The sequence below is a fragment of the Dreissena polymorpha genome, chromosome 2 (assembly GCF_020536995.1).
Source record: "Dreissena polymorpha isolate Duluth1 chromosome 2, UMN_Dpol_1.0, whole genome shotgun sequence".
Taxonomy (NCBI): domain Eukaryota; kingdom Metazoa; phylum Mollusca; class Bivalvia; order Myida; family Dreissenidae; genus Dreissena; species Dreissena polymorpha.
The window spans coordinates 94,108,596-94,180,684 of record NC_068356.1 but is presented as its reverse complement, the minus strand read 5'-3'; the positions used below and the strand labels follow the sequence as shown (position 1 = coordinate 94,180,684).

The window sequence follows — 72,089 nt, the reverse complement described above, 5'->3', positions numbered from 1 at the left end:
AATTGCTCGAGAAACAACCATTCATACATTTTACTATAAATAGTAACATACTCATGCAATAGAACAGAAGATAACATAAAGTTCATTTACGACTTAAGCATATACAGCTCATCGTCAACATAACAATAAAGCAATAATAAATACACATGCGTCAAAATAACAACAATTTTGTTTATGCATTTTACTAATATATCGTTTTATTGAGAATGTAATATGTAAGAGAATGGTCTTTTAACTTTTTCTTTTAAATAAAGTTAAGTGGATGTTCAAAATCCGTAATTGATTGAGAAAAATATTATGCAGTAAGATATTATATACAAAATTGCAATTTTGAGGATGGATATTCTCTATATATTTTCAGCTCTTAGTTTAAATGCGTTAATATAGAAATAAGCAAGAAATATCAGTATATATTGTCTGGTCAATAATTGTAAAAATTTAAACATACTTAGTCTTCTGTTAACATCAGGTTTAAGTGTATTTCTAAAATTACCTTTTAAAGGGCATTTAAAAACAAAATGGTATTCATCTTCAGTTTCATAAAGTGTACGAACTTTACAAATTCGTTTATTTCTTGTTATGTTTTGGTGCCTACCAGTTTCTATAAATAGGTCATGAGAAGATAATCTAAATTTTGACATTATGTTCCTAAATTTAGAATTTTATTTTTTATCCAAGTATATGGGTCGTTCAAAAATGGGTTATAAAATAAAGTTATTGTGCTTCTATTATAGCTGCCCAATAGCTGTAAAAAAGAGTATGATGTGAAAAGGAAATAATGTCTGCCATTGCCTTTTTTGCAAATTGATTCACACATTCACATTTACGGATCTATGTGTCAGACGCATTTTAGCGATATAATGAGTGGACCAATCTGTGTTTATAGTGCATGTAAATCGAGTGTCACATATGGCCTACGTGCCCCAGTAGACTTGTTAGACGCCTAATCGCAGATACTGCATGAGCGCTTTTGGTGCCTGATGTGATGCACCTATAAAACCGCATGCATTTCTGTTTTACGTCTAATTCGATGTACGAGTTATTAGTTTAGTTTAAACTGCGGCGATAAGTGTTGAATCCAGACTGAAATTTGTCTAAAATATTCATCGTGAGTGCAAATATCTTTCCAGAACCGACATCCCTTGTGCGAAAGCCGTTTTAGCATAACTGTTTTTCCATGGTATCATCTGAATGACACGTGAACTCGGAAACAAATCGATATATCATGAAAACATACATTTTATCAGATTTACCTTAGCGTAAAATGTTTGAATAATGGCTATTTGAATATTGCTTTCCAAAAGTGAACTAGAGAAATGGATGAGCCATCATTACATAGCTAGAACACATTTTCGGAAGAAGTGTTTACATATGAAAAAAATATTACATTGTCGTAGCCACATATTAAGGTAGATTCGCCAACGCAACCACCACCACCACATCGCCTCCAACATCATCTTGTCCTTATTAATAGCCGCAAAAGTCATTGTGTTATTGTATATTTGATCGCTTGTGATTGGACTTTAAAACAATATAAGATGGCGGATTCAGAAAAATCTCAGACACATTGCAAATTTCGGTCGAATGTGCACGATAAAAAAAGCGATACACATATGTTTTAAGATACATGCATATGATAATGGTTGTATTTAAACATAGTATAAATACATGTAGTCACAGTTCATACAAATTCGTGTTTTATATGATCGGTTTATGTGAAACATAGGCATATCAATGTATCCACAGATGTCACTTGTCAAGTAACTTGTATTTATTAGCGTTGAATATGTCTTAATACACATATAAGACAAATGTTGTTACGTCACACCGATATGTATGGCCGCTATGTATGACCGCCATTTATGACTTGAATGTACGTTTCTCTTGTAGCGGCGCTGTCAGTGGCGGGTAACGGTCTGGTACTCGTGCTTTTATGGCGGTTCCGGTCCTTGCGTAACAAGACGGCCCTTCTAATCGTCAACCTCGCGGTCGCCGACCTTGGGATGAGCGTCGTGGGTTTCCCAATTTCCGTGTCCGCTAACTTCGGGCACAGGTTCAACATGCAACGACGGTGTAGCGTTATATAGAGTACAAATTAAGGGTGAAGCAAAACCGAAACTTAAACAAGAAAGAAAACATTTAATGTTGTTTTAAAGAAAAAATATATCATCTTAAAATGGCTCAAGTTATTGCCGGTACATTTTAAAATGTAAAAGATGTGTCATAAAGTACACGAATACAAGTCTCCTAAACCAAGGTTGTATAGTTTGAAATAAATTTAACCTATTTTTTTCTTCGTTTTGGTAGAAATAATTAACAAATCATTAAAATATAAAATGACTTGTGCAATTATATAGAATCATTGGTAGAAAGTTTACAACGGAGTATATCTATTGGTGTACTCATTACTATGGTACTTTTAACAAAAGATTTAAACAAGATTTGCACTAGATTTTCTACTTATTTTGACATATATAAACACGATATAAACACGATTAAACATTTTTAAAATGTATGTTCACAGTACTGAAGAAGATAGATAAGATATTTTCAGTTATAATAAAACGTACATTAATACAAATTTAACACTTGTCAAACACAATGTCTTTCTGGCGGCAATGCGACAACTACTTCGATAGGACTACGCCATTTAAAACCACAACATGTTATATTCCAGAGAATAAAATTATTTTGATCATTAAAAGACTTCTTAGAATTCATGCAAACATTTTATAATATCCAATCTTTACCTTGAGGAAGTAATGAAGACAGAAAAAATATGCAGAAGAATTTAAAAATGAATAGTATGACCTCAATTAATTCTGTTCTGCAAAATAAATCATTACAAGTATTATTCACTAAATCGTGAAACAGAAAAATCTTTTTTAATTGTCATTTAAATGGATAAACTATTAAAGAGTGATTTCCATACCTGACCGAAAATAATTAATGCGGATGTTTCGAGGTTTTCGTACCAACCATTAATGGATGTAAATATTTGTAATATTAGAACTGGGATACACGTAACGACAGCTTACGCTCTACGATGAAAAACAGCAACACATTTTCACAGCTGACTCTAAATATTCATGATAAGCATGCTAGGGACGACTGAGACAGGAGAGAAATCCCTCACGATTGTTTGCAACAAAATAATGATGATCGATATACGATTTCACTTATGAGTTTTAAAAATTCATGATGATTACCCGCATAAGCATAAATAGCTAATTATATTATATCATTAAATGAACGTGTTCATTACCTGGTTTTGAGCTCACTCGGGAGTCAAGTGTCATGATTAAGATTTGGTTTGTAAATATTCCGATTGCACTAACTTTTAGGTTAATGGATTAAGAGCGCAAATATAGTTCGCATATATTAACCTTGGAATGCCTGATAAATTATTCTTATGGATTAAGAGCGCAACTATAGTTCGCACAAACTAATCTTGCACTGAATTATACGCTTATGGATAAATAGCGCTACTATAGCTCGCCAATATTAACCTTGCATTTACTTGTATGCTTATGGATTTAGAGACAATAGCTCGCCAATATTAACATTGCACGGACTTTAACTCTTATGGACTAAAGGCGCTACTATAGCTCGCCAATATTACAATTGCACGGACTTTAATTCTTATGGATTACAGGCGCTACCATAGCTCGCTAATATTGAACATGCACTGACTGTTATGTTTATGGATTAAGAGCGCTACTATAGCTCGCTCGTATTGAAAATGCACAAACTGTTATATTTATAAATTAAAGGCGCTACCATAGCTCGCCAATATTAAACATGCACAAACTGCTATATTTATGGATTAAAGGCGCTACTATAGCTCGCCAATATTAAACATGCACAAACTGTTATATTTATGGATTAAAGGCGCTACTATAGCTCGCCAATATTAAACATGCACTGGCTTGTATGTTTATGGATTAAGAGCGCTACTATAGCTCGCCAATATTTAACATGCACAAATTGTTATATTTATGGATTAAAGGCGCTACCATAGCTCGCCAATACTAAACATGCACAAACTGTTATATTTATGGATTAAAGGCGCTACTATAGCTCGCCAATATTTAACATGCACTGACTTTTATGTTTATAGATTAAGAGACTATACTTGTTGTTTTAAGCTCACTGGGGTGCGAGGTTTACTGAATCACTTCTACATTTCAGCTGGTTTTTGAGCTCACTGGGGTGCCAAGTGTACGGATTTATTGGAATGATGTTTGGTATCGGAAGTATCGGTCTTCTCACTCTTATAAGCATTGATCGATACCTGTTGACGTGCAAACATTCGATGTGTAAGTATTCTTATAAATCGGATTTTGGTTGCATTTTATTTTAATATAAATACATTATGTGATATGATATAGTACCAGTGAAACAATTGCTAATACATTGTTAGCAGTGGTCAAATGATTTTTGATTTGATTTGTAACTGGAAATCATTCTTTTGCAGACATTAGTTTATGTTAAGTTTAATAATTGCAAATGAAGTTATATAAAGACTCTCGTCATTTTACGTCAATATTTCCATTCATTTTAGTTCTTCGTCTACGAAAACGCCATTACGTATTGTCAGTGACAATTGCGTGGAATATTGCCGCATTCTGGGCATTGGCGCCTCTCGTAGGATGGTGCAGGTAAATATTATGTCAAAAGTATTTTACGGCAATCGTATGAGCACCATCTTCAAGCATAACGCGATCATATAATTGCCGCCTTTGCACACCGCTTGATGATAGTCGATTCCAAGTATTGCGTGTGATCACATGGTACAGATTGGAGGATTATCACTGTGACTTATGCAAATCTATAACAAAACTCTTACCTCAGCAGAGTTTAACGTGACGATTTTCTAGTACAACATGTGAGACTTGTGTGAACTTGTGAGACGCGAAGTCAGTGCTACTTCTTTGTACATGGGGTTCATTTTAAGTGATATTACCGCACTTTAAAAATTTCTCTGAACATTGTTGACAAAAACACGTATTTAATTCATTTAAAACGCATCGAAACATCCACCACTACATCCACCACCATATATTATGTCGTAGTAGCCTTCCTCTGGACATTACAGGCATTATCATCGAGTGACACTCTTTCGATGTTAGTCTCATTGTTCCGGCCATACGCATATACACGTAATCAATTAATAACATTTAGAAAAGGCGAGAACTGCACACATCTTTTTCTCTAAAACTATAGGACTCATTTTTGTGTATATTTTGTATGTGGTGGTCTTTTCGGAAGTGTTTTTGTTGGTATGGCAGGTGATTTCCATGCGTTTTAATATTAACTTATTTAACCTTTCTTCAAAATTAAATAATTTAAACAAGCACAATAATTGGACGAAGTATTAGAGACTTTAATTTATGCCTATTACATAATTTTTTTTAAATGAATTTATATATGTATTTGCATACACATCCAAAAATTGTGATAGTACTGTTTACACCGTGAGTTCTTCTTGATACGCATTACTATGATTTGAAGTTTGTCATTATACACCGTGAGTTCTTCTTGATACGCATTACTATGATTTGAAGTTTGTAATTATACACCGTGAGTTCTTCTTGATACGCATTATTATGATTTGAAGTTTGTCAGTATACATGATGCCTCTTTCTTTAATCTTGGAAACACAAAATATTTCTGTTGATATGTGTGGTTTGCTAGGCGTGACTCATTATTCAACCGTTTCACACTCCCAATGTTTTGGCTTGCCTGTACCAGGCGATGACAACAGATTTAATACCTTTTTACGTTTTATGTTGAATATATTGTCCTTTATTGAATCATTTTTACCTTGTATGTTGAATGTATTGCCATGTATTGTAAAGGCAACTGCTCACTTACATGAAATAAAAGACGAGCGGGTGTTAATTAAAATATCGCATGCTTATGTTTCTGGCGTTTCGTAATTCATACATACTGTATCGTCCTTTTTTGAAAACTGGCAACTTTCCTAGAATTTCATGTTTCAAGCAATGTCCGTGGTGAAACAGGTGAAAACATGCGGTCAAATCTCCAAGTCAACTCGCTTATAACGACATACATAACACAATTACTAAAATAATCTCCCCTATAACAAAATTCTCCTTTGTATGTAATTTATTACGTAATATTGCTTTAGTTATCCAAAGACTAAACCAACAAAATGACACAAACTTCAAGCTGAAATGTTATGCAGACGCTGATGGCGAATAGAAAACAAACAGGCCACACATTAATTACCCTTGCCTTTTTTGGATGAAGGACATTGCAACCACGTTAAGATCTGTCTGAACAGACATTTGTTTAACATGTTTTTTTTCTTCTTTTATGAAAACTGGTAACATACTTCAGTTATCCAGATTGACTGACTAGTAATGCCGTAAGCCTATAATTAACGTCAATAGCATCTTTCTTTTCGGATGTGTTTCATACTTATCATTCCCCAAATGACTGAATATTATATAATATTGTTTCATATTTAATGTACCACGTACATATTATGTAACATTCACTGTGCACCAATTTTGCTCTTGGTATTGCAAGCGTTAGTGAGACTGTAGTTGAAACTACATATAACTTAACTTCATTTATTAAAATTCTTGTTCGCTGATAATGTTTCCGTTAAAATGCATTAGTTTGTGTTTTGTTTATACCGGAATGAAGTCCCTATTATACACAATTTTGCCTTTTCAACTGATAAAAAAAAGCATAACTTCTTAATGACGCCAACAGGTACGCTGTGGACATTCACGGCGTCGCATGCCTTGTTTCCATGGCAGAGAGCAGGGATCACTTCGTCACATACACCATGTTGTTGTTCACCACGGGATTTTTGTTACCATGTATCGTGATCGTGTTCTGCTATTGGAACACATGGAGGTTCCTCTGGTCTGTGGGGGAAGGGGGTCGTCACGAGAACGCCGAGTGGACCCACGAGAAGCAAATTGCAAAGGTATTATAACATTGTAAGGACCACACCCGAACTTGAATGATGACGTCATTTGAATCGATATCTTATGAAACAAAATTAACATGAACAGAAGATACTGTGTAAACATTTGTCAAATGTCGCGGTGTATTTGTATAATACCAAGATATTTCTTTTTCAACTTACTTAAAATTAAAATGATTATTAAAATTTGTTAGACACGTTTGGAACTTTTATTATATGACTGCAACGACAAAAAGTTGATTCTAACACATTTGCAATCATTTTTAGAATAAGAATTTGTTCATTTAAATTTTGTAGTTCATACTGTTTTCGCCATTCGGATTAATTTTGTATTATAATGTATATACCTTCAATATGAATTCACGTATTATGCTAGAATGTACTAGTTTTGTGCACGATTGTCAAATGTCTGCAGTTAATTAACAAAAACAACGTCGCGAGTCATTAATTCAACTTAAATTTTATTGTAATTACATGGTATTGAAACTTAATTGGCTATAGTAAACAAAGCCCTAAAAGAGCAAATGTATATGATACGCGTCACTCAAAGGTTAATGAAAGAAAATAAAACATGACAATCATTGGCTCCACATTCGCAATATTGTTTGTAGAAGACTCAGAGGAAATTTGTTTTATTGTAAATATATTATCTTTTTTGATTGACGACTGCAAAGAGACAATACTACGTCACAAATGGCGCGAATTTATTTCCTTCGCTTTTATCAAATGAAAAAGAGATAATCTAACAACACAGACATTGTTTATAAAATTTATTATTTTTATGGTTTTCAAACATTAGTTTACAATTAAAAAGATACGTCCGTAAGAAAAAATAGCGTCATGACGTCAAAACAAAGCCGTAATTTCACAGAACAGATTATCGATAATATTAACTTTTAAAATTCAATGTTTAATACAATTTATACGACTTTGAAATCACTGAAATATATCGTCATACACCACGTGAAGGAATACCATGAATATTTTTTCCAGATGTGCGGTGTGGCCATCAGCCTTTTCCTCGTTGCCTGGACTCCGTATGCCGCCGTTTGTCTGTGGTCTCTGTTCGGGGACGTTTCCAGCATTCCGTCCCAGATACTCGTTGTGCCTTCGATGTTTGCCAAGTCCTCCGCATGCTACAATCCCGTCGTGTATGCGCTCGTCAACAAGCGTTATAGACTCGCGATGAAGAAACTCGTTGGGCTGAAGAAGTCACGGAGGCCTTCGTTTGTGTTACACCTGTACAACTTTGATCAACACTAGAGACATACCGTCTGGAAATATTGCTTATGCTGTTTGAACAAATAATATAACATAAACCTTAGTGGTTTACATGTGCACATCAACTCAACTATGGAACCATATCTTCTCGAATTAGATATATTTTTACTGTTTGTATAAATAGCCTTAGGTCATAAATTTATGTTTCGCATATACAAATAGGATCATACATGTCCGCCTATCGTCCGGATACGCAATATACTGTATGTATAAATTTAAAACAATCAACATTTATGATTTACATGCAAATATTTGATCATTACTAAACACATAACGTCTGTGTTTAAGAATTTGTCATACATTAAAATTGTAAGTATAAATAACAGTAGGTCAACGTTTTCGGATCATCATGACATCGAACACATACCTTTCTTATTGAATAATATGCAATTCCATAATATGTTATGCACGTAACTATGTAACATCAAAAAGAGATAAACGTTTAAGATTGATCTACAAACATTTTGTTATCACCAACAACAAATCGTCTGTATTAAAGTAAATGTGATATGTGTATATATTAGGATTGAAAGTATATTAAATCATATATATACGATGAATGAATAGAAAAAGAATAACAGTTTAGAAAAGGTATCGTACAATAATTTTAAGACCAGTTTTATTCCATTTCGAATAATTCTCCGTTGAACCGCAGAAATCTTCTTTATGTTTACAATACATAAACTATGTTGGAAAATTCCTTTTAGTAATTGCAGATAAGTTAAAACAGCACGTTTTTGTTCAACAATAAATAGATAAAATGTGTCGTCATTACAAATTTCAATGAAGTAAATAATATTTGATCTATCGTACTAAATATGTATTGTCAATTATTTTGGTCAACGTACTAAATATGTATTGTCAATTAATTTGATCTATCGTACTAAATATGTATTGTCAATTAATTTATTTAACATCTGTCAGTCGTATCATGCCCCCATTCGAAGAAGAGGAGGTATATTATTTCGCTTGATGTCGGTCGGTCGGTTTGCCGGTCGGTACACAAATGTGTTTTCGATCAATAACTCGTCAACGAATTGACCGGTTGGCTTGATACTTCATATGTGCATTGGCTTTACACAGAAGATGACCCCTGTTGAAATTGGGGTCACTAGGTCAAAGGTCAAGTTCACTGTCGCAATAAGTGTGAAAATAGTTTCCGATCAATAACTCGTCAGCGAATTGACCGATTGGCTTGAAACTTCATATGCGCATCGAACTTGGAGAAAAGATGACCCCTATTGGAATTGGGGTCACTATAACAGAGTTCAAGGTCACTGTCACAATAAGTGAGACAATCGTTTCCGATTAATAACTCGTCAACTTACAGACCGATTGGCTTGATACTTTCCATGAACATTGACCTTGGACAGTAGATGACCCGTATTGGGGTCACTAGGTCAAAGTCAAGGTGGCAATAAGTGTGAAATCGTTCCCAATCAATAATTCTTTAGTTGATTTACCGATTGGCTTAATACTTTTTATGTGCATTGGCCTTGGACAGTATATGACCCCTATTGAAATTGGGGTCACTATGTCAAATGTCAATGTCACTGTCACTATAAGTGTGAAATCGTTTCCGGTCAATAATTCGTCAACGAATTTACCAATTAGTTTGCTAACTCTCATGTTAATTGTCATTGGACAGAAGATGATACCCATTAAAATTGGGGTCAAAAGTTCAAATTACTTTTTGGAGGGGGCTTATGTCTCCGTCCGCAGAACTGTTGCTCATATTTTGATTTATGATTTCGATAATAAAATGTTGACATTGAAACAGTATATACTCGTTTTAAGGGTATATCAATTATTTTTATTTGTATCGTATTTGTAAGTTAATAACGAAGATTTAAAAAATGCATAAATAAATTAAAGATTCACATCGTATGTATGCTTTCAATAGAATGTGGACTCTAATCTTTAATATGCACATTTCCTTGAATTAAGTACATCTTTTTGACAACAATGATATATACACATATGATTTTTAAGCAATTTTCTGTTATGCAAATCAATGTACCAAAAGAGTTTCTACAAGGATGCGCTTTATCAGAGAAAAAGAACAGTCAAACGGAAATCGAAGCACTGATGCCGCATATAAATATGCGATTCTTCAATTCGCGACTAGTAACCGAGCGCCTTTCAATATACATGCATATTAATATATAACGGACCGAAATACGTGAAATGTTATTTTCACCCTCAAATACGCAAAAACGTAAGATGAAAACATATTTTGATTGTCTTCGCGTCAGCTTCGAAGTATCGTTTCACAGTCATACACGCTTGCGGTTTCTTTTGCAACAGACGTAGCGGCGTAGAAAAACTTCCTTACTATTCATGGTCGCCGGCATATATTTAAACTTACAAAACGCTTATTTTTCGGTACCTGCAGGAGCGATGTGTGTAAGTGCGCATAGGAACTAATTTTCAAAATAAATCACGCTACTGATCTACTTATTGCACGAAATGTTGGTATATTCTTTCTGATATTTCAGTTATTGAACACAGTTGAACAGCGAAAAAAAAACTCAATGTTTGTGAGTATTGTAAAGTGTATGTTAATATCAATAGCATTTCTATCAATAGAAAAAGTTCTGAAAAATCTTACGCAATTATAAAACACCATTAGGATTTCCTGACGTTTTTGTAAATGATATCGTGTGATTATATTGCTTTTGGAATATATGTATATGGCAGTAAGGATTTTTGATATGCTGATAGTTCGTGAATCCTCTGATGAATGACTAGTTGTCGCTCAGTTCCGTTAAGTATTTCACAATCAAAGTACTGACAGTACTGATGTGACGATGCTTTTGAAAAGTATGGATATATAAAAACATCAATTTAAGTTGATCTACATCATCACAAGTGTATATGTTGGTACGAAAAAAATTATTTTGATACAAAAAATTTGGGAACGAAAAAATTATGCCAAAAAAAATTTAGTTACGAAAAAAAATTAGAGCACGAAACAAAATTGGATACGAAAAAAGATTGGGTACGAAAACAATTTGTGTACGAAAAAACTTTTGGAACGAAAAAAATTGGGTACGAAATATTTTTGGTACGGAACATAATGGGGGTACGGGGACGTAGTACCCCTGGGAACTTGACCCAAAGTCAAGTCACATATTTCAATCTAGGACATGTCAAACTCAAAGTGTCAAAGTCAAATGAAAGATGCGTTCATTAATTATTCTCCCATTGTTTACTTCTGCTGTGAGTTTTTATATGATATAACTTATGACCATCATGTGAGAGAAAATTCACATTATCTTAGTATATCAGGTTTAGCAGCCTTTTAGATAACAAAGTTGGGTAGTTTTAAATGTCGCTTCTGGGGATCAAACCCGCAGCACAACCTCCTTCAATCAAAGACGGCACTCTACCACTAGGCTTTTAGGAAGATTCTGAAATTTTTCGATCCCTCGTCAGAGCAACCAAACCAAACATTAAGTCAAATATTGCCGACTCGGTATTAATGAGTCAGTTCATGAGAAATAATGGAAGATGCAACATCTCTCACGCCCCCTAGCATCGCCTGAAACAGTATTCAATTCTCAACAAGAAAGTGCTGGAGTCATTAATCCCGAGGGACCAGAAAAAAACATTTGATTAATGGTCAAAATAAAATCATTTGATTAATGAAAATACTTTTATTTGAGCCAGGTCACAGGGAAAGGGCAGTCTAATAAGTATCCAATTAAACTATTTGTTTTTGTCAGAAAACCGCTTTTAAGCAAACAGCTTTCAAGCGACTGCAGGCTGAACTGGATCCAAACTGGCCACAATCGCCTTAATGTATCTTTTACTGTGACACAGTTCATTTGACTTAAATGATATTTAATACAGTCGATCGGTGTATAACGGAAAGCTAAGGACTTCGAGTCTCATTTTAACGTAAAGACCATCCATTCAGTAATTTAACCTTTAAACCTCGAAAGACAAATGTCTTTCCTATTGAAAAATGCCAGCGGTTTTAAAATTCCGACAAATATTTTTTTGCTTACAGCGCCAATTTCATGGTAAACTGATTCAGCAATTACCGGATCGCTTAGGTCTTTATCGGATTACATGTGTATCGGGTTATTTCTGGAAATTTTACCCAGCATTTGTATAACATATTGCAAGATGTGTATATTTCCAGAAAAGGAACTTCATTTCTGCGTTTAATAAGACCGAGTTCATGTAAATCGCTGCACAATTAATGAAGTAATGGCTGTTCAAAGCGATGCATATATTCGGGTCGTTTTGAGTTGAATACCTTGAATATTTAGATTTGATAGTGAAAACTATGTTTTCAGAGAAATCGATTTTTCGTTACAATTGTATTATTTTTCATTCAAAATGATGTGTTTACTAATAAATATCATAGCCACGCGCAACCCACATGTGTATTGGACAACTTTAATTGAGTTTTCAGTTAGTTTGAGACAATCCCCACATTCCCGAATATGTGTCGCCACATGTCCTTTATTCACTTAATCACGAGTTGCAGCTCTCATGCTTATTGTATGTGGTACGCATCAATTTGGTTTCTGAGCATTCTTACTTTTAGAAAGGACACATTATACTACAATATAACATCAATGAACATAATGTTTACCAAACAAAATCTGCAAAATGCAGGAAACCAGACGTCTTCACTTTTCCTTTCGTCACAAAAAACGGTGCGTACATAACGTGACCTTGTTTTGCTTTCGAATAAAGAAACAATTGTGAGTAAAACATTGACACAAGTCAACTAAAACATGAATCGACTGAACAATGATAGGCATTTTGTATTCAATTAATAGAACACTATACATCTTTACATAAATAAAAGTATTTTGCAAAAAACTTTTAACCTATCCGTTACTCACTAGAATCCGCTATACACCAATCGACTGTTCTAAAATAGAAAGAAGAAATAATACAAACCCGTAATATGAGTAAAGACTTTGTTATCAATGTTTTAAGCACAGCTTGGTATTCTGCAAATCCCATGTGATATGTTGATATCGGGTATCATAGTCATCCAATAAGTCGCAACATGCTCGAATACAATTTACAAAGCAAACTGTGACTTAAATTGATAACTAAAAATACCAGTTTTGCCGTGTTGAGATCCATAAAGTCCTACATTCACATCGAATGTATCTTTTGAATTCAATCCATCGTTGACATTAGCGGAGATTTAGTTAATAACTAACTCATATATCCTATATGACAGTTTCTAAATAGCCAAACAAGCCGATGTATGCTGTAAGAAAGTTTTGACACGAGTGTGAACATTCATGGGCGCGGCCATTGTTGTATGACCTTGAGCGGTTCGTCTAAAATGCGTATATGACTCATATCCGCGGATATGAACTAAACGTGCGAATATGAACCAATATAGGCAATATTTATGCAGTTTTGTTATGAACAAATCACTGTTGAATTAAAAATTCACAATATGTGATAAATATGTTATGACTGCCTCAAAATAGAGCAATTTAATAAAAGCGGTGGTCTGACTGGTCGTTCATATTCGCGGATATTAATATGGAGTTACTGAAATTAAAATGCCAATGAAAACGCTTTTAAATTCATTCGATCGTAACATGAAACATTAGCGACGTGTATTTTTGTCACAGAACGATTTTCATATAACAAAAATAAACGGAAATACATTTAAAAAGCCATTATCTTTTCATATCCGCACTTTTTAGTCATATCAGCCGATATGAGTTACATACGCATTTTATTCGTACCCTGTGTTGAGGCATGAGCGACAACTCTGCTGGAGAATGTTATCAATGCTAATGAGCGAGATATGCCGATTAGAAAATCGACACTATCTCAATCGGACTGGCTCGGTCTTTTACATAGCTCGCCATTGTGAAGATTTTTTCCATGGTATGATAACTTAGGCGATGCTGACGCAGCATCGTCAATAATCTACTTGACCACACACACGCGAGGAAAACGAAAAGACACGGACGTACCTGTAGTCCGTATGAATACATGAAAACACATCGTTTTAGCGTCATAGCTGACGCAGCTGTAAACTTTCTCACTAATTCAAATTGCTTATGATAATTGCGAGTTTATATCTGACACAAAATGATTCTTGTATACACAATACAATGATACTCATAATTATTTCTTCGTGTTCGGGGTGATTTAATTGTCACAGATTTATTATTTCTATGTAATTTTTATATGTTGTCGTGTTTGTGACCATTTAACGCAACAGCACGCTGACACGAAAATATGGCAACTATACCCGGCAGAAAGACACAAAGGCCGTGTTGTAGTGAAGGCGACTTTCAAAACCGCAACCAAACTCAAAACATACGGCCGTTATCAGCTGACATAGTGATCTTCCTGGATAGAAAATATGTATACAGAGACTGCACTAATTTATTTCAGAACAATGTTTTCAAACAATTGACAATTTGTAATACATTTTTAATTTAAAACAATATTTAAACGCCCAGCATATATAAGCAACATTGTTAAATAAAAGTGTTCTTGCCGATAAATAGGAACATCGTAGCAAAGTGCTTGTTTATGACGTTTAAGTATTTTTAATTAAAAGTCTATATTTTTGTCTGATGGAAATGAACTGAATGTTCAAATTGAAATATTAAATTAAAAAAACCTTGGTACACACATTTTTTCAAACATGATCGATGAAAAGAAAATACACATGGTAAAAAAATATGTTCACTCATAGAAACATACCAAACCATAAATGAATCAGTACAAATATCACATTCGCACATTCATAAAAAAATTATGCAGATTATAGTATAATGCATCACTTTATGACTGTTTTGTTTACTGTATATCTCTAATATGTACAGGCACACTAAGTATGGAAAGCGATGTGATACATTGCACAAAACTATTCTGAATAGTATAAATAACATGTGTAGTTTGTATTTAATTATAAAATATTTGCACATTGCACAAAGCATTGTCCGAGTAATATAAATACATATAAGCAATAAAAAAATAATCAGCAAATAAAACAAACACATACAATACAATGGATACATTCATTGAGAGAGAATCCAATTAGTGATGCTAAACAATGCTAGAATTTATCTGGATGTGAGGCAGAACATTGTTTGGTATGCGACCGCTGCATGGTTAATTAAATCTCTGTGCATTCGAGATCATCATCAAAGGCCGGGTTAATTCGCGTCCTTCCCTGGAACTCATAACCATCCTCCTCCTCCGTCGCCTCGTCTAGGCTTGCATCCAAATTATCAAGACTCTCTCTGGACTTGTGCAGCGCGTGCAGCTGCAGAGTAGCTCCTAGCAGGTCCTCGCTGGACATTGAGGCGTTCCTCCCGTAAGCGCCCGGTGGCATGTCGTCTGTGTACATGTCCATGGTGACCTCTTTTTCCTCAATGGAGTCGTACACGGTGTGCATGTGTTCGGCACGGGCATCGACCGCGTTCTCATCGAGGTTTAGATCATCGTACTTTTGGCTGAAAATGAATACACTCGCATTTGGATGTCCAGAATATGTTTGATAAATTGCAATTAGAAATTTAGTCATTTTATTGAGCGGCTTTAAACATAATGCAAATTGAATTTTGCAAAACTAAAATTCAAGACATGATGATTTTATAGCAGCGCAAATCAAATTTAAAAAAAAAGCAATTATAGTGATTAATACCTCGATTTAGTTAAACGATGTACGAAGTATTAATATACGTATATATCAATCTTTTGAATTATAAGAGTAGCACATAGATATATCTTAAAGTAATAAAGCATTTATTGAAATTCATAACAGTTTGTTATGTTATGGTAGTTGCTGTTATTTGTTCACCGCTTTCCACCCATATGTATGCTTATTTCATTTGCTGACAAAATGTTCCGTTCGTAACAAAACCCTGTGTTATGATTAAAAAACATTAAAGACATATGTTATTGTTGATAACAACTAATTTGTTTTCAAAGCAAATCTAGAATCTATTTGTTTATGAAATTAATGTCAATAAAAGCTTACTAAGAATCGTTGTTGAACGCCATTCCTTTATTTAAATCTTTGACATCTGCGTCAATTAGAGGGTTTTTGCTGAAATAAATAACATATGGATTTTTCGTTTGCAAATCATTCAGGATGTGCTTGGCAACATTGATGTTAACAGAGAATATGTTTAACTAAAATTCCTGTCATCACAAAGACATGATAATATTTTAAGAGTAATATTAGAAAATGTCATATTCATATGAAAAACACGTCATACACGAGATTGTTTAAAAAAATGCTTTCCACCGACATTTACAAAAACACACTTAGGTAAACGAAAACATCGCCTTTTATCTACACTTATGTTCAGTGAAATACGTTGCATAATTACCTTTTCGAGAACATGTTGCTTCCAGGTATAGATGGTACAATTTCATCCATTTCATTCATCTCGAAGTCTAAACAGATTATTTGAAAACAGAAAATTTGACAAGCAAAGTTGTGAATTTCTTGTATTTAAAAACAGGAAGTATTACGGTTCATTTATACATGCTCATCAAAAAAATATATGTGTTAAATGTTCTTTGTGTGGATTAGATGTATAGTTTCACAATTTTTACAGATTTAAAATGTTTATTTGTACCCTAAGACCCTAACACAAGTTTGCTCACAAATATCAGGTTAGATGTAAAATAATAAACATATTACAAACCTTTCACATTAATGTTTGCTGCCTTCAGTTTACGCTTGTACCTAAACATAATCATTTATTATTAATTTTAATATTGTTGTCGCTTGATGGTCATTTAAATTACGTTTAAATATACATACGCTTGTATTTAAAAATCTTTGAAATAATTACAATACAAAATAAAAAGTAAATATAGCTTACTCTGTGGACTGAACACCGGTTGCCTACATGAGTTTTCATGCTACCACTACACAACAGGCTTTTAAATTTAATTGATATTTGAATCACTATGTCCGTTACACACGTATTGTTTGCGAAATTATCGATGACAAGCGTTATACACACTTGACAACTTTTATCATTTCTGTTTGATGATTATCACTAAACTTACACATGTTTTTGACATTTTCTTAAGTCAGGAGTGTTTATTCACTTGCTTGAATATAATCCATACATTCATTTTCGTATTTATCATTTGTAAAATTGTCCTTTTCACAAACTGTTAACAAGTCCCTTTAAAATACAAATTAACATTAAATGGACACACATTTGCTGCGCGTTTCGACAACAAAGCATCTGTTAAGCGACTTCTGTTTTAATATTGGGTCTTAAACAAAATCAAGACTCACCTATTCTTGGTATTCATCCACACGTATATAAACAGGAGGATGACCAACGCCTCACCAGCAGTGACGCCAACCAGAATGTAGAAGGTCCTTTTCGACTCTTCCTCCGTTCCGGTTTTGGAGTTAGATGTTGCCTTAAAACATGACAAAATGTAGGGGTCCCGATGGTGGAGCACATTGGATTATCATCTTAATTGGTACAGCAGAAAACTTAATTGATTAAATGTGAGGTCATCGCATAAAAACGGTCAATACAAAGCATGATGTTTACTGCGTTGAAACATTACTTTTGTATACAAAGTTTACAATTTTATAATATAGTTTTGATGCATGAACATGATTTACCTGAAAGGATGTTCCTATATTGTATTGATTCATTAGACCCACAAGTGTGTCGTCCTCCGACTTCTTTTCCATCAATCTAAAGAACAATTTATGTACTGGAGACTATACAAAAAATCAATACTTAATAATAAAGAGAGGCAACGCCCTATTTATGTAGGCTATAAGAATTTATTTTATATTATAAACTAAAAAGTGTCTATTGTTATACACAATCAAACGCATCAAGAACACCCACTCGTAATACATAATAATCGTATAAGCTGACAGCATCTAAAGTTAAAAAAATGATCGTGTCAAATGCTGAAAGGAATTGGATGTAAACACGTAAAATGCAATATTACTTTTTATGAAAATAAAGCACGTACAACTAGTGTTTAGTCTATTGTTCGTATTACATAGCAAAAACATATACAATGTATGTGTTGTTGTCACTGATTGTATCAAGTAAAATTAAATGTGTAAACACGCATTAATACTTCTTGCGATGCACATATTGAATTAAGCCTGTTGTGCATTGTTTAATCATAACAAAGATTTTGTATGTGTCGCTTGACAAGGTACGGATATTTAACACATGGATGTATTCCGATTTCCCAGCCGTTGAATACTGTGAAATACGGAATTCCTTAACGATCAGATGTATTGTGAATAAACCTTATTATTTAAATAAGAATATTGACAGGTTTAACATGAAAACAAAACAATATTAGAATTAAGCAAACACTGGCGAATACGTGGTAAATCAATAACAAAAATATTTAGGGATATTTACGTGTATACGTCGTTCTTCTGAAGAATCTCTTTAGTATCTCGATTAACAACGTGGAATTCCAAATCAGAACTACAAACCGAAACACATGCACTCACAAAACAACAAGCACCAACAACAAACAGTAAATTCAGTTTTACATTAATAAACAGTGGTTTACTGCTTTTTTGAAATACGATAACTATATCTTAAACTTTCTTTTTTTATGAATAATGATGCTTAATAACTTTCGTATGAAAAACGAGACTGAAAATCTCTAAATTAATTCGATTGCTTTGGTTGTAATATCGCGCATGTAAACTGCAGTTCTTAAAATATTTTAATTGTAAGCACCGAGCAAATTGTGTTATTTTCTCTTGATACATAATACGCTATTTGATATGCCTTTGTTTAATTAAGCATTGACACAAGTAACTGGACTAATCCGAACATTTGGTTCATTAAATGTTATATAATAGAAATCTTTCATTTAAAAAACTTCAAATTAACATAGTATTTATATGTATTCTTACAAAGTTCCTTGAAACACACAATTTTAACCTTAACCGTTACCTTGTTGAGACGGCTTTACCATCTATCAGATGGGCAGAGAGCTTATCAAAGACGAAATCGTAACCGAATAGTTCACTATACTTTCTGTAATAAAATAGGTTTGTCCAATATTTTAGACTACTTTATCAAACAGATTTTTAACACTTAACCGTTTAATAATCATTATATGAAATATACATAAAGAACAGCAAAATATAACAAAAATTGGATCAATACAACTTAAGACACAGCACTTCAGTATAAAAAAAAAAAATTATCACCAGCAAAACAGTGGTATCGGTAACAACCCGAATCTTTATAATGCCGTGGATTTACTCTGGAAAGTCTGTCATGTGTACGTGAAACTTTTATTTATCAAACTTCATGTTAAAAATTCACATATACTTAACACTGAACAGATATTTGACCCGAGGTAAAATAAGTTGAAGATAAGTCCCACAATTCTCAAAGCGTGTACAGCAAGGTAAAAAACAACGAACTATGTACTTTGCAAAATTTAGTGTAACATCACATGATATTGTATAATATTTAAATTCGGTAAGTTCATTTCGTATGATATAATGTTTTGAAGACGGACATACCTTCAGAGATATACAGAACAATGGTTACAAAAGAACATCGGAAATATTTTCACCAAATGCATGCGTATGTAATTTTTCATGATGTTGTATGTGTAATTTTGAGTTATATAAACACTAAACGCTATTCTTTTGTTAAAAACATCAAAAAAACTTAGCTCGTTGGTGATATATAGGAAAGATCGTACATACTCGTACTTTTGTATTTGGTAGTGTACTTAGTTCCGTTCCATTAATTAAACGGTATGTTCTTTACCAGTATATGAATCGCTGCTTTTAGTTTTGGCAGACAGGCAGACGGAGGGACGGAAGGAAAAAACGAAAGTTCCTTGCATGGAAATGTATACTAAACTAAATTTTAGTCCGTTCGATGAAGAACAAACAAAATAAACAGACAATTAAACTGCTAAAACATTATCAAGATAATTTTGTTGTTAACACCCACTTGTTGTTAACCCCCACTAGTCTTTTATTTAAGAACGGTTAAAAATTGCAAATAGTTGTATGAAAATAAACAATAAACTTCCTATATGTATTTGCGACTCTGAACTTTATGAGATTGGCATACCGTTATTGATTCAATATCATAATGATACGTTAGTTAACTGAAACAATCAATATAACCTCAGTATGTCGTCCTTCATTTTATCTGCTTCCACTGTGTTATGCCGAATGTTGAACGTTACAATCTGCGATATGCTGATAAGATATATCTAAGAACAAAACAACATTTGATATAACTGTGTGATTATGTGAGAACATTATTTTAAGCAATTTGGAAAAAAGTTAGGATGGATATATCTAAACATTTTGGGCTGTTCTTTCAGCTTGAAAATATATGTTTTTTCGTTCACTTGCAAACAGTGGCTGAAGAATATAAAAACGTGTACTCAAAAGAACCCTTAACATATTTTTTTTATAAAAAGCGTTTGGATTGAAGTATTGTCCGATAGAATGGTTAGATTATATAATTCCAATCCACAAACAGTTAACAAACAGTTCACGATACAAAAACAGTATGCATGATGCAAAACACATTGAGTCTTCAAACTTACCGTTATGTTTGCCCTATCCTCCCCCGCAGTGTCATTCACCAAGACTGGGACAATGAAGTACCCAGAGAGCGTCTCGTCGATGTTTTTATTAACCTTAATTGTTCCATCGTGCGTCACACAAAACAGATGCTTCACAAATAAAACAAAACATTGAGCCTTTTAGTTAAGCCATTGTACAAACACATTGAACCTATATGAGTAAAACTATAAAGTGCTTGGACTCGAAACGTTAAGGAAATTTCGTTCTGAACATATTAAACTCAATGCGGAATTTAAAACGGAAATAATTACGACGTAGCAACACTTAATTGGTCTCTATAATGGACTACACAACTTATCACGATAAGCACCGATGTATATACATACTTTTCAGAAATAATCACACAAAATGCTCTTTACAAAAACTGAATCATTAATTTACACTAAACATTTATTTTATTTGAAATATGCTGAATAAGTCGTAACCCATATAGCGTTGAACTGCAGCAGTTGTCAAAACAAGTGAATACGGGAGCGTTCACTTACCCACATTTATCGAGATGTAGAAGTTTACCAGTAGATATTTGATAATAGTTAATCAAAGTAAAAGACACACATATTTATTCTCGTGTTATAAAGGCTGTTTATCGCCCGAAAAATACAAACAAGATGACTTTGGTCTTTCGTCTACGTATTTGTTTTAAGGACAATCTGACATTATGAATTAATCTTCGCTGCGTGTTTGTGCATATCGAGCCGCGACAAAATGCTTGTTTGCATCTAGCCATATTGTGAGTTTCAACTTTTTCATCTGACTAGTTGGTTTTGCTTAAACATTTTAAATGAAGGTAAAAAGTGACAATAACTTACAGTCTTATTATCCTCACATGTTTTAGAACCGCTGTCTGGTTTCAAGTCACCTTTAACATTTACTATGACAGGTCCATCGTTGTAGAATTTCCACGAGTCCGAACCATACTTTTTGGAGTCGTTGTCGTGAACGTACGTCCCATTCTGTAAAGATCAACTAGCTATGTATGTCAAACTAGTTTAACTGATTTCAAAAAGTATTGACACGTTATGATATATAATTTTCAAAACATTTCACTAAGTGAGAACGCATACGCATCTAATATTATCAATTTTAATCCGTTGAACATAATAATTATCTCAATTTAAAATGGTCTTATGCTATGCTATAACAAAATGGTACCTTGAGCTTTAAATCAAATTCAGTGTCAATTTTTGTGCCGTACAACATGCCAATTGCCAGTTTGCGTTCGTTAAAAACTGGTGGACTGTCATTTTTGTCTTCAATCATAACGCTTACAGTCAGGTCTAGTTTTCCTTCTGTTAGACTTAGTTTGGTATTGTTTGCACACGAAGCGTTTGTCTGGATGGAGCAGTCATCCACGTGTATTAACAACTTGATGACATGTATCTGTTCGTAGTCCACTGGTTGAATGTTTGTTATATCGCCAGTTGTGTTGTTTAACGCGAAATAATATGTCCAATTTTCTCGCAGTGGTTCTAAAAAAATAGTTTATTAAAACCTAAACTCCATGCTTTATCTTACAATTGTTCTGATAGGGCATTATCTAAACAACCGCTAAATGGCAGTCGGATGATGCAATCAGCACCTAAACTTTTATATAAACTTCTTAAACAAATAGAAAATAATTTGTGTGACTTTATCGTGACATATGCAATACCCGATATAATTTATCAAGCTAAGGAACATATATCCTTTAATACTGATAGAGCAAAACAAACACATATGAAACATAATTAACTGTTGAAACAAAAGCTCGAACCTTAAATATTTATATTATATAAAACAGGGTTCATACTCTATTACTGTTAACATCAAAATCTAGAAATGGATTCGTTTGAAGCCTAGTTTTCGACGCTTGTGTTTGAATTCGTCAATTGAGAACAGTATAGCACAGCACACTGTAGTCTCAGAGCAGCGACATTTATCAGCGGTGATGGTCGATACACAGAGACAGACGAACAACTGATAATTAAGTTGAGAAGATTATCAGGTTATACGTAAAGGGAGAGGAATTTCGCAAATAGGAATACATAATTTACGGGTTTGTGTTGTTATATGATTATGATTGAGTTAAGGACAATTCAATAGCTGCACACGAACCATCTTTGAACGAATAGCAGGGTTTGCCGTCCTTGTCTTCATCCGTTGCGTGTACAGTCCCTACAGTTACATTGGAAGTTGAGTTTTCTAGAAGCGTCATATTACTCTCCGAATAGAGGAACGTGGGCAGGTGGTTGTTGACGTCAATCACATTGACTTTTATGAGTGTTTGGCTTGATAATGGAGTAGGGATGCCCTGGTCTGTGGCACGCAGGTAAAACTTAAATCGTATACGTAATTGTATATAAACAAGATCCTGTTTGATACCTTTTAGTCATGGCAATTAGCAAAGAGAGTAAAGCGCGCCACAAAATCAATGCAACTCACAAGACACACACATACACTTGGTTAAACCGGTCTCTAGGAGTTCCATATCCACACGACCCAGAATTATTCAATAAACAGTTCAGGCTAAATACAGTTTAATTACCACAGTACTACCTAGCTGCTGTATGCAGACAGAGAATAAAAGCCGAAACAATATATTTAATGAAAAGAAACCAAAACGAATATCAACTATAGCTCGTCTTTACCTCACAACTTGAGAGACATACCATCATATAGTTTTTACATTCCGATTATCGTCTTGAAAACCGCAATGGAGCCGCATTAAGGTTGTCTAAGGTCAAGTTACAAAGCATGGTGTGTATGTCTATATTAAGTAACAAAACACGGAAATATACATATTGTTTCAGCTAAATACAATTATTACAGCTACTAAAAAAGAAAAGTTATGTAACAAAAACACAAGATTTGTAATTTATAGGCAATTCAAACTTTAACTAAAAATAGCAGAGCTAGATGAACAACATGCACCAGTAAACACACACATACACACACACACGAGCATGATGATCTCTTACTGCAATGTTAAAACAGTAAATTCTACATGATTATCACGTAATAGAGTCCTTTTCATCACACAACGTTATATTAACGCAAACGCAAGTGATTTACTTGTTCAGTATTTAAATGCCATGCTTGCAATAGTAAAATAAATTCGTTATCAAAAACTTGATGTTTTTTTAAGTCAGCGCATTTAATCATTTAGATAAAAATATTTAATACAATAACATGTATTCGTTTTGTATTCATTCTGTCAAATTTGTACTTGCTGACACGTAAAAGGAAGCTATTGTCAAAATTGCTTGTGGGATAATTTTTATAAATAACCATTTTAAAGACACAATGTATTTGTAAACTAAACTGCCATATTTAGTGTTGAATGTTACAAATTGATGATCATCATGGCAATAGAAGCCTTGCTTTACCAAGTCAATGAAAGATTGCGTTGATGGAAATCCTTTACTCCGGAACAAGCCTTACGTATCGAACTTATTGTGAGAAGGACCCTATTATATTATTACCATCAAGGAATGATAAATTTACAATATGGAAATTAAAACAATTGCCATATAGACATGTTTTTTATCACCGACAATAGTTAGATGTTAAGCTATGATTGCAGCATCGGTAAACGATGAACACGAATAATTCATAGAAAGTCCTTCATGAAAGATATTTAGGAAACCAAAACAGTAAATGCATAACATTTAACTATCAAACCTTATATAAATCAAACGTAGGTTTCCAAAATATATACCATGTAAAGATCCATACAATAAACACGCACGCCTTTCTTCATATACCAACCTTATATTCGGCTTGCTTGTTTACATCTAATGATTTCTTCAGTATGAGTTGTCCATCAGCCCTCATCTCAAATGTGTTGTTATTTAAGGTTGTGGCTTCTTCATACTCACTGATATCGAAAGTTGAATTTGCATTTTGGCCGTAATCCCTGTCTGTGTAGTTGAAAGTCCAGATAAGCTTATCAATAGTCTCACACTGTAATTCAAAACTTATGTATTGAATAAATTAAGATTATATGATGGACATTAAATGAACTGCTAGATGAGACGTACTAGCAAAACAAAACCGAAATGTTTTACTTGAATGTTAATTTTTCAACGCTTGAAGTAATACTCTTGTAATATAACAGATGAATTCATGAGCTGTTATTAGACAATGGACGTATATGTATGGAAGCTAAATCACACACACAATGGTTACATCTGGAGAGCGTATTTATATTAAATAATTATTACAAAATCAACAACGTTAAACACAAACATGTCTGAGTGTTGCCAATAACAAACAGTTAACATATTTACACAAACTTACCTCATAAACTCTTATTAATGAATCCCTTGGTATATGTCCAATAAGTGGAGCATATAGATTGACATCCTCGACGCTAATATGTACGGTTTCGTTTCCCATAAGTTGTGGATTTCCATGGTCTGTACCGATTACAGTTAAATTATACATCCCGACCTTATCTTTCAGATCAGCAGAAACTGAAATATCTCCATCTGTTGAAATGAAAAACATATTTTCATCGTCGACCATTGTGTAAGTTACTCTACTGTTCTCACCGTCGTCAGCATCTTTTGCCATTACTCGTAGAATCAGCGTTCCATTTTTTGCCGTTTCAAGAACACGATCTTTATAGCCACTGGAAAATGTCGGTGGATTGTCATTAATATCCGATATTTTAATAACAATATGTGTAGTGTTCGATTTTTGAAGCGAATGGTCTTCAGGGTTATCTGAAGCCTCTATTGTCAAATCGTAGTTGGCTGTCTTTTCACGATCCAAAAGAGATGCGACTGAAATTTCACCCTTGAAAAGCATACACGGTATTTAGAAAAACGACAAGGAAACATATCGTTGCATAGTATATGTAGGGATGGTAAAACATTCATTCGAATGTAATATATGTTTTGCAGCTTATTTATTAACAGCTAGTGGATTGATATACATATAAAAATAACAAACCGTACGTATCACACACACATTCCACAACATGAAACAATTCTAGTTGTTAAATGTGTAACGTTTTTAATATAAATATACGATAACATTTTTTGCGATACTTACAGTGTCGGGGGTAATATTAAATTTATTTTCTGAATTGCCAGCAATTATTCTGTAAATGACTCTTGCATTTTCACCCGCATCCGCATCCGTTGCATTTGCAACAACAACAAACGTCTCGCTGGAAGCGTTTTCTGGAATTGTTATTTCCCTTTCAAAATTAAGGAAAGTTGGTGTATTGTCATTAAAGTCGATAACATTAATTTTGATTTGTACGATTGAGGAACGCGTTGGTTCACCATTATCAGTGGCCACTGCTGTAAGAGTGATGTTTGCATTGGTCTCTCGATCAAGGTATCCGACTTTTGATAAGATCCCTGAAAATTGTTTACAAATATTTATATAACTTTGTCATAATTATGCATTTTATGTTCAACATCAATAACTTTGTGAGAACTTTTCTTTTTATCCCCAAGGTATCGTTCCCAAGCAGTCGTTATTCAATAACATATGTATACATATGTTTATATTTTAGATAAAACACCTTAGTTGTAAGAAAAACAGCTGTCAAGGACTCACCGGTGACATTATGAATTTGGAAAGCCGCATGCGGTGTTTGAAGGCTGTAAGTGATTGTCCTGTTTTCGTCTTTGTCGGTCGCACTTAGGGTAAGAATATTGGTGTTATTTGGTGCTATTTCAGTAACACTTCCAGTATAAACCTCGGATGTAAACTGTGGGTCGTTGTCATTTGTATCATTCAATGTGATAGATATTTCCGCTGGGAAAATAAATAAATACATCTTTACACACGAAATTCGATTCAATATAAGCAACAACAAAAAACAACAGTACGTATTGTTTTAAACATATTTTAAATATTAAATAAAAGTCATTTAATATTATTATAAGTGTTACTGTAAAAATTAAAAAAAACAGGGTTACATGGAAACAAAATGCAAATACATACTATAAGAACGGGAAACTAAAGAAAACGAATGCACTCATTATAAACTGCATGTAGTATTATATCAGCTTTAATGGTAACTAAATACCTGTGTCATACTGCGGTTTCGGGTGTTCTGCGTAAAGGTCCTCAACTTGTGTTTGTAGTTTAACTGTCTTGGCTATTTCCCGGTCAGCTAATGCAGTTACACTTATGTCTCCATTTGTTAAATTGACTTTGAACCAGTCCTTTATGATATGAAAATATGTATCGCAGAATTCACATGCAAAACATGTTATATAACAGCCAATGATTAAAACAGCAACATTATATACATATGTACACATCTTTTATGTCTAAATGTAGGACATTTAATATGAAAGTGTTAGTTGACATAATGTTTCGCCATTTTTTAAAGACACGACATTCATCTAACAGCGATCAAACTCACAATATTTTTTTAATCCAGCGTCGTCGATCTAAGCATTCACAAACACACATATATATCATAAAACATACATTGTAAGCCTATTATATCGTATGCAAACAACCATAATGCTTTAATAGTGAACTCACCGTGGTCAAATTTACATCAACAAGATGTCCAACCTCGTCAAAGGCACCCAAAACGGAAAGTATTTTGTAATTTAAATACATATGTGTATCGTTATCCGTTGCTTTACACGCCAGATTTAAGGGACCCTGAGTTGTATTCTCAAGGACTGCTATGTTACAGGAATGAGGAGTATATATTGGGGACACATCGTTTACATCCTTTATTTGAATTCTAACAATCGTCGTAGAATTTAAGGGTGGCGAGCCTTGGTCTAGAGCCATGACGGTTAGTGTGTAGTTCTTAACACGTTCGTAGTCCAGCTCAGCATCGACTTGAATGGCCACTTCGCCCGATATTGGGTCAACTCGGAACTTTCCTGCTGATCCTGATACTATGAAGTAGTTGATTCCTTTGTTTCTGTCAGTTCCATCATTATCCGTAGCGTTTACAGTAGCTACCACAAATTCTATAAACACAATACTTAGCTATGAAAAATACTTTATGGAGTATTCGCATTCTTGGTAATAATTATTTAAAACAAGCAGTAAGACGTCAAAATCATATTATAAGCTGTATCATTTAAGTTATATCGTCTTCCTTTTCGTACAACTGGTAAATATTGTTAGGCGCATATACAAACAGTATACACGGAGTGTGATGCTCACTAATGCATGAAAACGGACAGGGCGTATGATTATAAAACATTGAATATGATCATTGTAGTATTTGTTTATCAAAACGCATCACACATACCTGCTCCCAATGTCGATGTTTCATTCTCAAATGTTTCTCCAGAATACCCTGGTTTATTGAACACAGGTGCACAGTCGTTAATGTCCTTTAATGAGCGATAAAGAGAGAAAGGATTTTATTAACTTTATGGAATTTGTATGAGATAATGTCATTTGTGAACGACACATGTTTCATTTTATAACAAGATTATGCATCGTTATGGATGTTTTGAATTGTTATTAAGGCTGAATTATATTATTTAAATTGAATTATTAAAAAAATATTACGAATATCAATTTTACTTATTACTAGTAATTTAGATGCAAACCACGTGCTTATAACATAATTTTTAATCAGGATATTCAAAAGCAAATGCATTTTGCAATACGAATATTTTTTTCAATTTTAATGCCTTTGAATGAATGCAACGATTTGATTTAAACAATTATAGTGGCACAAACCTGTATCGTGAGCCTCACAACTGAAGTGTCGTTACGTTGTGGTTGACCGTTATCAAACGCCATTATGGTGATATTTATTATCCCTTTCAAAGTTTGATTTATAGCCTCATAATCAATCGACTGACGAAGGGAAACCTCTCCCGTGGACTCATTAATGGTAACGTTGTTCATAAAATGTGCATCAGACGTCTGTGTTATATTGTAATAAAGCAAACTATTCTCGGAATCTACCATGTCGGCATCAGTTGCCTGGAATGTTATGGCATTTAGAAAACAACCATGAATACGAGTTGTAAAATAACACATATTGATTAATAATATACATTCACCAATACAATTAATCGAAACATGGTTTATGGTTTCACGATATTAGTCGGTTTACATATATGATATATTATTATTACATGATATATTAAAGCTATAAACACGTACTTTGACAGTGATAATAGGATGTGTATAATTCATGATCTCATCCACTTGAACTTCATATACATTTTGGCGGAACTTCGGATCGTTGTCGTTCTCGTCTGTTAACGTAATATTCAATGACGAAGTATTTCTGTGACCCGCAGCGTCAGTCACCGTTAGCGTCATGAAGAACGTGTCTTGTCGCTCTCTGTCCAGGACATTTGGTGCGCAATAGGTAGATATTTCACCCGTAGCATTGTTGATAGTAAACCTAAACACGCGAACGCTGATTCGTTATTTAGTTTAAACCTATTTATTTTAGCTCTATTGCATCGAAAGCATAAGCTTATATAAACGCTCTCGAGTCCGTTTCCTGGGCTTGGTGTCTTTGGGGGAGATCTAAAGAACGCTCCCACGGTGGGGATCGAACCTGTAACCTCCCGGTCGCTAGGCGGACACCATTTCCATTACACCACGGTGACTTTAATTCGTTATTTAAGATGCTATATTAAAATTATCGGTTTTATATGAGGTTGTTAAAAAAAAAACATTTAATGAAAGCCATCTGTTTTAACACATTCGGTCTTTCTTATGGTCATAATGTATCTAGCATGATCATTATTTGTAAAACGACGTCATATTGATAACAATAATATTTCAGTTAAGAGGGCTTTTTATTTCCATTTTATTTTAACTATGCATACCATTGTCCACCCAGGAGCGAATACGAAAGTATCTCATTACCATACATCTTGTCCTTGTCTGTGGCCTGTTCATTTGTGTTGAATAAAGAATAAACAATAAATTAACATTCAAAACGCAAATATACATGAAATTAACTATATCTTCAAAACATTTCCTTGTATACATGTTAAAATGTTTATTTGCTAAGTAACCAAAGCGTAATTGTTTTCCGATTTCATTGGGATCTTTTGAATTTGGGAACGCTTTCTGTAAAGTTTGATCCATAAAAAGCTCTTTTGGACTGGGGTTTTAAATCAACGTTAAACAGGTTAAAGGCTCTATAAAGGTGAAGATCCGTAATTATTTACCGATTTTTAAATATTATTTTCATATTTTATTTATAAAGGTTATAAAAAAACAATATATATATATATATGCTATTGGACATTACAATAAAATATGACCAATACAACTTGTTTTGAGCTAAAAATAAAGTGTCCTCCAAGTCAATTGTGTTTACAAACAATCCGTTTATTTACATCGCTGTTTACTCGGGAAAGAGAAAGTGAAAGTGACTCAGGTCACCAAAAATATATCGATGATTTTTAACGTTTTCCGGTATTACTCACAAAGTAGGTCTCTTCTTAATGGTTGAACCGTTTGTAGTGAACAAATAAGTTACTTTCTGCTGGTAAAAAGTTGTTTAACATAGAATTAAAATTGAATTTTCTTTCGGCTATTTTAAGAATTTGTCACCGCTCTGAGGCTAAACATCACGTTAGTTGCAAAAATGTAAACATTTCTTCCAATTATGAAACGGGTATATCTTCCATAATTCCTGGCAACGTTGAACCTAAGCTGTGTTATTAGCAGTTTTTATGCAAGAGTAACTGAAATCCGGTATAAATTTGACCAGTTGATATGCATAATAATTGGATTTGTCACCTTTATAGAGCCTTTAAGATAAACGAAAAAGAAGGACGCAATGGGATAGTAAAATATAAATAAATCAATTAGCGGAAGAAGTTTTGAAAATTTATGGTTAAGTATGCCTTCGAAGCCTTTGTTCACATGTTGTATATAAACTTTAGTAAAACAATAAACATAAAATTAATCTAAGTAAAATGTAAGGCCATTGTTCAGAAGAAATTTACATGTGAAACGCATTAACAATTAACAATAGTTTAAAACATTAAACATGAAATAACATCAAAATGTGACATATCTTATGAATACGATGAATATAAGAAACATCATTTTACCTTTTGGTTTGTGGACTACGTCTGAGGACGTTTAGATTTAATTTGTGTTACGATAAAAACCTTTTGAATACTTTCATGTACATACCGTTACTCTCCCAACAGAAGTTCCATTCGCTGGGTTTTCGTGAATGCTCAACTCGTACGATCCATTTAAGAACTGTGGGACGTTATCATTAACGTCTAAAACGGTCACGTTGACGGTAGCCGTGGCACTGTTTTTCGCGTTTAAAGACTCCGATACAGTAACCTGCAAGTTTAAGAGCGTTAATGGGTCGAATCAAGATTTATGAAAATGAATACAAATTAGGAACGGCACAATTATTGTTAAAGAAATTGAGTCGAATCAGAAAATATGTAACAATTCTTATTCCGACTCTAGCTAACATAGTTTCAACAAAAGAGCAGTTGACGTCTCGCAGCGTTATTCTTTCTAGTAGAAGCAATTATCGGCTTTATTTTGTTGCGGAAATCAGATATATAGACGTGCTCGGTGCAGACGAAAATACACCCATTTCGTTGAATTGCAGAATATTTGTTACACTATACATGAAACATAGGAGGTAGAGTTTAATCCAGGACAATTATTTGACGTTTAATAAGATTATTACTTCATTTATGATAATTAAAACATGTTAAATTACTAAATGAATTTTTTCTAAAAATTACGGCTTTACACATTATGGAGAATAAATTACTAACCAAAAGTTGAAAGGATTCAGTTTGCTCATAGTCTAACAGTGCATGGTTGTTATCGTTTATAACTTTGATTTTGATTACACTACGTTGTGTTACAACAGAAGGGTCGGCTGCGAACATTGGGCACGATGCTCTTTTCGCACATGTTACATTGATATTCAACTTTGCATTGTTTCCCTGGAAAAAAAAAATAATGTTAACTGGAATCACTTATGCTTATTTGAAATTAAATACATATGTAATTGCAAGCACCAAAATTCAGTCATCACGTATATACATGTTCACGTAAATACATAGTAAGTGTCAAGCCAACATGATTCCATATTGACTTTTACTTACGCTTTCGAAAATTAAATCGTATCTACATAAATGTACCAAACCGCGGTAGACATTGTGATAGCAAGTCTTCAATGGCTTTATTAATTTAGGCATAATGCATTATGATAATTATTGAGTGTTGAATGTTAATATTCATAACAATCTTGACGGAGGAGTGCAACTTTCCTTGTCAACTTAAACAAATAAATCATAACTCTTAATCAGTCTTTCCAACTAGTTGTTTGTAATGTTGTTTCGATGGAGACTAACCTGATCTGCATCGCTAACGTAGATATCACCAGAAATCTGTATTGCCACATCCACGCCTGAATTTTCCAATATCGTTCCAGTATATATTGACTGGTTAAACTTGGGAGCATTGTCATCGAGGTCATTGATGGTGATTGTAACATTTGTTTCGGCGGTACTGTTACCATACTGGGTAAATTGTGTCTGGTTGACTTCGTTTACCTGGAAATAAGTATTCATTTTCAGACAATATTATTGATAGCACATACGCATTGTTTTATAACATTTCATAGAAAATAACATTTGTAACCAGGTTGAGAAAGGAAAAACGCAGGACGTAAATTCAGGAAGTAGAGAATTCACAACATACTTGAACAGTCAATGTACACTCTCCATTTTTGCTCAGTAAAACGCCTTCGTCTCTGTCGATTGAAGCTATCGTATATATCATACCATTTGTGTAAATATTAAAAAGTTTTGAACAACCATCATCTGAAAACAAAGAAAATCCCAGTAAAACGTTTGAAAAATATCTCTCACATTCTAGCGGTTTTGGTCACTTATTCAAGTTGACTTTTGTTTTTTTCTTTGGATGTACATGTAAATATTTGTGATAAGAATGTGTTATGTCACACCTTATTAAATAACCAATACCAACATTTACAGCAATATGTCAACTTTGTTTAATGGGTTTTAATAGTAACAAACTTTTAAATTGTTCTTATTGCTTTAAAAACTGTTAAACGCCTAGATTTGAAAGATGTCCAAGAACATGACTATAATACATTTAATATTATATTTATAATACATCATTAGAGACTGAAACGTGCCTTGAATAGTCATACACTATTATACCTGGCAGTATTCGATAAGTAACTTCGTTGGGGACACCAAGGTCGCCGTCGCGTGCGTTAACTTGAATAACTGGCGTGCTCTAAAGATGAAATCATGGTGAATTTAGAATATTTAGAATATTTTGCTTTAACCATCTTCAACAAACTAATACATCATACACGTACGTATACATACGTTTAAGAAAAAACATGCATTAAAAATACAGAATATATGGCTAGTCACGACATTGCGAACATGTATTTTGCGAATCTTATAAAAATTAAAAAAGTCCCTGCTTTAGCGAGTATTATTTTATTTTTCCGGACAAACCGGATAATTCTCTCCAAACCGGCCCTTACCATGAAATCGAATTACCCTGTTACTTTACCATTTCGTGATTGAATTTAACAAATTAAACCAAGGTAAACCTAAATATAAGCTACACAATTGTGAGTCATTCATGACTACCTGTCCCGCAGCTTAAATAGTTCAATGTCAACTATTGGTTTTAGTTTTGAACAATATGCAAAACTATTATATAAAAGAACGTTCATTTGATAACATACCTTTTTGTTTATTCAGTTAACCACAAACCGATGCAATTATATATAAAAAAAAACACGTTTAAATAGGGTCAGATTAAGATGGCCGAACGTACTGCAATGCACTCAAAATAAAAACACAAAGTTCAACAAATTTGACAGTTTTTAAATTAACGTCACGAATAGCATTGACTTTCCCCGAAATATTAACAAGAAGACATAACCATTCCAGTTTTAGTTTGGAAACTATGGGCGCTACCACTTAAATTTATTTTAAACCGTGTTAGCCAGAAATAAGATTCTTTGCGAAAGTGTATTTCTTTAAACGATGATTTTAAAAATAACAACATATATCCGATAACGAATATTGCTTTCCTTAACAATTGTTGACACAGCTAGTTACAATGAGCAGGTTCTTATTAACAACCTATACGACCCAACTGTATCTCTCAATAAGAATGCTGTGTTACGATGCACATTAGGGTCGAATATGTTGCCCAAGCGAGCGTTTGTTTTTTCAAAATTTTCTACATTTGGATCTCATTGTTTGTAATAAATTAACAATAATCATTATGCATAAACGCGAAATGTATCGATTGCGTAGTAGATATTTCGACCGAACAGGTCACTGTGTGAAAATGACCCGTCTATATATAGCTCATCACGTCACACCATTCTTGAAAAGTCAAAAACGCTTATTCTGTTAGTTCATAACTTAATTACGAATTTGTTGACATAACCATTTTTAGGTAAACAATACAGTGTAGTATTTGTGGACCAAGGTATTTGCCAGTATTGCTTAATAGGTCACCTCTTAATGTGTTCAACATTCACAATAGCAGAAATCCTTCAGTTACAGATACAGACGACGTAAAACGTACTCGTAAGCATATCAAAACTTTTTGGAATACTTGATATGTCTTTGCTATTGTCGCCGTTCTAACAATATTTTAGCCATACCGTGCAGGTTAGTTATGCCACATACGACTTTCCTAGGCAAGCATAAACAACAGACAGTACTAAAGGCGCATATATATGCAATTTGATGCAACTGTTCTATTTCAGAAAGACATATTGGCGAATCTGCGTAGACAGAATTTAACGCACAAACTCAATACAAGTTATGTGGGTCGGGCTATTAAATGAATTTGGTATATTTTCGATTTCTTTGCTACATTGCCTCGATTACTATATATATTGTGGTAATTAAATACCAATTGTAAAACATTTAATTTCCTATGTAAAATTAACTGATTTAAGCATATGGAAAACAACTACGGTTTAATAAAAAAAAAAATCTAAATTATTTTTCAAACATTATCTTACCGTATTAATATTTTCATCTATAGCGATTCTGTACAGGTTAGCTGTGAAGAATGGCGGAGTATCCTGTGCGTCGTTGACCCTAATTGTCAGATCCGCGGTTGCACTCTTAGGAGGATTGCCGTGATCCTATGGCATATATATAATATGTATTCAAGCATATGTCGTCTTAGAAAATAAGACATTGGTGACGAATAACCATTTTTGTTGTTGTTATGACTAAATGTACACGGCTTAATATAAGTACAAGTATTACAAGTAATATATGCAACAGGAAGAAAACTATCGGGATCTTCGTCTCTTTTAGGAATACATATTATTGTTGCATTCTTTAAAGCAAGATTATACGATTTTTTATATGTGTTAAATTGTAATATATTGATAAAATATGTTACAATCCCACAAAATAGGCAAGAAAAAATATACATTAAATACAAATTGTATTAAATGCAGCAAAGACAAATGAGCGCCCCAAGCCGATTGTGATGAACATATTTGCCTACAATAACCGAAGCATTCGTCTTTTTATTAGGACCATAGTTAGTGTTCGCGTGTCGTATGAATAGATAACGTTGCAGGAATTTAAAATGAACCGTTAAACTTAGTTTAGATTCACATCGTACATCAATATACATGCTGGCGAATTCGACTGTACAGCCGTTTTCGATTTCAGAATTAAATATCTGGCTTATTTCGCATTTTTCGACTCATGTTCTTCTGAACTTTTATTTTATTATATATTGAAATATATATATTATAAGTTTTTTACACATGTTATATAAATTCATTAATATTTGACAAAATCGTATATTTTCGCTTTAAGAGAATAAAACACTATCTTGTTCTGAGAATCATTAAATGGATTTATTACCTGCACCGTGATCGTGAATTGGTAGTAACTGTTTTCCTCGTAGTCAAGTTCTTTCAACAAATGCACCCTACCAGTGTCCGGATCGATGTTGAAATGATTATTATACTCTGCTATTGAGCTGTTTGACTAAACGTAATTAAAGAAGGTGTAAAATTGCATATCAGCGATATAAACCCGTCAATAAAGACGCATATTAAATCAATTCTTATTACGACTTTTCTCGCATGTGTCTGTCTAGATGCAAGCATATTTTGATAAAATAGTATAACATTAAACATATTTTAGTAACCCGAATTTAAAGAAATTCTAAGTCACGCATTCGTTCAGCGCAAATTAGAATGATCATTAAAACCGCTTTTGTTTTAAAATCAGTGCTTAACAAAACGTTTTGTGTATAACATAAACATATTACAATCAAATAACACGATTAGCAAACCAGTATTGCACTAGACTGAAACATGCACATAAACGAATTGCATACATAACACAGCAAATATCTTGAAAAGCTGTACTACTTTGTATTAACCATGTTATTATCATTGTTCAAACCACTGTTTGTTTCGTTAAGAACATGAAACTGTTACTTAAGATGTGTTGAACAAACATACTCTCGAAAATACTAATAAACTTACCTTTGTATTTGGCTTAAAAGGAAAACAAAACACAATATTAACGTGTTTGAATATAAAATAATTACTCAAGTGACATAAATAATGATTTTTGTATGGGAAAAAGTAATATATTAATTAGAAGTTCATGATAGAAACAAATGTCTACATATCAATATGTTCTTGAAACAATGATCGTGCCTCATATCTTAATTATTGAACAAAAACATGTTAACGCCCTGATCAACAGGAATTGTTTTGCAGTGTACAGGATATAGACATAATTAACAAAATAAATTATCAGGGAAAAATCTTGTAACGCATTGCTAGTCTTTTATTTCCGAAAAATGACCAATCGCCAATACATACAGTACAATATTTTTATAAGAACATATTGGGAAAAGCATTTTAAGTATTCACAGTTATACACGTTGATGCAATTATGTTTCGCGCAAAAACGTGCTTCAACGGGAACTTTTGAGTATTAGTTTTTTTCCGGCGTTTTTCTCCACACATTAAAGAAGAAAAGGGCTTCTCAAAAGAAAAATAAATCCTGATGTATACAAGTGTATTATCTGTATAAACAATAATGTGTCGTATAAAAGAAAAGAAACTTGTTTTAAGGGATTTCCGATATTGCATAAATTGTTAATTTCCCTTTACACGAATTCCAGTCAATGCTTTTTCCTTAATAGAGGCATTACGACAGTACCATGTATAGTCATTAGACAGATAGATTCCAAGATGCTTGTGTACGTTTAGAAAAAAAACTATCAACACCCTTTATGGCAACGGATGAATGGAAAGGTTGATTGACCTTGCGAGAAACTGGAATTGATTCTGATTTCAAAGGATCAAACTGGCTGGTCACCCATCTTGAAATTGTATTTAGTTATTATCTGAAAATAAATTCACGTTTCATACAGCGCATATTCTATAAACTGTTTCGTTAATATTGTGGTACCTCAGTAAAAAAAATTACTTAACCGCGTCCCAATGAGAACTACATGTTGATTCCGATTGGATGGGTAATTCGTTACAAATGATATTAACGGTTAAACGGTTAAAAGGTGCGGTTAATAGTCTGCTTCGATAACGTATGCATCTTCAGCCGACTTCGACATTAACCCCCCGATCACTGGGATTTCAGTAGTCCGTTTACACATGGCGCACAAGGCAGCAACGGCACATTGGCTTATTTCCCTCACAGGTACCCATTTATACACCTGGGTGGAGAGGAGCAAGTGTGGGATTAATTTTTTTGCTGAGAAAAATCCATTTCCCTTGGCGGGATTCGAACCAGGGACCTTCCGATCCCTAGACCAGCATCTTACCACTAGACCACTGTCTCCAGGATATAACCCCAACTATTTTCAGACGTTATTAAACACTTAAATTATATCGAAACAAATACAACCCTTATGTCTTAGCCTTGGTCCGAAATTTTTTTAAATGTATTATAAATACGTTTGAAAGAATTTATTAGAACGTAGAAAATAAAACACATCATTGTGCTTTGATCGCTCAAATACTTTCTCAATAGTATCAATTTGCAGTCATATTGGGCGATCATATTTTGCTTAAATTGGATCCCTTTTTTAAATATTGGCCAAACATTTGCAAATTTAAAAATGACGGCATTGTTCAGAAACGTCGACAGAAATTAAACACCTGACAAAGCAGATAGCTTAGTTGGTGCATCGATTACTTTTTCTGTGGCATTACATCTATAAAGTGCTGTTTAAAGAACATAAATGAAAGAAAACACGACATCGAAATATACAAATCAAGTCCTTATTTTACATTGTGTTATAACGTAATATTCTTGAAGAATTGGCTCGAATAAGCTTTCTGTTTCGCTTTGATTGGAATATTTAGCAAACAAAAGACAGCACATGCAATGTGACTATTAAACGTTTACATGTGCATTTGCCCTGACACAATCGAAATACTAGAAGCTTTCAGCTTGCACTTTGCCAGATGGTAGGTTTATAAGTTTATGAACCAGACATAGTAATATGTATGTGTTGAGTCGTTTAACCACTGTGTGTAATAGGCGGGAACATGGTTATCAAGCAAATTATAATTATGACCCCTTGCCACTTTGAATAAGTAATACACTTGAACGTTGTGATCTTACGTTCATCGAAATTATAACTGTTAATTATTGTGGATTATGTTGTAATATCGAGACACTTTGTACTGTACTTGTTAAGTTAAGTTTTTCAAAAGCATAAGATGAATGCGTAGTAAGCGTCATTATTAAAATTCTAAAACAATTATCAACTAAGTGTTGTACACTGAATTTAGACTCACCGTATTTCTGACATAACAAATGTTTAGGGTCAATTATTACAGTTTATAATGTTTAAATCTGGTTTTGCTACATGTAATGTTTTTTTTTTCTTTTAATTTGAAAACAATACAATTTATTACCTTCATGCTATAGCTTAACTTCGAATTATTGCCGCTATCTCTGTCCTCTGCTCCGATGTTCATATAAATCGCTGTTGCATTGAAAGGTTTCTACAAATGTCGTTGATACAAGTATTCGTAAAATAGCGTTATGGTTATGCATGTTCAATGGAACATATAATACAAATATAAAACAGCTTTTTACTAAATGCACATTTCGTCGACAGCTTTACAAAAAATTTCTTCATCTTTTAAAAAGTATAGTTTAGTCTCCCTTTTAGATATTTTCTCCTTTTAGAAAGTAAGATAAGAACAATATAATCACAACACACACTATTTAGAAACATCAACTTAAACAGTACAGTTCATACAACTATGCCATAGAATAAAAGGTACACACAAATTCAAGGAAAATCACAAGCTTTATCATGTAAAAAAATATAAATACACATATGAATACAATTAATACTGCTTTAATTTTGTAGAGCATGCAAGGAATACAGAGAAACCAGTTTATTGTATTTAAAACAGTTTGAAAGTAAACGAATTACGAGGAATATCAGCAAACACTTGTAAATATACATCATGTTTGATAACTTAATTAACTGTTTGACTCTTACTCGTAGTTACACATGTTAGATTGGTGTTGACCGCATTAATGTACATTTACATGATTTCCTTACCTCGTCTATATCCCATCTGTAGGGCAGATTTTTAAATTCCGGCGCGTTGTCATTGACATCATTCACTTGTATATACACATTCGGTGTTGTCACCTAGATAAGGTAATACGATTTTGAAAGCTGGGGAGAAGTCGTGTTGGCATATTCGATAGCCATTACAAAATTGTACTTATAATCAGTTTAACCATAAGTGTTACATACGCGACTTAAATACGTTGATAGTTTCATATCAGAATTATAAATCGATTTTAAAAAGAAATATGGGTATACAGACGTGTTATTTTTATATAAAAGGTTGCACATATACAAATGTAAAACTTATTTTGTTTTGTCAACTCAAGTTAAACAAAGATATCACGAACGGTGTTTTCCTCCGAGTCCCTGATATTAAACCTGAGCTGATACAGAGACTGTCCACCCGTGCCCTGAAAAATATGTGTTTTGCTCTAATTTACACACATCACATACAAAAAATAATAAAAAATAAATAATATACTCATAAATTAACAAATATTTTTTGAACACTTTCATTTATTTTTAACCAGATCGGGTATATAAATATATAACATAAAAACTATAAGTCAAAACTATTCATAAAATAATACTGGAAAGATACTTGTTTTGCCTACCTGATCTCTGTCAAGTGGCTTGATGGTCATCACGGTAACGTTGAATTGACGTTTCTGTCCTGACTGAGGACTAATCTCATTAGGAATAGCTACAGCAATGCTTCTTGTGACTCCGTCATACGGTTCAATGGTCACTGTGTTCTCGTCAGTCACAGTAAAAGTGAACAGCGTGCAATCTAAATCCCGACAAACGTTAAATGAATATTTACTAGAAGTCAACACACATGGGGTATACACAAGATCGATTACTTAATCATAAGACAGAGCGCCGATTACGTTTCTCATAAGCGACATATACATGCACTCAAGTTACGCTAACCATTTATAAAGCACGACTAGTAACATTTCATACGTAATACACGTTTTTGTATCATTAAATATCTGTTATATACAATTAATATTATCCAATAAATAAAAACCAAAATATACAAGAAGATCTTGCACCAAATCAAACGTACACCAAGTACAGGTGTATCGAAAACAACGTGTTAGAATATATATGGAACGCTGTGTTTCGCTCTGATATATTTAATATGTATTACTTATACTCTACATACTAATAGTTGTTTCATCAAACGACAAAACAGTGCTGCTTGATATTCCAGAAATAGAAGGTGGCGATGAGGCTGCTCCTCCTGAAGGTAAATAATGAATACAATTTCAAAGGAGTAATTATTTGTGTTTTCATGGCTTTGACATAACAATTTCATTTTCATTTTCAAATTCTTAGACAGAATTGAATTGATAAGGTGCATGCTTTATATATTAATAATAATAGTAAATGTTCAATAACCATGTATGATAAATTCGTAAAATTATAAATTACATGAATGGATGCCTCAACTAACCAAACAATGTAAAACATTAAACGTGTTTAAAATGTCGACCAAATAAGGATTTTAATTGACGTTTAGCTTAAACATGAACGTGCATTGATTTCTTCCATAACTCATTTATTGTGATTGAATTCTTAAATCAAATTAGATACGATTTGGATTTTCCTTACCAATAAACGCAATGAAACATAATCCATTTAAAAAGCATTTAACACTTAAATATTCCATGATTTGCGTTCAATTTTCTCAACTGTTCAGCTGGTAGTTACATGATGAACTGAAATAATCCAGCAATCGACTGATAAAGAGATGACAGTATTTTACATTTCGCCTCGCCTTGCTCGCAGATAAGAATTATCATTCATTGGGTGTCCTTTTGTGCCAGATAAGCGTGCTTTCGCAGTGGCTATATCAATATGATGGTTGACAATATGTCGATAACAAAATACCATCGCGATAGCTGTGTTGATTCAGTCTTTTTAAATTAAACCGCTTCAAATCTTCCTGGTCCTCTTTAAAACTTGTGTTATTGAGACTGTGTTTGCAATATTGGATTATGTCTTCCACAGCTTTATCGAATACATTTTGTTTTCATTGTTACATTGCCCAGAGTGTAATGTTATTTATGCTCCCGGTAGATGGCATACTGCTGGCGGACTCTCCGTCCGTCAGTCAGTCCGTCCGTACGTTCGTCCGTTTGTCCGTCCGTCCGGCATTCCATATCCGTTGTTATTTTCCGTAAGGCTTCGAGTTATTAATCTGAGTATGTGATTCTACCTCTATTCAACATATTGAAAAGATCGGGTTTCGTCCGGTGGAATTTTCTTTAAAGTAATACTTTTCTTTTTCGGATTTTTTTTTCTGTAACGCTTTGAGATATTTATTTTATTGTTTTACATGAGAGTCTACCTGCATGAGTTACAGATCAAGTTTTATGTCCGTTTCGGTCCGTTTATATTTGGCGAAGTTATGGGATTTTGCCTGAATTATTTTAACTACAATAAAAGTTTACCGAACTTGTTCGTTAAACGCTTGCAGATATTTACCTGATGTTTGGTGTGTGAGTCCATCTACATGACCTAAATATCAAGATTGAGTTTCGCTCTGGTCCAGTGTTTTTTTTTTTTACAAAATAACGGGTTTTGAACTTAAGATTTGTCTGTAAAATAATATTTTTTCCGGATTTTTTCCCGAAACTCTTTGAGATACTGACTTTATTTTTATGTGTGAGTCTACCTTTATGACCTACAGATCAAGTAACTTTTTTTATTTCGATTAACGTAAGATCTCAACGTTCAAGTGTATTACTTATTCACAGTGGAAAGGGGTCAGATTTATTATTTGCCTGATAACCATGTCCCCGCCTGTTACACACAGTGGTTAAACGACTCAACACATATATATCACTATGTCTGGTTCATAAACTTATAAACCTACCATCTGGAATAATGCAAGCTGAACGCTTCTAATATTTCGATTGTGTCCGGGAAAATGCACATGTGAACGTTTAATAGTCACATTTTTTGTGTTATCGTTTGTTTGCTAAATATTGCAATCAAAGCGAAACAGTGGCTTTATCACTATGATGGTTGATAATATGTCGATAACAAAATACCATCGCGATAGCCGTGGTGTCTTTTTAAATTAAACCGCTTCAAATCTTCCTGATCCTCTTTACAACGTGTGTTATTGAGACTGTGTTTGTAATATTGGATGATGTCTTCAAATGCTTAATCGAATACATATTGTTTTCATTGTCGAAGTGCCAGATATTAATATTTGTATGCTCCCGGAAGGTGGTATATAGTAGTCTCTCCGTTCGTCCGTCCGTCCGGCATTTCATAACCGAAGTAATTTTCCTCAACGCTTGGAGTTGTAAACCTGAGTTTTGATATGTGAGGTTACCTCTATTCAACAGATTAAGATCGAGTTTCGTTCCGGTGGAAACTTATTTAAAGTAACATTTTTCTTTTTCGGATTATTTGTCTGTAACGCTTTGAGATATTTACTTTTAATTATTGTTTTTCATGAGAGTCTGCCTGCATGAGTTACAGATGAGTAAACTTGCATGCATGTACGGGCTCGCAAAATTTACTCCCAAAAGATAGTTTACCTTGACATTCCATTTCTTCGTTATTATATATTGACGCATTTGAGGCTCTATCTTATATTTAAGCATACGAGCTGCTGTTTCTAGAAGCGAAAGCTTCAATAATTATACATTGTACAAGTTAACAGTCATATATTGACTAAATTATTTTTATACAATGTACATGTGTACAGTCATATATTCACTACACTATCCTTATGCTACTGTTTTGCGCTATTCTTTGCCAGCATACATTCTAATATTTGAATACTTAAAGCCATACAGAGTTTATTTTTCTTTTGTCTGTGTTTTTTTCCAAGGATTATGTCCGCGCTATACACGCATTCATCTGTTCACATCGTTGATTTTATTTTATTTTTTCCATAAGCGTATGTATTCGTAGTTGTATATGTGCTTATATGTATGTTTGCATGTGCCTGATTGTTTTATGTTTGTATGTATGTTTTTGTGGGTTTTTTTTGTGTAGTTTTTTTTAAATTATTTTTTGATGGACGTATGTATTTGTGTATGTATGCGTGTGTTGCTTTGATCTTTGTTGTTGCAAATGGTGCATTACTGATGCTAGGTACTTGCCTTATATTTCTTTACTAATTTCTCTCCAATATTCGAAAAGGTCAGGTTTGAAAATTCTTTTAAGACGTGTTTTTTTTAAATATCTTTTCTTTACACTCAGTAGCTCATTGTATATCATCCTTTTAGATTGCTGAACCTATACTATCCATTTACTATCAACTTATTCATACTTTATGAATGTACAATTTTATTCTTTATATTATTATTATTATCTTATGTCAAATAATAGTCCTGTCCAGTGTGCAGCAAGCAGCTGTCTCAAAATGCACTTTATATTTTCTTATCACACGGTCATTCGTTTTCTTATGTCTGTGCGTTGTCCTCCTACCAAATAGGTAACGATATTACCGGTTACAGAATGACCGTGGGATTATGCAATTCATCTAAATACCTTTGTCGTTCAAGGTTTTGTTTCACGTGGAATGCAAAATCAGATTTTCTGCTGTTTATTTCTTTCCTCTTTCAATATTCGCATGCTTTTTTTCTTAGATATATGCTCCGAGCGAATATATACGCCTTAAACATGTTTTTTTCTGACATAATACAGATACTGCTCCTTTTGTCGGGCGATATTGAGCTTAATCCGGGGCCAGATAGCAGCTGCTCTCTCAGCTTTCTGCATCTTAATGTGCGTTCAATTAGAAACAAACTTGACTATATTAAAAACTTGTGTGATTTCGACATTCTATGTTTTACTGAAACTCATCTTACCGATGTCGTATCTGATAATGACTTAACAATTAAAGGCTTTAATATAGCGTTCCACCGGAAGGACTATACAGCGCATTCAAGCGGTTTACTTGCATACGTGAATCAGTCTCTATTATCGCGCCGCATGGTTGAGTTAGAATGCCACGCCTTGCACTCGATCTGGATAGAAATTCAAGCCGTCAATGTCACTGCACTGTTGTGCTGTTTCTATCGTCCCCCAAGCACTAATGTATCGTTTTGGGATGATTTTGAAGTAAGTATCGATAAAGCTCTAGACGTGAATTCAAAATTAATTATGGTCGGAGACATTAATGAGGACCAACTTAAAAACTTCACGCGCTTAAAACAAACACTGGCACTATTTAATTTACGTAATACGATTACAAATGCAACCAGAGTCACGGCTTACACTTCTCCCTTACTTGATCCTATAGTTGTATCCAATACTCTAATGTGCTCGAAAGCGAGATTATTCCCGTCCGTTCTTCCATCAGTGATCACCATGCAACGGCCGTACATATTAAAGTTTAATCAGTTATCAGCAAACCGACCATGAGACATGTTTGGCTATATAAACGTGCAGACTTCAATCGTTTAAATGCTTTAATTGATAGCGAAAACTGGAACTTTATTAACCAAACGAACATAGACGAAGCAACTTTATTGTTTACAAACAAATTGCTTGAATTAATGAAATTGAGTATCCTATTTAAACTTGTCACAGTGCGTCCTAACGATAAACCTTGGTATGATTCCATGATACGTTCTTTTACGCGGAAACGCGATCGCCTCAAATCCCAAGCGATAAAACACCCGTCTGCAAACAATTGGGCTAAATTCAAGCATGTTCGCAATAGAGTCAACAATATGATTAAACATGCTTAAGAAAATTTTTCTCAAATATTGAAACTACTTTAAACGACTAACAGTCGTCTAACTTTAAGCAAAATTGGAAGTTCTTAAAACAACTCATTCGCTCACATTCTTCTTCTGATATGATACCGCCCTTACAAACCATTGATCCTGATGGAAATGTAAATATTTATATGTCTGACGAAGAAAAGGCAAATTGTCTAAATAATTATTTCGTTTCAATATCCACGCTATACACGTCTTCCGGAGTTCTATCTAACTAGTGTTTTTTTGCGTTTAATTGCTTAGAAAAAGTTTCAATTAATGAATCTGAAATAAAAGATATAATTAAGATTTTATTTACTAATAAAGCGGTTGGTGAAGATTTAATCAGCCATTTAGTTCTTAAGCGTACGTGTTCCTCAATAGCAAAACCACTTTGCTTGCTCTTTAACAAATCATTACAAGAATGCACATTTCCTGCACTGTGGAAGAAAGCAATGGTCATGCCCTTATTTAAGAAAGGAGATGCAAATACACCCTCGAATTATCGTCCCATCTCACTTTTAAGCTGCCTTGGTAAATTAATGGAAATAGTTGTTAATAAGCATCTGTATAACCACTTTGTTTCGCATAACCTTATATATTGTAAGCAGTCGGGATTTCTTAGAGGTCACTCTACAGTCTTCCAGTTTATTGATATTTTCGATCAAATAGCTCGTTCTCTTGACGATGAAACAGTTACTTGTATGTTTTTTGTGATATTTCCAAGGCATTTGACCGCGTATGGCATCAAACTTAAAGAAAATGGGATCAGTGGTAGTTTGTTAAAATGGATAGAGAGTTATTTATCTAACCGAACTCAAAAAGTATTTGTCAGATCCTCTATGTCCATTGTGTTGCAAGTAAAAGCTGGCGTTCCTCAAGGCTCAGTCCTTGGTCCGTTATTTTTTCTAATTTACGTTAATGACATTGTCAATAATCTTCTTAGCATCACCCGTTTGTTCGCAGATGATACGTCTTTATCTTGTACGTCATCCAATTTAAGTGATCTTGAGGGTATAGTGAATCATGATTTACATCAGATAAACTTGTGGGCCAAAAGATAGCTGGTTGACTTCAATACACAGAAAACGGAAGCAATTTTATTTACAACCCAATAAAATGTTCGATTACCTCAACTTTCCTTTGATAACATTCCGGTTAATTTTGTTGAAAGTCATAAACATATTGGTCTAACTTTAGGACATGACGGCAAATGGCATGATCATATTAATAACATTCTGACATCGGCATCGAAAGTACTGGGAATGAGGTCTCTTAAATTTAAAGTTTTCAGAAAAAGCTTAAACACTATATATGTCACTCATTTGCGCCCAATACTTGAATACGCATGTGTCGTCTGGGACTTATGCTCTTTATACGAAAAGGAATTATAAGATAAAATTCAACACGAAGCTGCGCGAATTGTCTCCGGTCTAACCAGATCTGTTTCGCTCATTAATTTGTACAACGAAGTAAAATGGCCGTCTCTTGATAAAAGACGACAGTATATGAAACTAATTAATATGTACAAAATAGATAATGGTCATAGTCCCACTTATTTGGCAAATCTTCTCCCACCCACAGTTAATCAACAATCATCACGCTCTCTTCGGAACGGAGACGACTACGTCATTGTATCACGGCGGACACAATTATATTCCCGTTCCTTTTTACCCTCTGCCATAGATCTATGGAATTCCTTAGACATAAATATTCGTAACAGCAATACTATTTAACATTTTAAATCAAACTTGAAACGCGTATTTTACGCTAGCGAAAAGATTCCCCAATATTTTTTTACTGGAAATAGGAAATCCTCTATATTACATGCAAGATTAAGAAATAATTGCAGTGACCTTAACTACGACTTGTTCCAAAACCATTTGACTGCTTCGCCTGTTTGCTCCTGTGACAACGAGATAGAAAATGCCTCACATTATTTCTTTGAATGCACTAAGTACCACAGACAGCGATTGTTTCTATTTAATGCATTGCGGCCGTTTCACCCTTTAAATTATGTTATTCTTCTCCATGGAAAACAATCATTGAACGACAAAGAAAATGTCATTATTTTTACTGAAGTGCAAAGATTTATATCAGAGACGAAGAGTTTTGCATAGACGCACCAGGACAGGACTCATTATTGTGCATTATTGTGTATTACCTTGAATCATTATACTTATATTATTATTATTATTATTATTATTATAACCATTATTATCATTATTATTTTTTGTATTACTATTATAATTATTATTACCATTATTAATACTGTTATGATTATTATTATTACTATCATTATAGTCAAGGTAGTAGTTGCATCTATCTTTTTAAGTAGTTTTCGTAAAATTTCCAAAACGACGACTAATATTTACATCTTAAACAGTCACCTTTATCGATGTAACTTAATATTCTAGGGAAAGACCCCCGATAATGTTGTAGAACTTAAGGTCCAACCCTTTAACCACATAATACTTTGAGAATTGTAATTCATTTGTATATGTCAATTTGGAAATAAAATTTGTTTAAACTATGAGTTACAGATCAAGTTTTGTTTCCGTTCCGGTCCGTTTATATTTGGCGAAGTTATGGAATTTTGCCTGAATTATTTTCCCTACAATAACAGTTTACCGAACTTAATCGATAAACCCTTGCAGATATTTACCTGATATTTGGTGTGTGAGTCCATCTACATGACCTACAGATCAAGATTGAGTTTCGCTCCAGTGATTTTGTTTTCAAACTTACGGGTTTTGGACTTTAGATTTGTCTGTAAAATAATATTTTTCCGGATTTTTCCCCAAACTCTTTGAGATACTAACCTTGTTTTTGATAATGTGAGTCTACCTTTATGACCTACAGATCAAGTAAGAGTTGTTCCGGTCCATAGATATTTGACGAAGTAACGGGCCTTGAACTTAACAATTTTCTCTTATTTTGTCCAATTTTGTGCGAAACGCTTTCATACATTTAGCTGATCTTTGGTGTTTGATGTTCGGTTCAAGGCAGAGTGTTTTGTTTACATGTGTGGAGTTTTGAGAAAAAAAGTGGAATGAGCGGGCGTGTGTGCCCTATGGACACGTATCTTGTTTTTATCTCATGCTATACCCTGTTTCCCATGTAATACAACCATTACATATTTTCTTATATTACACACGTGTAATACAACATTTTTAGGCGTTTTCATTGGCTTAGTTTGCGTTTATTGACCAATCGCATTTTGTTATTTTGCTGCAATGACGTTGCAACGTCAAATGACGTCACGAGATGAAAATAACATTCGGGATTTATCATTATGTTTGCGTAAATATTTATTTAATTTGCTCATTTAAAAGCATGTGATAAAAAAGATTTGACACTCGTTCTTATATTATACCATATTTTATTAAACTCGTCCAGGAAATTCGTTAGTAAGCTCGCCAAAGGCTTGCTTAATAACACAATTCCTGAACTCGTTTAGTGCAATATGGTATGATATGACAACTCGTGCCAGATCCTATATATCTCTGCATACTAAATATAAAAAGGTCATCCTTCACCTGTATATTGACAAAACAATATATTCGCGACTTACTATTCTCTTAATATTATTGTATGTGTTGTTTGGTTGTATTACGTGTATGTACATATCAAACAAAGCAACGCACACAGTTATATATATATATTTATAAGTATATATACGTGTGTGTGTGTGTGTGTGTGTGTGTGTGTGTGTGTGTGTGTGTGTGTGTGTGCGTGCGTGCGTGCGTGCGTGCGTGCGTGCGTGCGTGCGTGCGTGCGTGCGTGCGTGCGTGCGTGCGTGCGTGCGTGCGTGCGTGCGTGCGTGCGTGTGTGTGTGTCTGTTTACATTGAAGTAGGCGTGCCTCAGTTGATGTTGTAAACGAATTTCATAAGTTATATTTAACTTGTATCCATATCATCAGGCTCACACTTTAAATGTTTCAGTTTCATAATAGTAACGCATTTGGGAACATGTCTATCAAATTAGCATTTCTTTAGATCAATGCTAGTGTTCTTTACGACACCAAATATCCATCTAGTGCAGCACCCCTTAAGACCAAATTATGTGTCAGTTCAGCATCCATTTTTAATAAATGAAAGTCAATGCTGATCTTTATTCCTAAATAAAATGAACATGTGTCTAATCATGCTTTCGCATCATCATCATTATCATCATCGATCATCATCGATCATCATCATCATCATCATAATCATCATCATCATCATCATCATCATCATCATCATTATCATCATCATCATCATCATCATCATCATCATCACCATCACCATCATCATCAGCAGCAACAGCAGCAGATGCAGATGCAGGTGCAACAGCATAAACTGACATGGCGTAGTATAATTTATTTATTAAAGGGACTTTTTCACAGATGTTGGCATGTATTAAAGTTTAAAGTTTATAGCTTTAATTTTGATAAATGTAAACATTGGCACTAAATAGCTCAGGTGAAAAACAAGAAAAAAAGAATAAAAGTAATCTGCAACTGAGCTCGAGCCACTGATCCTTGGAACACTCTAACACTTAAACCACTCTGCCATCCGTGCTCATACATTGATTGTTGAATTTTTACACAAAATATAAGCAATTCTCGTTATGTCATAAATATATAACGATAACAAACCAAATCTCAAAATTATTCCATCGTTTCGCGTTTGTAACGTTTTATCATTTTCAGGTTTTTAAATTGTCAAACGATGCATATAATTTATATTTTAGAGCACGTTAAATGTTCAGTATTGCTGTAAGCTCACAAATATCTTAAGGGGGCCTTTTCACGTGTTGGTAAATTGACAAAATTAAAAAAAAAGTTGTTTCAGATTCGCACATTTTCGTGTTAGTTATGATATTTGTGAGAAAACAGTAATACTGAACATTTACCATGCTCTAAAATAGCCATTATATGCATCTTTTGACGATTGAAAATAAACCTGAAAATTATAAAGCGTTGCAACGCGAAACGATTGAATAATTTTGAGAGTTCTGTTGTTTTCGTTATATTTTGTGAAACTACGACGATTGCTTATATAAAGTATACAATACATCCTTTATTGTGTGAGCACGGATGGCCGAGTTTCTAAGTGGTAGACTTTTACTCCAGGACTCCAGGGGTCAGTGGCTCGAGCCCTGTTGAGGTTTACTATTTTTCAGTTTTTTTTAAATTTTATTCTTGATGTTTTACTGGAGCTTTTTAGATCCAATGTTTACATTTATCAATATAAAGCTTTGAATGACAAACGTCAATACAAGCCAAAATCTGTGAAAAGGACCCTTTAACTATAACAAAAGCTTTCAAGTCTGAAACATTTTTTAAAATGTTGTCACTTTTCCAAAACTTGAAAAAGTTTTAAGTGAAATTTAATATTTAAAACAAGTTAAACATATGGACACAAGTCGGAAATTAACGACTGTTTTCGCCCGTTTATGTTAATATGAACTGCTCATGGCCATATGAAAAATCTAATTAAACACATCAGCGATTATTTGAGATTAAACCGGTTATTAATGTTTTTACTTTCTGCATTTTATACAAGAAATAAAAGAGTATTTCATGCAAGTTCAGAAACTATATGTAATTTTCATTTTTTTCTTTTATTTAAAAACTATTTTTATTTTCAAACTAAACATTTGTCAGGGTTATGTTCGCGCTTCATATTGCTTTAAATATACTCGAAATAAACTTTAATTTACTTCTGCATATATAAAAGGAATTATTTGCAAGATCAAAACTCATGTTCACTATACATAAAGAATGCTGGTATTTAATGTTAAGCTGGTATACTTAGTTGATCAACAATCGTTGTATAAAGAACGAAATATGGACTGGGATGAGGTGCTTTAGTATTGCTGTCTCTAAATATAACGCATGCTGAGCTGGCGTGTATCGCTTTGGTGTTAAACTAGAAAAGCGATGCATTTTCCACATAGAACAAATGCTCATTAGGCCTGCCATCTTGGCATTCTGAGCAAGATTATCAATAACGTTATTTATAAAGAACTCATTCCTAGCTGATATATCGTGCTGTTGTGTTGAAGCTGATCAGCATATAGTTTGACTGAAAAATCGAAAGCTGACCTGTCCTGTAGCGCTGGGATCGTGATCTAGATCAGCGCTTGTTTTAATTAAGAGATATCAAAATAATTGGCTAAGATGTTGCGCTGGTATTTTGAGCCAGATGGGCATTGATTTTACTTACATAGATTGAATGCGGGGCATACATTTTGCTGGAGAAAAATATCTAGATCAGTATTCGCTTTATTTGACCAATAAGATTGCTGATCAGCAATATATCACTCGAGTACTGAGTATGGTCAGCATTAACTATTCTAGTATACCATTTAATTGCTGAGCTGATTTGTTGTGCTGGCGTATTGAGCGTTGTCAACATAAACTTTCATAAAGAAATAAAGAATGCTGCTATTTGCTGTTTCGATGCAGTTCTGATTGGATACAGCACTCCAGCGCAAAATTCCAGGTCAGCATTCAGTCTTCATGGGTAGTCAATGATGATTTCAGTCAACTTCACTAATAATGTTGCATAAGCGAAGGAGTAATAAAATACAGGAATGAATAAGACGCTAACGGTTATGTCCCTTATTGACTCACTGCCCTTAAACGATAAACATGTATTACTAGCATTTAGTATTAGACGATACGGGTATCATACAAAAACACAACACAACACACTGACGTAAAAAAGCCGAGGTCATCGCCTTAGAACGGTAAAATTCTAACCGTTACTGTTAAAAGGCAAGCATTACCTATACCCAAAATAAATTAATAGTCAAACATGCGTCCTTATTGACCCTTAAAGAGAATTAACCTGTGGTTTGGTTATAAATATATTTTAAATGGGTAACCTAGGTTGTACAAATATGTATGATTTCTATTCTTAAGTGCAGCAGTTCAATACAAATCTCAAACAATATTGAAAAGAAACATTTACCTGTATAGAGATAAGATAAAAACTTTGCCAAACACGTTACGTGATTGTAAATAGTTATACATGTACTGGTTAGTCCTCTTTGGTTTTGTATGTCGGTTAAATTGGTAATTTGCTTTTCGGGTTAGGCGTTAAAGCTACTATTTAGAAATAGAACCGTTTAATGCTTTCTGCAGCAATTTTATGCTATGTATCTAGACTGTCATTCACAGAAAAAATAATATATATAGGATAAGTTTTTATGACATAATTCGATCCCATATCAGATTAACGCTACATCATCATATAATTGAACTATGCCAGCATTGAATATATAGATCTAATCGGGAACACACATTTGCGCATAAAGTTTACACATTTTATTTAATATCATTATACTTATTTTTTATTTTCACTATTGCCAAAAAAGCAAACAACAACGGGAAGGGAAAACATATTTCAAATGTGGTGGTTCACTGTTTTGTGTCTTGGTTTGAAACGTCCTTCTCACTACTCTTGGTGGAGTTATTTACTATAATAGGTAAAGTAAAATACAATCAGTAAAACAACTGGAGAACATTGCAAATCATTCATCATTATGCAGATTCATTTTGGAATATAACAATATCAATAATAATATTTTTTCAAGTATTGTTAGATGGTTAAAAAAAAACAATGAAGCAGCGAGATTAGTGTTTAAGAAATTATGTTATTTAAGAAAAAATATAATAACATTAAATGATTACAATATTTAGAGAATAGTTGAGATGATGAACAATATTTATTATTGTCTATACCATGACATGTTTTTGTTTCTTTTATTGCAATACAGCTTACGGTATTCCACAAAATGCAACATTTTTCATTAATTAAAAACTGACGTAATGTATTATTGACAATATAGGTCTCACTAACTAAAACGTCTATCATTGTGACTCGTTCATCATTACATTTTGTAATTACGTAATAGTATTATGTTACTGAACATTTTTCTGAGAATAGCGATTTATTTAAATTGTATAGAAGAATAAATAGTAAATGTTGCTTGCATAAGAATTAAGAAATTTTAAACAAAAATAGATGAATTGTTTTAGTCCAAATGCGAGTTGCACCGCATATAAAAAAAACGTATCACGTTGTTTGGAATAGATTGATGAATTTTAGTTCAGGACACGCATATTTGTAAACAATTTAAGCAAAATTTACTTAATGAAATTCTTGGCATATATAGGACCAGTTTTTACAAAGACAATTAGCAACTATTAAGCTCCACATACATTGAACTCACTTGAATTGACGTCTCGATGTTGTACAAGTTTAACATGTTGATGAATCTTGGCTCATCCATTATGCTCTCAAGCAACCTGAGGTATACATTGATTTCATTGTTAAGTGATGCATATATATAAATTATTTCGTTTCACAAAACGATGTTATTAAGTGATATAAAACAAAACAGTACATAAAATACATTATAAACAACACATCTTACATTTTGATTTCTTCGTGAGAAAGTATTCGACCGTCGAGTGGATGCAGGACATGATACTGCAAATCCGATCTAAAACCAATGCAAACAGATAAACAGAACGATGCAAAGAGATAGACATTTTTATTAATTATGAATACATTGTGATCATAATTGAAAGATATGCGTGTCTGAGAATATATACCTAGACGTAACAATGTCTCCATTTGATTTAACGTGGTTTGACAGCTTGTCAAATATAAACTGGTATCCTGTTAGATTGCTGTATAACCTACAACAAAAAATACAGTAGTACAAAACACATTTGTTATAATATTAATGTTCAGATGAAATTACAAAACATATATATATATCATTTACAGAAACGGTTGCACAACACATCCGGGAGGAGATATTTCACCTTTTAATATAATGTAACATAAAACAATTACCGGATAAGGTCATCCTTTATCACGAAAGCACTTGCCAAAGTTTGGCGCACGATCATTGATGCTAAATGAGAGTTGCCAATAAAAAATATCTGAAACAATGAAATAACAAAAATACACAGGTATTATAGTGTTTCCATGCCACGAGTGAACATGCATTTAACCCAAAATGACATGTTTTAGGTTATGTAATTTAATTTTTGTTTCGAATTGAAGATGTTGATCGCTTTACGTTCTTTGACAGTAAAAGTATGCAAAGTAAACACAATATGAGTCGTGTTCTGAGAAAACTGGGCATAATGCATGTGCGTAAAGTGTCGTCCCAGATTAGCCTGTGCAGTCCGCACAGGCTAATCAGGGTCGACACTTTCCGCTTTTATGACATTTTTCGTTCAAATGAAGTCTCTTCTTAGCAAAAATCCAATCTAGGCGGAAAGTGTCGTCCCTGATAAACCTGTGCAGTCCGCACATGCTAATCTGGGACGACACTTAACGCACATGTATTATGCCCAGTTTTGTTAGAACACGACTTATTTAATAAATTGTCTAAAGCTGCACAAAATATGTTGTTATATTGTATTCATGTTTACCGTAACGTTAGTCTTGTCCTCACCGGCAGCGTCCTTTACTTTGATTGGCAAGTAGACAAAACCAGACATTGACTGATCAATGGCTATATTTGCGATTATACTGCCATTACTTGTCACACAGAAAGGGTGCTAAAACAATTATGCAAGAAAAAACATCTGAACCAGTTATTTGTATGTAGCTTTGTTAAGTATAAAAGGGTGAATACATGTTTTGATAAACTCTACGATATGTATTTGAAAGTCATTGACTGTTGTCATTTGTACATTTGTTACCAAAACACTTAAGAAGTTAAGTAAAATGTGTACCGTAAAATTATCCTCGCATAACTCTACTCCGGAATCTTGTAGAATGTTATCCTTGGACAAAGTCCTGGCAACAACGTATCCATCATTTTCGAATGTCCAGGCATCTATTCCGTTAATTGGCGAGTCTTGGTCAAGCACGTATGTCACATTCTAATTTCAAAACAGATTAATGTAAGATTGTATACTTATTATTATATATTATTATTTTATTACACAATTGTGTTTGCATTGAACGTGAATGAAAGGGGTTGTTGCACAAATAAGCTGAATTTATTCAAAGTTACCTTTAGCTGAAGATCTAGCACAGTTCCAGGTCGTATTCCGTTTATAATTTCTACAGATAAACTGTGATTAAGAAACACTGGTGGATTATCGTTAGCATCCTCTATTGTTATCCTCACATGTGTATCAGAGGTCGGTGCATTGTGACCTTGACTCCTATTGTTGGTACACGAAGCATTTGCGTGCATCGAACAGTCCTCAACGTGTACAGATAATGCGATCTCCTTGACCTTTTCGTAATCCAGCGGCATTATGTTAGTTAGTTCGCCGGTGTGTTTATTCAAGTTGAAATACCTTGTCCAATTATATCTTGTTAATTCTAAATATGAAGATTGTATATTTTATTTAAATGTGAGTTATTTTAACCGTACTAGTATCCACACGTTTGGAGGAACAGTGTTTAATTACGAAAATAAATAGTAACTACTTAAGATGCTATTATAGGATTTATAGTTCTTATATATATACACTTTTGACCAAAATTTCAAGCATGACCACAAATAGATAAATGCTTGTGAAAAACACGCTTTATTACCATTTAATGAATAGCATGGGCTAGAATCAAAATCTAAAACTGTAGCATTCACATAACCGACTGTTTCAAAAACTGCATTTTCTCGTAAACTCATTGTTATCCTTGATGATGCAAATGACGGCAAACGGTTGTGGGCATCAACGACATAAATTGTTAAAGGTGCGTCCCCCGATAACGGAACAGGCAAACCGTGGTCGGTTACGAGAACGATAAACTACAAATAAAAGTTTTGTAAATATGATTGCTATTACGTTTTGTTACATGGACAATGAAGGATGATATTCAGATGCAACATTGACATATGTTATCAAGCTGTAACACGTTGAATAGAAAAGCTGTATAATTGCCTTGTACACTCGTTGAATTTTCGGATTTAACGGCTTTGTCAACACCAGTTTGCCATCCGTTGTTATTTTAAAGGTTTGGTTATTGGCGGTTAACGGTTCTGGAAACTCCACAGTCGTAAATGTAGCTTGAGCGTTTATGCCTTGGTCATTATCGGTATAGTTGAACACCCAGATGATCGAATCAACAGCTTCACACTGAATACAATCATTTAAAGAGCTTGCAATACTTTTATAGATAATAAAAGGAACGTTTTACAATTCCATTAAATGGGTAGTACTTCAGCATAGGTAATACCAAGATAGACGCATAAAACTTTGTTTCGAGTAATAATTAAGGTCAATAAACTAATAATTACATGGAATAAACTATATTAATCTTCAATACAGTAATACACGGGTATTTAGATTTTCATTCTATTTAGAAATAAATCAGTTTTGTTTTCAACCCAAATATAAAACACAAGCATACATCAAACACTTGGATTTTTAAACCATCTGGAAGATTCCCCATGACTGGATTGTTGAGGTTGACATCTTCCACTATGATGCGAACCATCACTGTACCCGTTAGCGATGGTACGCCGTGGTCTATAGCCTTTGCAGTTACATTGTAAAGTCCTACTCTATCTCTTAGGTCACCAGCCACTATAATTGATCCGTTTCTGGAAATGCCAAACAAGTTAGAAGACCCTTCGAGAGTGTACGTTATGTCTTTGTTTGTTCCTTCATCGACATCAAATGCGGCTACATTAAGAATCCTGGTTCCTATCACATCGGTTTCAAGTACTCGATGCTCTCCATAATCCTTTTGTGAGAATACCGGTGCATTATCGTTTGCGTCTAGCACATTTATATTTAATTTCACTTGACTTGAAGATCCATGGTAATTTGATGCTTCAATTATAAGTTTGTAGGACGAAACTATCTCCCGATCTAATGGGGCCAAAATTGTGACCTCACCCTTGAACAAAAATTGTTGCTATATCTAAATAAAACAATGTTGAATAAAATAAATAAAATATGTTTTCCTTACTTTTGTTATGACTTAACATCGTATATACTCATATGTCGTGGCAAAAACATGACTTATTTATATTACACACTTATATAGTAAATTAAAGCTAGTGGCAGGAACAATTGACAAAATGTTCAGTGTCTTCATATTGATATAAAAGTTTTATCATACTGTTTCAAAAATTAGCGTTTTGAATCACATAGTCGTTGCTATCGTCTACATGCTTTGGTTGAGATTTTTACGGAAACTAATAAAACGGTATGCGAATTAGAATGTGTATTTCAACATACTGTAATTATACTTCAATAAAACATATCAGGTAATAATTTTACACTTATTAATTACAAGCATAAAGTAAAAAAGCTTTCCACTTGGTTAGTTACAAATGTAAATATTTATTTTCAATAAAGCGAGTTTTTCTCATGATGCGATACATATGCATTTATTTTGTTTATTTGCGGTGCCATAAGTAAGTACTTTTAAACTGTATGTATCCCTTAAGATACCATATTTTTCATAACGAATGAGTTTGCAGTCGATTGTTAAGCAGCTGGACAAGTCAGTTGTGCATGGTCAGGTCATTACTTAACAAATAGAAAAATGACAAAAATATTAAAAATCTTACACCATACAAATGAAATATATGATATGATTCTTACTTTAAGCATGTCTATGGCAAATCTGGAACCTTCATTGCCACCCAATATACGGTAGGTCAAATTACCATCACCACCGCTCAAAGAAGCGGCGTGTACATTGATAATATGAGACCCAATCGCTGCACTCTCAGAAACATTTACGTTCGTGAAGTCGAACACAAGTTCGTTTAGGAACTGTGGCACGCTTTTTATGTCATTTATGTCGTTTACGGTCACTTTGATGATTGCCGTAGCACTTGATGTCGCTTTAATAGACTCCAATACAGTAACCTACAAATTTCAAGAGCATTTAATGGTTAGAATATATATGTCGAAAGTGCACAATTTGGGTGGGTCCTTGAATGAATTGAGTCGAATAAGAGAAAAAGTTACAATCTTTTTTTCAGACCATAAAATAGTGCCAACAAGTTTTAGCAATTTGCGTCTCGTCACGTTATCTCTAGCAGAAGTTATTTTCCGCGTTATTTTGGTTGCGGGCTTCATATAGCAACTGGAAAATTATTGTACCACGTGGCTCGGCTCTTATCACGTGGTTGGTTATGAAGGCAGGGTTTTGTTCCAGCTATACTGGTTCCAATTTAATCTCTGCGCGGAGGCATTGGCAGAAAAAATAACATAATCGTCGAATTGCCGAAGACTTAATTGACTTAATTGACACCTACCACGTGTACACATTAAGAAGAGTTTTCAAGAGCAGTTTTTGTAGTTACCATATAACATACCAATCCTGATTTCGAAGTATGGCCTCTTAGGTGATTTTAAAATGTGTAACCTATACTAAATGGACAAGAATAAATATTCGTTTTGCAGCCGGTCACTCAGGAGGTTTCGGATGCCTCCTACGTAGCGTCCATCGACGAGTTCCCTGAAAGCAATGATTGCCGCTGCCTAATAATAATGTTTAACCACATGTTGTATTATCTAATTAAAACATCTTACCAAAAGTTCGAATGATTTAGTTTGCTCGTAATCTAACAACGTGTAGTTTTTATTGTTGGTAACTTTTATTCTGATTTCACCATATTGTGACACAAAAGAAGGGTCGGGTGCGAACGTTGGGCAAGGCGATCCATCCGCAAATGTTACACTGATATTCAGGTTTGCATTGTCTCCCTGGAACATTAATGGAAATAATTTAAACTGAATTTCTGTATGTTTATTTTATAACCGTGAAGAAAGCATCAGTTATTACAGTCATGACGTATATACATATACACATACATAAAGACTACGTGTAAACGACCCTGATTCCTCGTTTACTGTTGCACACATTAATTAATATGCGAAATGTTTGCAAGTGTTTAATGACATATTTATTTAGTCACAAAACATTATGCTAACATAACTTTATGTTTTAATAGTCACTGCAATTTTATTATAACGGAGTTTTAATGGAAGAGTATAAACTACACATTTCAACCGAAAGAAATATATTATAACTCCTTAAAGTCTTGCCAAATAGTTTTGTGATGTGTTTCGATGGACACTTACCTGATCTTTATCGCTAACGTAGATGCCACCATGAATCTGTATTGCCACACCCTCGCCGGAATTTTCAAATATCGACCCAGTATATATTGACTGGTTAAACGTCGGAAAATTGTCATCGAGGTCGTTGATGATGATGGTCACATTTGTTTCGGCGGAAGTATTACCATACTGGGGAAACATGGCCTGGTTTACTTCGTGTACCTGGAAACGTGTATTCATTTTAAGCGTTTTTATCAACTTCACATACGCTTCTTCGAAACTTTTCAAAAATAGTAAAAATTGTAACCAGTTAGAGAAAGAAAATGTGCAAAATGATATGACAAGGAGTAGAGTGTTGATAGCATACTTGTACAGTCAATATACATTCTCCATATTTCCTCAGTAAAACGCCTTCATCTCTATCGATTGAATCATTTGTACAAACCGTACCATTTGAGTATATATTAAACAGTTTTGAGCACCCATCATCTGAAGCAAAAGAAATTCCTAATAAAACTTTTGCATAATATATATCATACATTAGTAACTAGAGTCGCATATAAAAAAAACTTAAATCCTATTACCAGATAAAAATCGATAGTATAACAACGATCGTATAAACTTAAGCTTTATACTATCGCTATTTTTAGATCAGATTTGGGTTTTTCCATAGAATGGAGAATACGTTTTTGTCAATAACGGAAAAATAAAATCGTCAAAAAATGCGATATTTGATAATTATTAATGGAAAAAAAGGTAGGAAATAATAGGATAAATATAATAATATGTGAGTTTTGGATAAAGATCACGTTTATCATGCTCGGCTCGAACCGTGTTAGCGCTCGGCAAGCCTCGTGCTACATCGGTTCTAAGCATCGCATGATAAACTTGATCTTTATCAAAAACTCACATTATATTCTATATTTCTTCTTTTTACCATGTATGGACAGTGGATATGACATTATAAACCCTAAATATAAATATATACATGTATTCTGTAGATGTCCATTAATCAATTCGTGTTGAGTTTAGATGTTTAGGGTACCATCTTAATTAAGAATCGATACCAATGTATTTTAAAGCAATATGATAAATCGTACATGGGTTTAAATATTATTATTATAAAATGTTAATTGAATGCATGAATTAATTTGTTAACGTATAATTGAACGATTGTCACATTTTTGAGAGTAGTATATTACTTTTTACGTTATGAGAGACTTACTATTTACCTGGCAATATTTGATAAGTAACATCGTTGGGGGCACCAACGTCGCCATCGCGTGCATTTACTTGTACAACTGGCGTGTTCTAAAGACGAACGTACGGTAAATTTAGTACATTGGTTATATGCTTTTATCTTTACCAAACGTGTACATTGTAAACTTAGCTTGGCTAACTTTTAAGCAGGAAAATGCGTATGTAAATAGGGAATACATGGTTGGTTCGAGATGAAACAAATGTACCTGCTGAGGCTTAGAGAAAGAAAATAGTAAAAGCCTTTACGAACGTTTATTTTCGTGTCTTACCGGATTATTTTTTCCGACCAAACACGTGAAATAAATTCAATGTACCCTGTTTCTTTTTCATTTTGTTACTGTATTGAGCAAAATAAACCAAGGCAAACGTAAACACAAGGTAAACCTTCGAAAATCATTCCTAAAAGCCTGTTCCGGCGCTAAAAGAGCTACCTATTGAATTGTAAGTTTTAGTGATTTAAAATAAAAAATATTTAATTTAAGACAGTGAATAGGTCGCATACATGATTTATTTTCAGCTAAGTTTACCACAAATCTTCGCAATAAATTATCAAACACACATTTCAGATATAATCAAGTCAAATTGGTTGACCTCACGGTACTGCACTTAAAATAGAAAACAAATCAATGAATGTGAAATTTAATAAATTTATGTTAAGGATCTGATGTCGTTAACGTCTTGGCATTATTCCATCCACTCGCTCAAGAAAATAACACACCAAAACCTTATCCTGCCAGAATTCTTCCTACTAAAACTACGAGCCAATACGTTTTCATTTCATGCAAACTGTGCTAACCAAAAACACAAATGTTTTTTTAGAAATTGTCATGACTGGTCAGCATGAGTAATTTTTGTTCAAAAGTTGATCTAATCGTTTTGAAAACAGATATCATATTTCGAATATTGCCTTCCACATTCGTAAAGATACGGCTGATTGAATAGTTTGGTAGCTTCTTACCAACAACCGCTTAGGTCCAAATTCTAAAACACAATCAAATGTAGCGATGCATATACAGCGAAACTGCTTTGCCACTAAGAGCTTTGTTTAAAAAAATTGCCATACATATGTCGAGTTCTTTGTAATGAATTCCATTAAGCACGTTGTATCAACACAAAATAAATCAAACGCGTAGAAAATCATTCGACTGAGCACGCCATCGAGTAAACATGACACGTCTGGACACACAGTTATACATTTACACGTTACATTGTTATTGAAAACTATGGACACCAAATAATTTCGTTGTTTAACTTCACTACGCAACGGTTTACAATCTCGGGTATACACTAAGAAGTGGTATTTGTAAACGAAGGCATCACTACTTGCATAATGAACGATCTGTCCAATTAACGTTTACAGATTAAATTATTTAGCAAGTTATACTGCGCGTAGGAATACACATTGTTGGAATATTGCAAGTCGTGAGATCTACCACTACTTTATATGATGACCGCTAAATAAGGTCAATATCGACATGTAAACTAATCCATCATTATACTCACACATGAACAAGTACTCGAGCTGAGCATTCAAAGATCTATGTTAACGTTTTTGTTATGACTTGCAGTACGCAGATTTCTCAAAAAGGTTATCTCACCATATGCATATTTTCATCAAACGCTGTTCTGTACAGATTAGCGGTGAAGAATGGTGGAGTGTCTTGTACGTCCTTTACCCTGATGATCAGATCCGCAGTTGCACTCTTAGGTGGATTGCCGTGATCCTACGGCATAAATAAACACAATATAGATTATGTACTCAATCGTGTGTTGTCTTAAAGGATAAGGCACTATTGAAGTAAAAATATTGTTCTTGTTATAGATACGTGTACACGTCTTTAATAAGTATTCCAGAAAAACAACTTTTATTTAAAACAGGAAGTAGACAACAGGGATCGTTTGGTTCATAAAAACTATTCCATTATGTGAATCATAATTTAAAATGCATCTATAACCTGCACAGTGACTGTGAATTGGTAGTAACTGTTCTGCTCATAGTCCAGTTCGTTCAACAAATGCACCACCCCAGTGTCCGTAGTGATATTGAAATGACTGTTATACTCCGTGTTTGCGTCCTGGGACTAAACACATTTAAATACGGGTTAAATAGATCACCGACGTTATCCTGCTAATAAAGAAACATATTAAATTAATGCTTATAACAAATATATGCAGAAGTGTTTGTCTTTTAGAAATCATATTTGATAGAATCGCATAGCAAAAATACATATCATACCAAACATATTTTAGTATAAATATTCCGATTAGATTCAAAGTCACACTTACGCGAATCACAAAAAATTACAATAACAATTAAAACACTATGGTTTACAAATCATAGCCTAACACAAGATTAAACAATGAGCTAAACCATCGTTTGAAATAGACGTACACATTCAAAGAAAGACATTAAATACATACTAAAATAAATCTAATAATCTTGTTAACCTGTTATATCTTTTTTATTAAGAATACAGATCGCCATGTGACTAATAACATTGTTCAATACTTTTGTTTGTTTCGTAAACACCATGACATTTTAACTTAAAAATTAAGAAATCTACACATAATGTAATAAATTATAAATTAACAAATGTGCTTTTATCTTAACGGATATCAAATGATTTATCTCACAAATACTATTGAACTCACCTTCGTGTTTGGCTTAAAAGAAATCAACATCAAGATTAAATTTAAAAAAAAATATTAATGTGACATAATTTTCTTTGTCACATGAGGAAAAGAAACATATTTATTAGAAGTTATTAAAAGAAACAAAGTTCCGATGTTTTCTTTATTAACACTTTATTTAGATAATCTTTCTTTTTATCAAAATTATAAGTAAATAAAAACATTTAAATATCCTGAGGGACAACAATAGTTTTTTTGTAAAGCATATATACAAAATAACGCAAAACATTATCAGGGGTAAATATTGTTACAAACCGATTGTCTTTTATTTAAGACACGTGACCAATTGCTTAAACAAATGTAAATATAATGTAATTGATGATACAAAATAGGGCAACCCATTTAAATTACACTCGGCATAACACATTTTAGGGATTCAGCTATACGGTCAAAAAGTTGATCGTGTAGTGCCCTTCAACTAGTATGTTTGCGTGTAAGTAACATTTGTTGACGTTTTGTTTCCACACGCGAAATGAGGATTCGGAGATGGACCAACACGATTGAGTCTTTTTCAAAAGGAGATTTGGTTGATGCATTTTTCCAATCATCTGATAAATTCCTTTTGGTGAAAACAGAGTGAGTACGAGTTATACAAAATAGCCGTTAATGTTTGGTTTGGTTGACGATGGAAATAATTGTTTAAGAGAATATTTACAGCGTGTTCCAACAGTAACGGTTTTAGTGATTGAAGTGAATTTGCACTTTTAAAAAGTTAAGTATATATACGTTTATACCAATCAAGATTATGCAATATTTGATGAAAAGTTTCCAATTCTTCTTTATAAAAGAGGTATTGGGATATACTAAACTCAACTAAGCTAAATAAATCCGCGCGACCTCTGCATGGATGTTTTCTAATTAAGAAATAATATTTTTCTATCACGTTTTGTTGTCGAATAACCAACAGTAAGGAGTATAGATGCGTAGGAATTAAATCACGAGTGCAGAGCACGAGTGATTTGATAACAGGCATCTATACTCCTTACTGTGGGTTATTCGACAACAAACCATCATAGAAAAATATTATTTCGATTCTAACACAATTCTGATTGATTTGGTTCAAACTTTGGACGTGAACTATATTTTTCAACACTCCGCCATTCTTAGTACAGCGTTCACTATTTAGTGACGTCATTGAATTGACCAAACATATGACGTCGTTTTCATTCATAAATATTTTGCAAATGATTATGACGTCACTTTCATTGAGAACAACACTCGAAGAAACTAAATGACGTCATGTTTATTGATGCTACTGAAAAGCCGACATGCTATAAATGTTTTCTTAATTACGTTTCTTAATAAATAACATTTTTTGCAGGCGTGGTTATGCCATTTATCCGCAAATATACAATTTGTTGTTTCATTACATTTATATACATTCTACATTTATTAAATTTCTTTTAGAGCGGGTTTCAGCACGTGCATTTTGCTGCAATATTTTCTTTATTTATTCGGAACTATTTTCCAAACATTAAGCTCCGCCCATAATTTATTGCAAAATAACCCACACTTGATTTCATTCTTTGTCTATAGAAATCAAGTCGCGTGCCGTGTTAAAATTCTTCTTTTTTATATTGCACGGAGTTATAATTCTGCATGTCAACTCATTTATCGTTTACCCGAAACGAAAACTGTTTCAAGGCATTTTCGGTCTTGCACAAATGTTAAACGGCTTTTGTATTTATTCGTGTCCACGATTAGTCCTTCATAAAGGAGTTTGTGCCGTGTACAGTCACAAGGCAAATATATTCCTAGATGCTTGTATAAATAGAGAATATGTGTTGGATTCGATGGAATATCGATTTTATTTCACGAGTGGTCATATAAAATATGTTTTTTATAATCACAAGTGAATTAAAATCGATATTCCATCGAGTCCAACATATTTTCTGTTTATTTAATGCTTTTTCACCGCTTATTTACATTGCAAAAGAGTATAACTGGATAATTTCGTTGGATTTATGACGTCATTTCGTCGAAAAAATGACGTCATTTCACAGTAAAACAGTGAAAAATATCGATATTTTTCACTTTTATTTTTCACTGTTTTAAACAGTGAACTACCAGTTTTATTTCACTGATATTTCTCTATAAACCACCGGAAAGCATAAAATAAAGACTATTAATACCATGCAGAGAAAATAATGAATGGGGATGTTGATCGACTTTGTGAGTCAGTTGAATTGATTCTGATTTCGACGGATTAAAATGATTGCTCACCCCTTTTAAAATTATATGTATATAATATCTGAGAGCAAATTGATGTTACTTTTAGTGCGTATTTCATGGATTTTCAATTCTCATACATCCTCATATGTATCAATTAGAAATCATAGTGGACGATAATTTCAGGCGAAAACTGGATCCCCTTTTCAAATACTGAGCAAACATTTGCAACTTTAACAAAAAAATGGAATTTTACTGAAACTTGTACAGTCCTTAAACCTTAAGTAAACGGGCGGCTCAATTTTGTGCATTTGTTATTTAGTAGTTGGCATTATAGTTTTAAGTTGTTATTTGTAGATAACATGTACGAAGGACGAAAACACTACATTTTTATATACAAATCAAGGTCTTTCCTTTAGGTTATCTGATAACGTATTCTTGAAGAATTATCGCCAATATATCGACTGTCTCGATATGTTTTTATAATATTTAGTAAACATATACATACATATACTGTGACGATTAAACTTCTACATGTGCATATTGTGTGCATGGACACAATGGAAATATTAGAGGCTTTCAGCTTGCTGTATTCGTAGATTTTCAAGTTTATTAACCAGACATACATGTAGTAACATATATTTTGTTGACTCGTTAGAAATACTAAACGAGTAGAGACCGCTTCTATCCGCGCGGCCCTAGTTTGATTTGTTTCTTAATATTCGTTCTCATCTTGTGTAAATGTATACAAGTGTATCATCTGTATATCTAATATCTTATAAAAGAAAAGAAACTTGTTTTAAGGGATTTCCGATCTTGCATAAATTGTTAATTTCCCATTACACGAATTTGAGTCAATGCTTGTCCTTAATGGAGACATTACGACAGTACCATGTATAGTCATTAGACAGATTCATTCCAAGATGCTTGTGTAAGTTTAGAAAAAAACTATCAACACCCTGTATGGCCCTAGATGAATGGAAAGTTTTATTGACCTCGCGAGAAACTGGAATTGATTCTGATATCAAAGGATTAAACTGGCTAGTCACCTCATCTTGAAATTGTTTTTACTTATTATCTGCAAATAAATTCACGTTTCATACAGCGCGTATTGTATAAACTGTTAAGTTTATATTGTGGCACCTCAGTAAAATAAATTACTTAACAGTGCCCCCATGAGAACTACATGTTGATTCCGATTGGATGGGTTATTCGTTACAAATGGTATAAAAACAACTATTTGTGTCAGACGTTATTAAACACTTAAATTATATCGAAACAAATACAACCCTTATGTCTAAGCCTTGGTCCGAAATTTTTTTTTTAATGTATTATAAACATGTTGGAAAGAATTTATTAGGACACAGAAAATAAAACACATCATTGTGCATTGATCGCTCAAATACTTTCTCAATAGTTTCAATTTGCAGTCATATAGGGCAATAATGTTATGCTTAAATTGGATCTCTTTTTTAAATATTGGCCAAATATTTGCAACTTTAAAAATGACGGCATTGTTCAGAAACGTCGACAGAAATTAAACACCTGACAAAGCAGATAGCTTAGTTGGTGAATCGATTACTTTTCTATGGCATTACATCTATAAAGTGTTGTTAAAAGAATATAAATGAAAGAAAACACGACATCAAAATATACAAATCAAGTCCTTATTTTACATTGTGTTATAAGGTAATATTCTTGAAGAATTGGCTCGAATAAGTTTTCTGTTTCGCTTTGATTGCAATATTTAGCAAACAAAAGATAACACATACATTGTGACTATTAAACGTTCACATGTGCATTTTCCCGAACACAATCGAAATATTAGAAGCTTTCAGCTTGCACTATCCAGATGGTAGGCTTATAAGTTTATGAACCAGACACAGTGATGTGTATGTGTTGAGTCGTTAAACCACTGTGTGTAACAGGCGGGAACATGGTTATCAGGCAAATTATAATTCTGACCCCTTGCCACTTTGAATAAGTAATACACATGAAAGTTGTGATCTTACGTTCATCGAAATAATAACGGTTAATTAGTGTGGATTATGTTGTATTATCGAAAAACTTTACTGTACTGTACTTGTTAAGTATTTGGAAAGTTTTTTCAAAAGCATAAGATGAATGCGTAGTTAGCGTCATTATTAAAATTCTAAAACAATTATCAACTAAGTGTTGTACACTGAATTTAGACTCACCGTATTTCTGACATAACAAATATTAAGGTGGAATTAGTACAGTTTATATTGTTTAAATCGGGTTTTGCTACATGTAATGTTTGTTTTTTTCTTTTAATTTGAAAACAATACAATTTTTTACCTTCATGCTATAGCTTAACCTCGAATTTTCGCCGCTATCTGTGTCATCTGCTCTGATGTTCATATAAATCGCCGATGCATTGAAAGGTTTCTTCAAATATCGTTGATACAAGTATTGGTAAAATAGCGTTATGGTTATGCATGTTCAATGGAACATATAATACAAATATAAAACAGCTTTTTACTAAATGCACATTTCGTCGACAGCTTTACAATTGTTTTTCTTCATCTTTTCAAAAGTATAGTTTAGTCTCCCTTTTAGATATTTTCTCCTTTTAGAAAGTAAGATAAGAAGAATATAATCACAACACACACTATTTAGAAACATCAACTTAAACAGTACAGTTCATACAACTATGCCATAGAATAAAAGGTACACACAAATTCAAGGAAAATCACAAGCTTTATCATGTAAAAAATAGAAATACACATATGAATACAATTAATACTGCTTTAATTATGTAGACCATGCAAGCAATACAGATAAACCCGTTTATTGTATTTAAAACAGTTTAAAAGTACACGAATTACGAGGAATATCAGCAATCACTTGTAAATATACATCAAGTTTGATACACATGTTATATCGGTGTTGACCGCATTAATGCACTTTTACATGATTTCCTCACCTCGTCTATATCCCATCTGTAGGGCAGATTTTTAAACTCCGGCGCGTTGTCATTGACATCATTCACTTGTATATACACATTCGGTGTTGTCACCTAGATAAGGTAATACGATTTTGAAAGCTGGGGAGAAGTCGTGTTTGGCATATTCGATGGCCATTACAAACTTGTACTAGTAATCAGTTTATCCATAATTGTTACATACGCGACTGAAATACATGTACGTTGATAGTTTCATATCAGTATTTTAAGTCGATTTTAAAAACAAATATGGGTATACAGACGTGTTTTTTTTATATGAAAGGTTGCATATGTACAAATTGAAAACTTAATTTTTTTGTCAACTTAAGTTAAAAAAAGATATCACGAACGGTGTTTTCCTCCGAGTCCCTGATATTAAACCTAAGCTGAAACAGCGACTGTCCACCCGTGCCCTGAAAAATGTGTGTTTTTCTCTCATTTACACCCATCACATACAAAGAATAATAAAAAATAAATAATATACTCATTAATTAAAAAATATTTTATGAACACTTTCATTTATTTTTAACCAGATCGGGTATATAAATATATAACATAAAAATTATAAGTCAAAACTATTCATAAAATAATACCGAAAAGATACTTGTTTTGCATACCTGATCTCTGTCAAGTGGCTTGATGGTCATCACGGTAACATTGACTTGATGTTTCTGTCCTGACTGAGGACTAATCTCATTAGGAATAGCTACAGCAAGGCTTCTTGTGACTCCGTCATACGGTTCAATGGTTACTGTATTCTCGTCAGTCACAGTAAAAGTGAACAGCGTGAAATCTAAATCCCGACAAACGTTATATTATTTTTTTATAGACGTCAACGCACATGGGGTATACACAAAATCGATTACTTAATCATAAGACATAGCGCAGAATACTTTTCTGATAAGCGACATATACATGCACTTAAGTTACGCTAACCATTTATAAACCACGAGTAGTAACATTTCATACGTAATACACGTTTTTGTATCATTAAATATCTGTTATATACAATTAACATTATCCAATAGATCGAAACCTAAATATACAAGAAGATCTTGCACCAAATCAAACTTACACCAAGTACAGGTGTATCGAAAACAACGTGTTAGAATATATATGAAACGCTGTGTTTCGCTCTGATATATTTAATATGTATTACTTATACTCTACATACTTATAGTATTTGTTTCATCAAACGACAAAACAGTGCTGCTCGATATTCCAGAAATAGTAGGCGGCGATGAGGCTGCTCCTCCTGAAGGTAAACAATTTAAAAAGTAAAGGCGAGTAGTAACATTTAGTGTTCAATACTGTTGCAGAAGTGTATCGTTTTGTGTTTTAAAATTAATTGTATTAAATTAATCGTTTCGTCCTTCTTTTTTATGGTATGGGCACCTATTTGAATTTAATGGACACAAAGGTAAAATGTAAAATGTTAAATAACCATAAATAACAGGAATGCATACCTCAACTCGCCGCACGATATAAACTATTAAACGGGTTTAAAATGTGTTTTGAATAAGGAATTTAGTTGGCGTGTAGCTTAAATATTATATTGGATTGCTTTCGTCATTAAATCATTTGTTTTGTTTCCTTTTTAAAGTAAATTTAGAAACGTTTTACTTACCAATGCAAGCAATGAAACATAATCCTTTGAAAAAACACTTTACTGTGTAGTGATCCATAATTACATGTACATGTTCACCAAAAGTTGGTTTTAAGCTACACGATAAACTTAACAATGCATCAATCGACTGATGTCAACTATGATATCATTTGAAATGTTGCTCCGACGTGCTCATAGATAATAATTATCAATTATCAGGTGAACATGTTTGTCTAAGGTGAGTATGCGTTTTCAGTGGTTATATCAATCTTATCGATGAAATACTGTCGATAACAAAATACCAACGTTGAGGCCGTGCCTTTGTAAATGACATCGCTTCAAATCTTCCTGGTCCTCCTCAAAAAGTGTTGTATTGGCAAGCGGTTTTAAATATTGCATGGTGACTTAAATTATGTTATCTTATACGTTTTATTTTTCTTGGGTAAGCATAAACTATTATTAACACGATGTATGTTGTCTTCAACCACTTCTTTCGTGAACGTTATATGGTTATGATAACGGAATCGTTAACAGATTTTCGTATTCTTCGAATAATGACATATAATAAATGCACTAGCACAACTTTAATATCTTTAATAGTATTGAATAATAATGTAATGAAAATTAATAGTAATGCGATTGCTCTGGCTGTAAAACCCTGGCCATAAAAATGACAAATGTGAGCAAGTTACAACTCTACCACTTAGGCTTTTAAATTATAAAGTTGTTGAAACGCTATAACGGTAATACACTTTTTTAAGTGCGATTGATAAAGCATTACCAATTTTTATTATTTCTTTCGATTTTAATTGATGATAATGAATACACAAACATATAGTTTTGCAGTTGCTGAGCCAGAATTGTGAGTACGCTATTTTTAAATAAATCATGTTTTTGTTTTTGATTTTCATTAACAGTTGTGTGAAAGGTTCATCAAATATGTACTGACATTTGCAATTAGGATAGTTAAATTTTACTGTATGTATTTCTATGTTTCTATATGTCGGATACCAGAGTTTATGTCGCTTACCTTGTATGTATCCATTCGCGTCTTTTTTTAGATTTAGTGTCTTTTCCTGTGTGCGTCCAGCCACAAACTGTGATGTCATACATGTTTTGTTCTATCAGAATGTGAGTTATCCAATGAACAAGATTTGCATTGGTGAACACTACAAAACCTGTCCAAGAGGTTGCAAAGTGCTGGTTATGCTTTCCTTTGCATTAGAACTGTGTCCATCTTTGACTTATTGCATTGGATTCTACCAAGCTAGTGAGAGTTTAATTATTTGTATTTGCAATTACTTATTTTGATGCATAGCACACAAATTTATTAATATTCGGCTCGTGTTTGAAAGTTTTCAAAATTTGTTATATATATTTAATCTATATAATACAACCCATATACTTTCGGTATCGATAATGTCAAAAGATATAATATTGGTTAAAGTGAGTGTTCTGCATTTGCAAACGATTTGACGATTGTTTTCTAACTTTACAGAGTTGTCTTGAAACATTGTTTTCTTCGTTTTGCATAAAATTGCATACAAAAGTGCTTTGATGCATATCGTTATACATACATATGTTATTTTATACTCAGTTATGTGTTATATGTATGAAAACTTATGATTAAATTCTGCATTATCGCGAATTTAATCCTTACCAGGGGTTTGTTCATGCTGACAGACTCAACAATTAAAACAACTCAAAAACAAAAATCTTATCTTTCTATTGGCATATTAATACACATCTGAATGCATTTATCAAACTGAAGCAATAATCGAACAGGAAACAATTAAAGAAATATATACATGTGTTCTGACTGTCAATACTAAGGTTGTTACAAAGAAAACGCAAGCGAGTAAAGTTGCGCACACTAGTGTAAGTACTAAAATAATAAAGTTTTTCAACAAATATACTATGTTGTCGTCTAAAATAAAACAATCAACCATAAAGCTCTCCGACAAAATATACATCCTAATATATCACAGTAACACACTCAAAACGATTGTCTACTTTATATCTCAGAGGATTCAAGCCCTTTCAGATAGCTGGGATTGCTGAAGATCAGCGCATCGATGTCGTGAGTAGAAACAATTCCCTCTGTGCTGATGGTCTCCGGCTTATCATGGAGGTTCTGCATGTCGTGAAGACGTAGAG

The 72,089-nt window shown here is 33.4% G+C and overlaps 3 protein-coding genes across 5 annotated transcripts in view; 1 reads left to right on the top strand and 2 right to left on the bottom strand.

The window, feature by feature from the left end:
- The first annotated feature begins 6,787 nt into the window (after window positions 1-6,787).
- On the top strand, window positions 6,788-8,230 carry LOC127869910 (visual pigment-like receptor peropsin). Its single transcript, XM_052412568.1, has 2 exons — window positions 6,788-6,967; window positions 7,961-8,230. The coding sequence occupies exons 1-2, from the start codon at window positions 6,788-6,790 to the stop codon at window positions 8,228-8,230; spliced, it is 450 nt and encodes a 149-aa protein (XP_052268528.1).
- Window positions 8,231-14,624: 6,394 nt separating this feature from the next.
- On the bottom strand, window positions 14,625-70,177 carry LOC127868104 (cadherin-23-like). 3 transcript variants are annotated; one of them, XM_052409702.1, is made up of 37 exons: window positions 69,954-70,177; window positions 69,501-69,581; window positions 68,944-69,119; window positions 68,677-68,739; window positions 68,309-68,401; window positions 67,681-67,770; window positions 63,154-63,165; window positions 62,457-62,582; window positions 62,100-62,225; window positions 60,474-60,552; window positions 59,609-59,730; window positions 59,263-59,463; window positions 58,711-58,884; window positions 30,972-31,133; window positions 29,645-29,709; window positions 28,965-29,211; window positions 28,533-28,781; window positions 28,093-28,177; window positions 27,360-27,805; window positions 26,893-27,031; window positions 26,418-26,618; window positions 25,902-26,215; window positions 25,143-25,643; window positions 24,612-24,806; window positions 22,959-23,178; window positions 22,017-22,333; window positions 21,674-21,817; window positions 20,825-20,953; window positions 20,394-20,482; window positions 19,192-19,275; window positions 18,643-18,711; window positions 17,871-17,946; window positions 17,529-17,659; window positions 16,921-16,961; window positions 16,600-16,666; window positions 16,245-16,313; window positions 14,625-15,717 (listed from the first exon to the last, which is right to left on the bottom strand). In XM_052409702.1, exons 1-37 carry the CDS (start codon window positions 70,009-70,011, stop codon window positions 15,378-15,380), a joined length of 5,781 nt encoding a protein of 1,926 aa, XP_052265662.1. In that variant the 5' UTR covers window positions 70,012-70,177; the 3' UTR covers window positions 14,625-15,377. The 3 variants fall into 3 exon arrangements, with proteins under 3 accessions (XP_052265662.1, XP_052265663.1, XP_052265664.1); XM_052409703.1 differs by lacking the exon at window positions 63,154-63,165; XM_052409704.1 differs by lacking the exons at window positions 58,711-58,884; window positions 59,263-59,463; window positions 59,609-59,730; ... (8 more) ...; window positions 69,501-69,581; window positions 69,954-70,177 and adding exons at window positions 31,586-31,759; window positions 32,171-32,371; window positions 32,520-32,641; ... (1 more) ...; window positions 34,852-34,977; window positions 35,720-35,866.
- Window positions 70,178-71,642: 1,465 nt separating this feature from the next.
- LOC127869909 (cadherin-23-like) overlaps window positions 71,643-72,089 on the bottom strand; it is a 27,008-nt gene continuing 26,561 nt past the window's right edge. Inside the window, exon 37 of the mRNA XM_052412567.1 lies at window positions 71,643-72,089. This exon is cut by the window's right edge and continues 143 nt beyond it. Coding sequence (XP_052268527.1) covers window positions 71,947-72,089 — 143 coding nt within the window. The 3' untranslated portion in view covers window positions 71,643-71,946.

Coding starts and splice junctions, on each gene's coding strand:
- LOC127869910 (XM_052412568.1), top strand. CDS start 6,788: ATGGCAGAGAGCAGGGATCACTTCGTCACATACACCATGTTGTTGTTC. Junction 6,968..7,960: donor ACGAGAAGCAAATTGCAAAG/GTATTATAACAT, acceptor TATTTTTTCCAG/ATGTGCGGTGTGGCCATCAG.
- LOC127868104 (XM_052409702.1), bottom strand. CDS start 70,011: ATGGATCACTACACAGTAAAGTGTTTTTTCAAAGGATTATGTTTCATT. Junction 60,553..62,099: donor TTGATGAAAATATGCATATG/GTGAGATAACCT, acceptor GTTCGTCTTTAG/AACACGCCAGTTGTACAAGT. Junction 27,806..28,092: donor AACATCGACATTGGGAGCAG/GTATGTGTGATG, acceptor TTGTGTTTATAG/AATTTGTGGTAGCTACTGTA.